We start from the raw sequence: 68,865 nt of genomic DNA, 5'->3' as shown, positions 1-68,865 counted from the left end.
TGATTTCTCTTCCCCTTTAATGTATTTCGTATTTCAAAGGGTTTTTATAGGTTATTTAGAAACTAGTGTTCTAATACATGTGATCTAATTTGTTGCCTAATGATTGGTTGAGTTTTGTATGAGGACATATGTCCCAATAAAGTGTGTTATTATCATTTTAAGGCTCTAGCCCAAGATTATAGCATAACAAGATTTTTTTGGGTTATGATTTATATGGATTGCTTAGATGTTGCCACTTATCAAACTTGTCATGTATGATTAATGTCTACTATTATTGGCTAAGAGGCACATTAGACGTTTCCATTTTTTTTTTTAAAAAAAAAAACACACACACACATTAGATGTTAGGGCCTGTTCACATTTACTGAACTGAACTGAACTGATTGGAGATGAACTGAACTGAATTAAGCTGAGATAAATATTTTATGAGAAAAGGAAATTAGGAGCTGAACTGAACTGATTGGAGCTGAACTGAACTGAACTGATTAGAGCTGAATTGAACTGAAATTAAATAAATGTGAACAGGCCCTTAGTCTAGTCGGTGGAAATGTTTTTTTTTCCTACACCAATTTCCATATTAAAAGTACATGAACAATTCACTATAAAACTTGGAATTGATATATTGATTACAATATGTTTATATTACTTACGAAGTATATAATATGTCAAATGAGGGCACATCCCCTAAGATAAAGGGTGAATTTGTTACTCCCTTCGTGTTTTTTTAAGTGTTACACTTACCAAATTCGGCCGTGTTTTAATAAGTGTCACACTTCCTATTTTGGCAAAAAAAAATACATTAAACTATTACATCTCTCTCCTCTCACATTCATTACTTTTCAATAAATTATTAACCCCACTATCTTTTCTTTACAATTTTTTAATACTTCAACTACCCCACTTATCTCTTATTTTATTTAAGTCAAATAAATTGCTTAAAACTATGTGTCGGTCAAACTGTAACACTTAAAAAAAACACGGAGGAAGTACCAGTGTGAATTGGGATCAACAAGAAATGGATTTAAAATCTTACCAACATATATTAGTAATTAATTTTTAATTAACTTTTGGTTTTATGGTGTGATAGTTAGTATATAGTGAGAAATTTTTATCATAAGTAGTGGATAACAAAATTTTGAAAAAAAAAAAAAATAGTTAGTAGATATTAAGTGGGTCAACCGTAAGATGAAATAGACAATTTTAAAAAATGAATCTTGATAATTATGGAAAAAATGTATCAAAAAACTAGATACGGAGTATGATTTTACAAGTAAAGAATGTGTCATCACTGTATCAATTAATTAAGAGCTACTTCAATGGCAAGTTAATTTGACAATTAGCTTTTCTTGCCACATAAACTTTTAAGCTAATAATCATTTTAGCTACTTTTTGCTCCAATGGCTAGCTATTAGCTTAGGTAGTAGTTGTTGGATTTGTTGGATAGAAAATAGATATAAAGAGCTTAGTTGGTACAATGAGCATTTTCATTTTGGCAAGTTTAATTCCCAAGCAAATTAGCTTGGCAAAGCTAATTAAGTTTTCTAGCTCCAATGGTCAAGCTAATAGCTAGGGAATTATTGTAATTGCAAGCAAGTCCCTAGCTACAATAATTGGAGTTGCTCTAATTAAAAGAAACATAAGAAAACTCCAAAAGGGCTACAACACAAGCCTTGCTTAAATTAGCAAAGGCTATCATGATAATTAGATTAATTACAAATATAATAGGAAAATGCCGAATTTACATATTCAAAGTGCGTAAACACTATAGTATAATATAACATCCAAAGTAGCAAATTAGTGCATCATTTGAATCTAACACAAAGAGTTGTTATCTCCATGCCTTTAGATTATATTATTATTATTATTTTTATCCAGTCATAAAGCTAAAACAATACAATAACAACTTAACAAGCATTGATATGAAGTTATGATTTATGAACATACCAATGTAAAATTGATATTTTCTTATAGAGAAGGTATTTCCGGACTGACAAAATGCGGGTTTTTTTATATCCTCAATTGGCGGCGCGATGATATCATCTATTGGTTGGATGGTATCCTCTATTGGTTGCATGGTATTCTCTACTAACTGGATGATATTTTTTATTGGCTATATGATATCCTTTATTGGCTGGATGATATTTCTAATAACTAGATGATATCCTCTAATGGGCTGGATGATATCCTTTATTGGCTGATAATATCCTCTACTAACTGGACGATAACCTTTTTGGTTATATGATATGCTTTATTAGCTGAATGATATTTCTACTAGCTAGATGATATTCTTTATTGGCTGTATGATATTCTTTATTGGCTATATGGTATCCAATAGAGGATATAATGGATATCATAAATGATATCATATAACTAATAGAGGATATCATCCAACCATGATATCATATAACTAATAGAGGATCATATAGCCAATGGAGGATATGTATAAATTGTTTGAAGATATGTATAATTTGTTATATAATGTGTATAACAATGGTGGAACGAAGTGCTCGTACAAAGGTCATGGGTATAACATAACTTGCTCATTTTTCAACCAAAATACATGCATATGGTATCAAAATACTATAATTCAACATACAATCATATGGGACAATTAATTTCAACAATTATACATCACATAAGAAAGGCCCAATTCGATTTTTGAGGATTTTTCAAAAAATCCTAGAATTTCAAGCTTTCTCTCTCTTCCGCCATGGATGACCTTGCTGCTCTCCTTCGTCGTAACCACCACCAACTTGTCATCAAGTAGTGACTTGTTCTTTATCGTAAGAATTGAAGATGATGAGAATATGATACTTTCTTGAGTTTTGACTGATGAAACATTGGGTGCGGCTTTGTGTTTCTTACTACCTCCGTTTCTTTTTAGTTGACACATTTTGACTTTAGCACTATTCATTCACCTCCCTTTGACTGTATTTTGTGCTCTATACGTAATGAAAAATATAGTCATGTGGGATCTTGTTAGATTCGTCACGTTATATACTTTCAAAATATCAACTTTTTATAATTTTTGCTTATCGATAATTAAAGATATTAATGATTGAATAAGTGCATTGGCAAACGTGACTAATGAAGCGTGTCAATTAAAAAGAAACGGAGGAAGTATATCATTAATGCATTCATATCATTTAGTGGCCCCTTCAAAAAAATAAAAAAAATAAAATAATGCATTCATATTGGCCCCAAAAAAAAAAAAAAAAAAAAAAAAAAAAAAAAAAAAAAAAAAAAAAAGACATTTCACAATGCTATATAACGCCCCTATAATCAAGAATCTAGAACCTAAGTAAAAAGGGGTTGAAAATTCAAACTTAGTTCTATTGTGGGGTTGAATAAGACATGTTGTGGTTAAGGATAATTATTGGACACAAATATTAGTGGACCCTACCTAGAAGTGGACATACATCTGCCTCTTTAATGGGCGAAGCCCGCTAATGTGGCCCTAATTTCTTTAATTCCATGGGGTATCCTCAAACGAAACAGAATTTTGACATTCCACCTAATTAACTGAATTAGCATCAATCTTATTTCTTAATCTTGTTTTTTCTAAACCCTTTTAATCTCATCATTAACTGAATTTAGTGGGAAAATTAATTCTTAAACATCCTTTTCTTTTTCTTTTTGTTATTCATTTCGGTATAAAGTACCCCGTATCACTAAAGGGTTAAAATTAAATCGAGATTTGATCTCACGTGTTGGGTACCACGAGACGTTGTGGTTAGTGGTTACTGTCCACAATTATTTTTTGTTTGCACTGTTAATTTATAAGTTGATTTTCTAAGTGATATTGTGAGAGTGACGGACATGAAAGATCCTTGAGACATGCTTCCCCAATGAGATTTTCTCAGAAATCTGCCTCCACTTTCCTTCACTACCTTTTACTTTCTTTATTTTAAAGAACAAAATCTTCGCTTTTTTCTCTCTTACGCTCTGTATTTCACTCCATCTTCTCCTCTGCTTCACTAAAACTCCGGTATGTACAAAACCCATCTCTAATTTTTCATTAATTTCATTGGGTTTTCTCCATTTATTAAATTTAATCACTCTAATTTATCAATTGGGTTGTTAAAAAAATATGATTTTTTGGGGTTTGAATGGTCAATTTTGAGTTGAATTTATGAAATAATTGAGTGTTTTTGGTGGGTATTTGTTTAATTTATTATTTTGCTGATAATTTCTTATTTTTATGTGGTATTCTTGTTTTGATGATGGTGAATTATAGAATTATATGATATATGCAGGTCAATTGTGATGGATTCTTGGAAACATATGGGATGTGAAATTAAACCCATGTTTAATGTTGAAAGTTACCCATTAATTTCTAATACTCAAGCACTAGAAAGAATGGATTTTATGGATTTGGGGTTTACTGATGATATTAGGAAATCATATTCAATTTCTAGTGAACCAAGTGGGGAGGTTTTTAGTGATGAAATTGGCACAGATTATCCCCAATTTGGTGAAGAATCTAATCATCAACAAGATTTTTCACTTGTTGATTTGAAATTGGGTAGGTTGGAAGATGGTGGAATTGATAAAGATAGTGAATTGTCAAAGGTTAATGTAGCTGAATCATCTGCTACGCTGTCATCTCCGGCAAAGAAAGCTCGGTCTTCGATGTCGAGTAATCGATCTTCCAATTGTCAAGTTCTTGGTTGCAACAAGGATCTTAGCTCTTTCAAGAGCTACTATAAGCGGCATAAGGTCTGTGATGTTCATACTAAGACTCCTAAAGTTATTGTTGATGAGATTGAGCAAAGATTTTGTCAACAATGTAGCAGGTTTGCCTTCTTTCTACTGTTTGATTTCTCATGAATCAGTTTACTGTTATAATGGTATTTGACTAAAATATGAGTGCACATAGTTTGTATTTAGTTTTGCTATTGAATTTCCAGAATTTCTTGTCTGAATTTAGAATATATTGATAGTTGTGTAGAATAAAGATCTAGAATCTCCTGATAGGTGCGCGATTTGTTAAGAATCCTAGGCTTGCCGAGCAATCTTTTGTTACTTTTCAGCCTCAATGCCACTCTGAGTGCAATGAGGAAGATGATTCATTGATACTCTAATGAAAGATTGTGTTGGTGCTGTACATTAACAAGTTTTATTTTCCCCAAATTAGTTTATTGATTAGGGGACAAAACCTCATTTCCAAGATAAACCAATTTACCATGTTGTCTGTAAGTAATATTCTATTTCTTGTGGAGTGAATCTCAGTGGATTTTGGCAATGGGTGTCAGCTAGAGTTTTGTTGATGTTTAATTTCAAACTGAATCAGATTTTGCTGCAACATTTAAGTATGAGTGCTTAATAGTTTGTAGGTTGTTTTCGATGTTAAACGAGTTGCATCTGTTCATTAACAGATTATGCTGTCTTTCACGTAAAACAATTTCGGGGTTTCTTATTCTATGCTATAAGGGTATGTCTTATTGGTCCCCCCCTCCCTTCCCCCTCTTTTTTAATCTTTTTTCTGAAGATCAGTATAGGATATTCTCATATTCAGTACATATATTTTACAATATACGGAGTATCAGCTTCTGCCATTACATGAAAATAATACGGGTCTGTTAGTGAATGGTATTAGCTTTAGATTAAGACGCCAAAATGCTAAAATTTGAGCTATCAAGGTTAGCTACATGCCTTATTTGAATATCCAAGTGTTGCCACACTATCTGTATTGTTCATCATTTAGGCAACCCTTTAACAGCTCTTGTCCTTTTAGATCCTAAACTGATTGGTTTCTTTTTTTCTTTCATTTTCCATTGTGATTATCTTTCATTCATGAAAACTGCATTTTCTTTACTTACCGGTGATTGGATTGTCCAGGTTTCATCTATTGGCTGAATTTGATGACATCAAACGTAGTTGTCGTAGGCGTCTTTCTGCTCATAATAAGCGTCGAAGGAAGCCTCAGCTTGCTTCTGAACCAGGTCAGCCAAATTTTCTTTATGAGTTATATATAGTAACTATAACATTTTTCCATTTAGACTTGAGACTTTTACAAATATTTATTCAGTATCTATCAGCCGAACATGTGTTTGTTGGAAATAAGTACTGATATAGGTTTATATAGTGTTACTGCAAATTTAAAGATGTGGGGACTTGGGGATTGAGTACGTGACATAAAACTGTGCAGAAACAATTGACTGTATGATAGTTTTGTGTGAAGAGTTAAACATTAATGTCCACAATGCCTCATCCACCTTATTGACTCAATGCAATAATTGCTAGTAACTTGCCTAAAAACTCATGAATGTTATGTCACATGTCTTTTTAGTTTAAAGACTCACATTATTTCAGTAGATTGCCATTGAAATTTTTCCATACAAATCATATAATTACTGCTTAATCTCAGAACAGTTGTTTATTAATTGTAGTTGTTGAATGTAATAACTAGCAACTTTTTAAAATCATGTGTTAGTTGCTTATGAATTTTTTTTTAAAATTATGTATATTGAAAGCTATACTGATGACACTGAAGTGATTAATGACTTGGATGATAGGTCTTTCACTGCTTAAGAATCTTTTCTTTTTCTTCGTATTCGTTTGCTTCTTTCTTTTAGGTAATTATCTTTTCTGCATTGTAGTTGCGAGGTTGACTTACTTAGGCTCCAACTAGATTGAGGAATCTAGTCAGCCCAGTTCGGCAGCATCTTTTGAAATTTAGTGCAAACCTAATTCAGATAATGATTATAAATTAAGTGGATTGCCTCAGCCATTTTATGAAGCTCTAGATATTCTATACTTTAGGCATACTAAGAGAATATATAATCTAGATGACATAATTTATATAGAGTGTCACAAGTCCCCTGATAATTTACTTCTTGGGTGGTCTAGGTATTGTACTTTTACATCTGATGTGAGCTGACCAACTCTTCAATGCTACAGTCATAAAGATCAACATGAAAATTACCCCAATGTCTCGTGTCCCACTTAAAAATTCTGATAGCTACCCACTAAAGAGCCTTTTTGTTACTTGTCAAATGGATTTGTTTTGAATTTTTATGAGACAAGATTCTGCCAAATTTCATGTAAGAATTTCAAGAAATTGTTCCTATTTCTTTTATAATTTGTATCATTGTATGGGTGTAGCATCATTAAATTCATTATTCCATGTAATTTGTCTTTCCAACCAGTTTAAAACTGGCTCCTATTATTCATCAATCATCAAGGTTCTCTAAAAATAATGATTTTAAAATGACCGTGGCAAGGGGCTGTTATGCTACATTATATAATCTAAACCATTTTAACTGTATTATGAAGGGAAGAATATTTTGATAAAGCTTAACATACAATTGATCTACTCTCAAGTTACGAATTTTCAAGCTTATATCTCCTGGTATTACATATGCTTCTCATTAGCAACCTTTGAGCATAAAGTTGTGTCAGAAGACTCAAAACTCTATGAAGCTATTTGTCTTTTTTTTTTTTTTTTTTTCTTCCTTTTTTTTTTTTTTTATTCCACCCCTTTTTGAATGAACAAATGTTAGTGGGGCTTCTCTTTTGTATCAGAATTTTCACCATATAATATACTACAATTTGCAGGTAGTGGGATAATTGACTTTTCATCATCACTTGCTTTTCCAGAAGTGATGCCTAGTGTTTATCTTGGTCCAAGTAAGTATGAAGAGGGGATTGATAATTCCATCAAGAGCTCAAATTTCCTTCTCCAAATGGGATGTGTAGGAGAGAAAATAAATAAGTTTCCTGCAACTGTTAAGGACGATATTGCTGGCTTTGCAAAACCGACTAATGAAACTTTATCTAGCATTCAGCAAACTAGTCGTGCTCTCTCTCTTCTGTCAGCTCAATCACATAGTATATCAAGCCAGTTGCTGGGAACTGCAAGCGCGACACTGACCAACAGAGGCAACCATGCAGATTCGAATCTCGAGCATTCTCTTAACCATTCAGCTGGCATTTTTAATAAAATTTCAGCAAGTGGCCCTCATGAACCTGGAATCTATTCTATGGAAGCTGACGAGGATGGACCCACCATGATCAATCCTAACAATAGCAACAATGTTGGTCTTCATCTCCCAAATGATAGCATTTCAAGGCCGGGTTTAAGGAACACTGATTGTCACCATCCCAAGGAACGTGGCATCATCCTTAACTTGCTTCAATTGTCTTCGAATCTTCAAAGAGTCGAGCAGCAAAAACACTCAACTGAAAATGAAGCAGGATAAACAAAGTTATTCTGAAAACAGTGGATATAGTCCTTTTCTTGCTCTGAAGGGCAGTGCATGCATTAAGGTATGTGACGTTCCTACTTAATAAAATACATAATTATTGCCGTCTTTATTGATTCCTTGCTGCTGAATTGGCATGCACAATTAACAAATTCCAATGGCTATTATTAAAATAGGCTGCTGTGTCACAAGCCTGACTTGATGCTAGAATCATAAAATACGAGGTTTATGGGGAAAAAAGTATCATACTAAGAGTGGCACGTGTGTAGACGTGTTTTTTTTAAAAAAACTGACAGCTATTTAAGATACTACCTTCTCCGTCTTATTGATGGAAAAGCACATTGTTTTTTTCCGTAAAACTGAGGCTCGTTCACTTTGTATGAGTTTCAATACTTGGCCTTCATGAATAATGAATATAGTATTAACAGAATTGACGTCAGAAGAGGTCTGAGGGACACATCTAGATCCGTAGATGTCTTTCACTAACTTTCATTCTGAGAAGTGGTCACCCGGGCCTATTTAGATTCCCTTTGTGCAAGTATGGAATCATAATTTCTAGTTGGTAACCAACTTGGTATTTTTATTGCGAAATGGTGCTTTTTCTCCGATCTCTGACTCATCCTCATTATAATATTAATACACATTGTCTGTGGAAACTGGAAAACTTCTCTGTATTCTTTTTGCCTCTCACTTAACTAATGCAACTACAAACGCCAACGAAGCAACGACGTAGGTAGGGAACCTGTAAGTGGCTGTTTAATAGAATAGAACAAAAATCAGGGCTTATAATTCCTTTTTTTAATGTGTATCACTTTTGTAGGCCGTCTATTCAGGTGGTTTATGGAAACCTAGGTATCATTATCATATTTAATATTATATGCTGGCGTATCATAGCTGATTTATGTTTATAAGACATCGTGCTTGTAGAGTCATGTTAGTATTCTTTTACTCAATCACTAATCATTCTTTAATTGTTAATTATTGTATTCCCCATCATTCCTGTCATCACTGGTCAAACATGTACGGCATTGTTTAATTCACTAGGTTTCATGTTGTCTTTATGCTATTGTGAACAACTGAACATCATCATCTAGATCCTTCAATAAGAATATGTTTTATTTGAGCCTACGAAAGGAAGGTAACTTGGGTAGCATCCTAGCTTTTATCTTAACTAAAAATGAGATTTATGGTTCGTACTTCTGATAATTCACTGGGACAACAGACAACGCTCAAGGTATTTTAATGAGGAAAATTTTTTTCTCAGGAATAATTCTCCTTTCTGAATGTAACTATAAAGATCAGTACCCTGACAGTGTTCATTTTCTTCATGTGTTTTTCCTCTCCATGGAAAGGAGGAAAAAAAACTTAAAAAAAATACAAGAAAAAAAAGATTGGAAATTTTAAAAAGGTATCCTATGAAGAATTCAAGCTCAACTAGTGCTTACTTGTAATTTGGTTAGCATTTTGTGATACCATTGTGTCTGATGTCTTTGTGATAATTGATGGCATCTTGCTTGATTAATCAACGTAACATTATGCATTCTATTGCCTCTGTGCTGCCATGCTGGTGCTTATGAGCATACTTGTGTGCAATGAATCCTTTGTTTTTTTTTTTTTTTTTTGAAACCAAGTTAGTACCTTTATTAGACTTCTTTGTTTCTAGAATCAGCTTATTTTAAATTTTTTTGGCATGCAGGCTTCAAGGTACATAGAAATCTGTATGTTATTGGTTAAAATCCATGGTGTTCATCGATTAGATCATCCAGGTTTAATAATAGGATTTATTAAGGAAAATAAACCTTTAATGAAGAAAAGTTAGTATTTTTCGATCATAGGTGAACTAGACATGTCTAGCAACTGTCAGTTTATGAGACATTAGTGTTGTAGTGGGCAAGCTACTAATTGTTTTACAGCTCTTAAATCTTAGCTTTCCAGGGAAGAAAATAAAAGGAAAGAAGAAAGGTCACATGAACCGGAATGAATTTCCTAGAAGGGGGTTGGTTTGTTACCACAAGCTACCCGATATAGCTTCAAAAACTTTGTTGCTACATTTTTAATGTAAAACTTTTTGGTTTGAGTTTCTGATGTTTTTTATTTGGAGTTGTTTGTGCTAGTTATGTAGTCCATGTGCTCAGTAGAAAAGCTGATGAGTTGATCAGCCAAATTTTTTCGTCGTGATTGAATAATTTTGCATGTTACAAAGTATTTCTTAGCAATACTTTTGATATTGTTGGAACTTGGAACACAAACTTGACTGATTCTATGATGATACCTTTTGCAGTCTTACCGTTGAATTAAATTTTTTGCAATGCCCGAACATGGTACTTCCCGCCAGCAGTAATCAAGCGATGTATGATATCCAAAGCAATAGAATTGGGCCGTGAATAGTGAGTGATACTCTGTACAAAGTTGAAAACTCGAAACTTGTTTTCCAGTTTACCTTACAGTACAGAAGCTACCTGCTGCAGTGAACCAAGGCAGTGTTGTTGCTTCCATTTTGAATATGCTGCTGCTTTTTAAATGGCAGATGTTTTTGATAATGAATTGTAAGTATCTGATTTCATGTCACTCCCTATGTAGGGCCTTATGTAATTAAAATTCAAAAATTTTGAACTGTTCTACATGTACTGCACAATGCCTCCTGATTGATTCTGCTCTTTACTTCGAAATTCTAAGGTGAAAGAAAGTTACGGATCAATGGATGAGTTAATCAAATTGTGTGGGGAAGGGGGGTGTTTAATCAAATTAGGCCCCGTTCTCTTCACCTTATTTTTGCTGAACTGAAATTATTTTTACAGTAACGAAATTATATTTGCTGAACTTATATTATTTTTACGGAACTTGAATTAATTTTCCTGAATTGAAATTATTTTTACTGATTTTCTATTATAATTTTTCTTTATGAAAACTGAATCTTACTGAACTGAAATTATTTTTACTGAACTGAAATTATTTTTACTGAACTGAACTTATTATTACTTAATACTCCCTTTGTTTTTTTTTATATGCACCAGTTTGACCAGCACATTTGCCGAGACATTACTTTGACCATTAATATCTTTAGCATTAGTAAAAATTGTAACAAAATTATATTATGAAACTAGATATTATGACAAATCTTATGATATATTATATAATAACATTTATTTATTTTTTAAAGGTGAAAAAATTAAGTCAACAATGGTATGTGAATAGTGCAATTGTCAAAGTGATGCATATAAAAAAAATGGAGGGAGTATTATTTTTTTTTAAGGTGAAGAGAATAGGGTCTTAGACCAACCTGTGAAACAAACAGGTTAGGGGGATTGATAATGTCAGTAGTCCACCAGACAAATATACGTGACATATCTATCAATCACTTCAGGTAACAAATGTATAAGAAGGGAAAGGAAAAGTATTGTGGATACTACAAAATCATTTGTGGTCTAATACATCTAAACAAATACAAAGTCTTATATGTGGCTGGCCACACCGTGTGGCAAGGGTTACTTCGTTAGTGTAATAGGGGTTACTTGGTCAGTGTTAAAGGGATTACTTCGTCAATGTTATAGGGTTACCTGGTTAGTGTTATAAGGGTTACTCAGTTAGTATTACAGGGGTTATTTGGTCAGTTTTATATGGGTTACTTTGTTCTGATGTGGCTGGTCACACACAAGACGTACTGCTAAACCAAAGACCATAATTTACAAAAGTAAAAATAAAAAAATAATAATTTTGGTTGACAAAAATACAGCCACTTAAATCAGCAGAACCATTTGATTGTGAGGTCAAAAGTTATTAGTAGTCTACCTTTTGTAACTGTATGACTGTATAAAAAGCCTTTTTTTTTTTTTTTGGTTCAGCAATCATACCATGCTATTTATGCTTCCCATGTGAAAAGTAAGCTATTATTAGATTTATTGAAGTGTTATGCGATGAAGTTATGGAAAAGACAGCTCAAATAACATAACTGCATTATAAACTTACATTGCATTTAAAGTACTTAGCTAGCTTAGCTTAAACCGTTATTAGTTACAACAAACAACTGCATTAGCGATCTCATCATGCAGTTACAGGTGAAATTGAAACATAATTAAGGATGACAAACTTCATATTGGTTAACATATAACTAGAAAACGATCTGAATACAAAGGTGTACTAACTAATCCTCTACTTCTTTCTTGCCCTACTACAACCATATGTTATAGCCGTCTGACTTCGAAAGAGAGGCGTCCTCTTCCCTGCATCAACCTGAAAAATAAAATGCAAAGTTAGTAAAAAATACTCGACCTAGAGTTAATTAATTTACTTGTCACGTTGACAGTGTAGTTTATTATAGTAACGCGAAAATCATTTTAACAATAAGGCAATATATTCAAAATTGGAAGATCTATGAAAGGCGTTTAATAGAAATGGGAGTTGTACGTGTTTACATACGAAGTACTCTGTACATAGTTTAATTGGTGTTGCTGCTCTCCGCAAGTGATCCAGCTGGGGAGTGCGGAAGAAACCTTGCCCACTGAACATTACCACATACAAAAAATTAATTAATACTTGAACAATTTTTCTTTATAATTTATGTTATGTTCAAGAAACAAGAAAATAACAGTTTCTTCCCTGAATAATTTTATCGTCTTAGTATATGAATTCTATAAACTTATAAATCTTTCTCGTTCCTTCCCCCTTTGATCCATCCCGAAATAATATTCACATTTCAAATTAGTACTTAGTACGCAGTTTTTTGTAGGAGTGGATAAAATAGATAGTAAAAACATGAAAAAGAAGTGTGATTTCTATTTTAAAACTTCTCAAAGATAATATTTTTCATATATTAAGAGACGTTAAAAGTACAGAATAACACCCTTTGTTATTACTTGCTAGCTACTTAGCTAGTTTTAAAATATATATACTTTTTTTTTTTTTTTTTTAATGCTAATTTGTTATGTGCTATAGCACGCAAATAGAAATTCTTATCTAGTATCGTACGAGTACTTCTTAAAGAAATTCATAATCATCTACTTTTAGCAAAGAAATGGAGAAAATCAGTTGTTAAAAGTCATATTTAATCCCTTAGATATTCCTTTATGTATCTAGTTTATATTAGCAACAAAATTATAGCTCTCGTAGCCACTCTAGCTACATTCTTTTTTTTTTTTTTTTTTTTTTGAAAGACTCTAGCTACATTCTTAATGCCTCATGCATTAGTACAAGTACACTTATATTGCAAAATAAATATGGATCGGATTTATCAAGTTTAGTAACATGATTATATATTCGTCAAAATAAAACATTTACCTACGTATTTTGTAATAGTTTTTGGACATTTTGAATGTGTAGGTGGATTTAAGTAGTTGATAAGATTATTCAAACACATCCTCAAAAATGTTAAAAAGATCGAAAAGTAGCTAACTTACGTTCTTTGCGGCTGTGCTAAAAGCCTCTCTATGAGGTATCTCAGGATTTGCTGCTTTGATGCGCTGAATCTCCTCCCTGACATATCAGAAGTACGCAGTTTGTTATATATATTCCTTATTACTAATACAATTTCATTCATCCGGAGATGCTTGTCACATTACTAGCTCAAATCTCGACCTCAATATTAGACATAATTATGATGCTTACTTCATGAATCTATTATAAGCGGATGGAAGCCTATGCTTTTTCTCAGGAGCTGCAATAAAAAATCCATTTCCATAAATCAATAATAACGCAGTAACTAAAATAAAACTCATTAGACAAACACAATAATTAGAATTAGTATTAAAGACGTAGATCTAAACAAACTCTTCTAGCTACTTATCAAAAGAACTTATAAAACCTTAAAGATAATCTCCTAGTAAAAACTAAAAGAATCAATTTCTAAGTATCATTCACTTAAAACACATAATTAGGCTATAATGCTATATGTATAAAAAGTCGAATTGATAAAATGTTGAGCATCCTAAATAGAATTGAAAAAAAAAAAAAAAAGCATACGTTTACAAACAAATGGCCTTGGAGAAACAGGCTCGGTTAAGGTGGATGACGCCGAAGGAGATGGTTCGCTTTTTTTGTTGTTGTGATGATCAATGGTGCTGCAAAAACCCCCTGGTTTCTCCAAGAAATTGAACCCCTAGCACATACAACACGTACAATGATTTTATTTCCATCAATTTAACAATATCCATACATGCATGATGCATACATCTTAGGCTAATTGTGCAATAATTAATTTCAACATATAGTTAGTATTATTTTACAAATCAAGTGTGTATGTCAATTTTCATAAATCATGAACATAAATGATATAAATTGTAACAAAAATACGAAGTAAAGATCTAGATAGATTAAGATAATGATTAAGGGTGGGAAAAAAAAAATCCTTACTTGAAGGGTAATTTGGTGGTCAAGACATTGGCCTTGGAGAGGAGGCCTGGTGCTCAGAAAAGATACATTACTACAATGCCCACATTTGACTGTTATCGTGTCCAACAACCTCTTGCACGGAATTACAACCTACATTCAAAAATAATAACACTTTTGTTAAGTGTATATATGCAATGAAACTTCCTCCGTCCAACTTTAGTTGTCACATTAGTCAGTATTTCAAATAAAACTATACGATCAACGTGATACAATTCATTTTGGACCTAGTGATGAGCATCAATTATGTATGGTACTATTGTCTAATATGAGAAAGTCATTGACTCGTTGAAAACATACATATTCTTTTCACATTATTAGATATATAATAATCAAGTAGCTAGGTAGTTAAATTAATTACTAAGCTAAACGAAACGTAGTAGAAAATATGAGTAATGAGGGTTAGTTATATACCGCGAGGACAGTGTTGCAAAAGTTGCACCGAACATAGCAAAGATGTTCCGGAGGTGGTGGAGCCAACTCCGAGCCCACTTTGTCTTCCATCATGTTGGTGTTCATCATAGAAGAAGAAGCTAATTAAACAAGAGATGATAAGATAGATTGTGATAGTTGCTTGTTGAATGTTAGTGATTGAGAAAGGGAAGAAACAGTTAAAAAGATAGGGTAGAGATAAAAGGAAATGTGTTTAGGTTTTAAGGTATACATATAGTAGAGGGGGACAGCTATATATAGTTGCCTAAATGTTTATGGTGTTGGATATCGTGGAAAGTGATTTTTAGGGTTTCTAATTTGGTTATTATTGTTTTTGTGCTTATTTTTGCAAATCGATCAATTTTTAGATGATTTGTTTGACATTTTACACGATTTATCACATAAGTTACTCTAATGGTTATTGAACTTATTGTGATTTAATTTGTATGTAAGGTAAAATATTGTCATCTTAGATCTTGTTAAATTTTTCTTAATGTGTACTTTCTTGATATATATAAGTATATGTTTCAATTCTTACATACAAATGCAAAACTAGTGATAAATGATTAAAGATATGTATTGGCATGTATTGTTAAATGAATAAATGATACAAGTCGTCTATGTATAAGAACATATATGTATGAAGTAGTACGTGTTTATAAATTAGAATACAAATCAACTTATTAAAAGATAGCATGAATTGAAATTTGAACCACAAATGAGTATGACACGATTATATCATACATTTATACAACCAATTGTATCATGCAAGTTATATAGCCTTGCGCCCATGCCTATATCTTTCTTATTTGGAAGAGCTACCTATTTGCAAAAGATGAATAATGGTGTGCCTTAAACTCGTGCATGGTGCAACCGATTATAGGACATTCGATAAATTCTCATTGACTAAGTGACTAAATCCGTTAATTAGATGACAATCACCTATTATTGTTAGAGGCGTGTAATAATACATGGTACGAAAGTAGATCATGACCGAATATTAGTTTTAAGAAGAAGGGCACATTATCATTAGTAATCATCAAAGGTTAGTTATTATGATTTGAACGTACATACTTTTACTTGGAGTAGGGTGGTTCAACATCATTGTTTGTACCAAGAAAGTGATAAATTCTCAAAATTTTCAAGTACAAAGGACTCCCTTTTGAGAATGGTTGTTGATAAGTAAAATTCATAATGAATGTCAAAAATAAATAAAGAAGGTTGCTACATACTTTCTCTGTTCCAATATTTATAAACCCTAATAACAATGATTCTCTAGGGTTTGTATGAGTTAGAATTTAATATTGCCCTCATATATTTGACTTGAGTAGGGTGATTAAATATATTTACCTAATGCTATTTAAAATACTTGCCCAAGGGCTTACAAAGCAAGTAATCATAATTCTCATAAACAGTTACAATTATTTTGTAGTTGTAGCTCAAAAATGTTCTATTAATTAAGGTAATATTACAAATATGTAAAACTACTCTACCTAAATCATCATAGTAGGCACCATGAATAACGATACTATGATATTTACATATTGAATTTAATGGATTGTTAATTTATTTTGTGTGGAGAGAGAGTACTAATGACAGTGATGTAGACGGGATATATATGATCTCATCAAGTTTTAAATAACACTTTAATTTTTTAACTAAACTTAATTGATTTTTGTGATAAGATTGTCATTACCGACTAGCTTTAATTCTTTACTGCTTCAAAATCGTTGTCAAAATAAAATTGACCAAAACACGAGGATATATATATATATATATATATATATATATATATATATATATATATAGAGGAAGATACGGAGTAGTAATATCAATTCACACGTGAAGGTGGCATCAAAAGACTAGTCCAAACTAAGTGCAACTAACTCATTTGCAACATCGTAGCACCGGCCATCAAAATATGATCGATCAATTTCCTAAATTATGTATCTATAAAATTTGAATTTCTTAGATTAGAAATTTACTTCACTTTTTAGTGCTTAATTAGAATAGGGCAAAGTAAGAAAGCGGGGGAGAAAAAGACAGAAAATCTAATTGATGTGTTAGTGAGTATAGTAGTACCATGTTAAGAAAAAACAAAAGCATTGATTTGGACAAGTGCTGAAATCACTAGTCACCATCACTAATGAATTTGGGGAGAGCTGTGTGAAATGAGACGATTCAACTCCTAGATTACCAAATTGGAGATTTAGCCTACTTTTGCACTTTGATTTCCCAAACTTTCCTTGTTTGTATAAATACTTACCATTAATATGAGAGGTTGTTAGGTAATTATATACTTGTATGTAGTTGAGACTTGAGAGATAACACATTGGAACTATATTGGAGATTTGGAGTAGATGAGAAAAAATAAATAAACACTTGACGTGCATGTTTGACAAAATTAGCGATAAGCTGATAAGTGATTTTAGGTGTACTTTCATTATTAAAAAAATAAAAAAAAATAATAATAAAAATTGCTACAAATTATTGTCAATTAGATGTTTATGTACAATTGAATTATAAGAATTAAAGTAATTTGTGTAATTAACATTGTGAAGAAATGTAACATAACCTACTTTATTGACATACAAAAAATAAAAAGTTGCTCAAATTTCAACATAAGAACTTTATCCGTAATTGGTACTTTATTAATAAACACCGTCTTTATTTAAATCCCCAATGTACTTTTTATTTGATTGAAATGATACTTTACATACCTACTTATATGATGATGATTTTAATACTCTTCTTATTACTTATCATACTTACTTGATTTTTAAAAGCACAATAATTTATGTCAATATATATATGAACATTAATAATATGACGATTTTATATATTTCCTCCGTTTCTTTTTAGTTGACACGTTTCTTTACTCACGTTTGCCTCTGCACTTATTCCATCATTAATATCTTTAATTATTGATAAGCAAAATTATGAAAATTTGAATAACGTGACAAATCTAACAAGATCCCACATGGCTTATGGTCAAAGGGAGGTGGATGAATAATGCTAAAGTCAAAACGTGTCAACTTAGGACTTGTTCTCTTACGTTGAAATTCAGTTCAGCTCAGTTCAGTTTAATTCAGTTCAGCTCAGCTCAGTTCAGTTCAGTTCAACTCCTAATTTCCTTCTCTTATAAAATATTCAGTTTAGTTCAGTTTAGTTCAGCTCAGTTCAGTTCAGCTGAGTTCAGTCAATGAGAACAGGCCCTAAAAAGAAACGGAGGTAGTATAACACGTTATTTTTCTTTTCTCTTCTAGTTTTTTATACTAGAACATCGATTTCATTCATCACATCTATTTGATTCAACAAAACAAATCAAACATATTGTTGTATAGTAATTTAGTTAGATAACGAATGAATTGATGAATACTCCAATAATTTTTCTATTTAGTTTGAATTATCACTCGTATCTAGATCCAAAAACATACTTGGTAGCATGTTGTACTTTGTACCATGTGTTAGTGGACCATCTCAACCAAAAGCTTAAACTAATGGTTGAGGCCCAGGAATATGTTTTATACTCTATCACGCCCCCTCACACGAGAGCCCGTTAGGCTAGAAGTGTGGATGCAGCATGGGCCCTCCTCATACCCTGCGCTTAATATTCCACTTGAAAGTGGGGAGTGGATGAGATTCGAACCCGTGACCTTTGAGTCATGCTGGCTCTTGATACCATGTTAGTGGACCATCTCAACCAAAAGCTTAAACTAATGGTTGAGGCCCAGAAATATGTTTTATACTCTATGGTTGAGGCCCAGGAATATGTTTTATACTCTATCACCATGCATTAAATGCATAGAAGTTATACATGTTATTAGAAAATTCTTCGCTAAGTTTGTGGTCGAAATTGATCTTATCTATAAAATCAAAGACAGTACGTGGATGCAGATCATTATTATCAACCACTAAATTTTTTATTATCATATGAAAAAAAACGGCTAAATGATCATCTGTAAGACCGTAACATGAAATTGGATAGCTAATCAGGATCAATAATCAATTAAATGAATTGGAATAGATATGCTTGTTATAATTGGTTCATATGATTTTAAGTATCATCTTACAAATTCTTAATGTTATCTTTTTTTTCCCCTACAGGAAACAGCATCTTTGCAATAGATGAATTGAACACTTTTATGCAGTTGCTTTATAGACGAGGTACGATATTAACGAAATTGGTGATCTACTATTGAACTTGACTTTGCACAGTTACATTCTTTTTTTAGAAACTTCTGAATTATTGATAAGACCATTCTTGATCTTTCTCACTTTCTTCATCTTTATCTGAGTAAAAGCAAATATAGCACATAAAATAGTAGCAGCACATTGAGGATAGAGGACAGTAGTAGCAATGAACATAACCAATTCAACTTTTATATTTCAATCTTGATGCAAATTCAAATCTCTTTTAATATCGTCTTTAAAGTAAACATACATATCCTGACATACATAAATGTTAACTATCTTAGATAATTTTTAAAAATTGGAGGTGTAACTCAATATTTGATGTCGAGTTTTGTCTTTTTTTTCTTTTTTTTTTGTTGAGGGATTGTCTTTAATAAACGGCTCTATATAACAAAAACAAATCTAGTAAGGGACCATATAGATTTGCTTACCTTGTTAAAGTTAGTCACAATTGCATGTAAGGTTACTTATTTTTTTTTTATTATTTTTTTTCTTTTTTGACAAACACAATTGTAAGGTTACTACTATACCAGTTTCAAAATAATTAAATAACTCACTAAGGCGAGTACAAAGTTTTAGACAAGTTGTTTAAATTGATATTGATAAAGAAAAATAGGAAAAAATCAATTTTAACGGTCTCAACTATGACCGATCTTATTTAAAAGATTTCAACTATTGTTCCAAACTTTCAAGGGTCCTTCTCAAAACAGTCCCTAACATATTTTTAACCGATTTGACTGGTAAATAGTGTCACGTGTCTTTGTACGTTTAATGTTTTTTTTAAAATAATTATCCTCCACCACTCGAAACACTCATCCCCCTCCCTTTAGGCCCTAATTTCCCGACCTTAAAACAATAAGATTTATTGAAACAAATCACCAAAAATTCAATACGCGGCAATCTTACTGATTTATCCGGTTATAATAAGTTAGGGACTCATTTATAAATAACCTCGGCGCCAAAAGTTGGAATTGGGACTTGTAGTATCAATTTTTTTTTTTTTTGGGGGGGGGGTATTTTTATTAATCAAAAAAATTATAAAGAAAAAGTAAGGGAGAGAAATATTACTCCCTCCGTTTTTTTAAGTGTCCTATTGGGAACTTTAATTTGGCATTATTCATTAGACCTACTTTGACCAATGTTTGTTAATTAAACATAAGAAAAAAATATAGTCTTTGTAGATATTTGTTGGAATTGTCTTATTGATTGAGTAGATTATTAATACCCATTTGTTATAAATATATTATTGATAATTAAAGATATTATTGGTTAAAATTTTGCATTGACATACATGCACAAGGGAAAACGTTTCACCTATTTAAACACGGAGGGAGTACAAGTGTTCCTAAGTACGTCTATGTGTCACGTAGAGTCGTAGACCCTTTATTGCGCCAAGTCACCCACTCAACTTATCATTATGCCACGTGGCTCTCTCTTTCATTCGCTTCTCATGTAGCGAGTGTTTTACCACAAGTTTTATATATATGATATATTATGTTATAATTTAAATACGAAACTTTAATATTAATATAAATTTTAATATAATTTAAATACAAAATGAATAACAAATTTAACTAAAAGAAAATTACGTCATTAATTGAAACATGTACTAATGATCAATCCCATATAATGATCCGGGCATCGACCGAGCCCAAATACTAGAGCAATAATTAAATTGAAGCAACTTACGGAGTTACCGAGGGTCCGAGGAAGTAAACACCACACACAAACATTTGGAGGGAAGAACATTTTACATTCCCGCCATTAGAAAACCCCCAATTCTCAAGGTTTACTCATCTCTCTGCTCAACTCAACCCTCCCCCCAAAATCTCCATTTTTCTCTCTCCTCCTTTTTCTTCAAGCTTTTGAGTTTTTAGCTGAATGCAACGTCAATGGTGAAATCCGACTTCGATTCAAAGTCAGATGGCCTCGAAATCCTCTCCATTGGAGCTCTATACACCGGACCTTGGGATAAGAAATACTGGAGTTCCTCTAGGGTTTGTTCTTCTCTCTTTCTCTTTCTTCTTCGTCAATAATTTAGCGATGTTTTTAAATTTTGAAGAAAATTAGATAGTTTACTTCAATTGATTGCAATTTTGAGTTTATCAAGTTGAAATTTTCTACTGGCGGAGTAAATCTGGAAAATTTCAGCTTATTTTATTCAAATTTGGATATTGGCGAGCAAAATTATCTGCATTTCGATTAGTTTGTTTGGTTTGATTGAATTGTTGTATCATTTTTGCGTCTATAGCAAAATATTAGGTATTGCGATTGAGTTGTTCCATAAGCTTTGATTACATTGTGAATCATGTGAAAAAATTGGGCCTGATTTGGTAGATTAAATTGTGCAATTTCGGCAGTTTGCCGACGAGTCTGTTCTTGCTGGAACTTAGGTGCAAACTTGCAAAGTCTTAACAGTAGCGGAGGTGATTGACATATTTGGTATATTAATTTGTTGAAATTGATAGAATTAATTTTTCTAACTTTAAAAAGGTACCGCTGGTAATTACCGTGAGATGGATCAGTAGTTTTAGATTATAGCATGAGATAACATTCTATTTGAAGCATTTGTGTAAATGATGTAGTTAGCAAATTACGCTCCGTTTGGATTGGCACCACAAAAAGACTGTTGAATGTTTTCTCATTGGTTGTGGCCTGCCTTTTTAGTTGATCATAGGATTTGTTAAGTGCTTTGGATGGTGTTGAACTTTATAGATGTGGCGTAAGGTGTTAGGGACTTAGGGCTTATTTGAATGTCATTACACTTTACTATACATGTAACTTGTAACCCTATAAAGGTGGAAGCCTCATGGATTGGATAGGTGTAATTGAATAGTTATGTCATTTTGTGCAACTTTATTTTTCTGTATTGGCGAACTGGATTTTGTACTTTTTGTGTGGTTGTCAATACTAGTTAGTGGTAGGCTGTAAGGATGTAATAAATGTACCTTAAAAGTTCATCCATTGGCGTTGTTTGTTGAGTGATCAATGCATTTAGAGAATGGCTCTCCATTGGTGTTTGGGTATTTAAATAATATTTTTTGCGGTCAATTACATTACATTTGTGAATGAATTCATACTCTTTGTCAGCTCTTATTCACAAAATAGATTCTCCATTTGTAGGGAAAAGACCGATATCCTTATCCAATTGGCTACCAAGCCCTTCGAACCCACAATGGGCTCACTTATAAGATGGAAATCCATGAGGGTTCAAAAGGGCCCATATTTCAAGTAAGTTACTGCACTTTCTGATTCATATCTCAATGTAGTAAAAATGAGGATTAGAGTTCCTTTACAAGTTTACCTTTCATTGGTAGATTACCTCCAACGACAAACAATTTGGTTCTGGAGAAACACCGGACAGAGCATGGGAGAACTTTCAGAAGAAGTGCTTGACTCGTATCAAGCTTTGGCATGGGAAGAGATCTTCTGGCAAAATTGACGGCGTGGAGGTAAATCTTTTTTTGCTCTTCAAATGTCAAATGTAGGTATTGTTCTGTCCCTAGCGGCTTATGCACATATTAAAGGATTCGTATCTCAAACCTGCATTGTGTCCTAAGCTTGAAATTGGTCAAAATAGATCATACATCTGAGACTACATTTATTTCTTGTAAATTATTGAGGTTGGATGAAGACACTTGCATCCCAATGGGACTTGCCTTTTCTTGTTGCATGTTAGATGGAGCCAAGAATAGCCAACTAAGACGATCATCCATCTTATAACTTAAATCATAGGTTGCAGGTATTCATGTACCTTAGTTGGAATATTGTGACCCATACGGACTGAGATAAGCTTTATCTAAAATGCACTTGCATTTATTACTAGGTATCACTTTTTGAAGCAAGAAACCAAGATTGAATCATAAAGTCTATGTTTATCATGTTGTGTGCTTACATTCTCTGGGATTTGTGTAAGCATTATGTGAAATATTAGAATGACATTAAGGTTGAATTACAATATGCTCTATGTGGGCCTTGGGGTCGCATTGTAAGTGGCTTTAAAGTGGCTCATTACAAGGATGGAAAGAGCAATGTGCCTAGGATAAGACACGATAGTACAATGTTGGAACCTTTTCTGTGAGATCCCCTAGATAGATAAATTTTATGCTTTGGTGAATGGGCTTGGTTAAAACCATAATAGATTTAGCCTCATTGGGCATTAGTTGGGCTCTCAACCTATCTCATCTTGAAGGACTGGATTGTGAATGTGGTGATATCGTAACTAAGAATTTGTAGAACTTGGATGATTTGATTCAAAAAGAGAATAGGCTGTAATATGATAGATTAAAATGAAATGGGTTAAGGTGGCATAGGATAAGTAGGCAAAAGTTCTGCTAAATTGTTCTTTGGAGTGTTTTCTTTTGTAAGTTTGAGATTGGACATTTGCAGATTATTGGAGTCAGGTCATCTTGTGCATTTGAAATTTATCTGTAGAACCAGCCAACCAGGTGGGTTAGGTTTTATCCTTAGGAGTGTGAGATCAAGAACATCTCCTTGTTGTGATTTTGTTGATTTTTGCCACATTTATGTCTGTCAAGAGCTTAGAGGAACGGTTGGGAACTTGGGATGCTTCAGCTGGGCAGTTACAAAATTTTTTTTGGTCAAGCATAAAGTCTATACAAGGAGAAAAATAAGCAACTTAGAGAGGAGTCTTGGAGAAGGGACTCAGTTTACTTTTCCTAAGTTTATTAATATGTGCCTCCAACATACTTCCGTAAGTATCAGAATTTTTTCTAAAAGATGGGCCAACTGTTTCTTGGAATTTTGCAATTTTCCCTTAAGAATTTTTTTACTAGGTAGATAGAGTTTTCATATTCTTTAAGAATTACTCTAAATCAGACAGGCCATATCAAAGATGTGATTAGGAGATTCTTCTGCGTCATTTCTAGCAGCTTTTTCCATACAGCATACAAGTCCAAAACACTTTTTTTTTTTTTTTTTTTTTTTGGGGGGGGGGGGGGGGTGGAGTTTGACAGGTAAGATGTTCTAGGTGCCTAGGGAGTCATCTGCAAAAATTATCTTGAACTTTTCCATCTGAAGTTTGGTCGTTATACATCTTGCTTATTAAAGCAGCCTTGGAAAGATGCATATCATAGTTCAGTGAATATCATTATCGATTTAGCGAGCTTAGAATCTGAAATTTTTGCAACATGAATTATATTGAATGAACACATTAGAAGCAGAAAGGAAAGACAATATAAAGAAAACAATCAATATTGTTTCATATTCAAAAAATTTATAATTGTTGAATCCCACTGTAGCCCACTTATGAGTGTCCCACATTGGAGAAAGAGGATAGGTGGTTCCACTTTATAAGGTAGAGGAGTAACTCCTACTATTGCCAATTGGTTTTAGTATGGAAGCTAGCCCACTTATGAGTGTTCCACATTGGAGAAAGAGGATAGGTGGTTCCACTTTATAAGGTAGAGGAGTAACTCCTACTATTGCCAATTGGTTTTAGTATGGAAGCTCCAAAGCCTTGTTTGTGGACCTAACTCTCCTCCTCCTTATTCGGGTTACCCAGGCCCATTTCATATTGTTTCAAAAATTTAACATGGTATCAGAGCCCAGGTTTGTTGAGCCGTATATAACTGGGTATTTGTCAAGCCACTGGTTAAGGGGCCTCTATTGGATGTTCATTCCCAAAGAGGATTTATATTGTACCTTCTGGTGTGCTCTAGTTCTAAGGATACTCATAAGTGAGGGGGAGTGTTGAATCCCATTGTAGCCCACTTATGAGTGTCCCACATTGGAGAAAGAGGATAGGTGATTCCACTTTATAAGGTAGAGGAGTAACTCCTACTATTGCCAATTGGTTTTAGTATGGAAGCTCCAAAGCCTTGTTTGTGGACCTAACTCTCCTCCTCCTTGTTCGGGTTGCCCAGGCCCATTTCATATTGTTTCAAAAATTTAACAATAATAGTTTTTTTTTTTTTTATAATTCTTAGCCTTATAATATTATGTCAGGAACTATAACCATGAAAAATCCTGTGTATATTTCCCTTTTGCAATGATTTAGTGAATTGTTTAGCATGCCACTTCTGCATGCTCTGACAGTTTTGTTTCACTGTCAATGTACATTATACAGTTTTTTGGATTTAAAAATGCATTGGTCCAGAGATTACTCCGGGAGCTCGTAGCCACTGTAAATGATGCCTCTGATCAGAGTTCAGTTTTAACCAACTGTAATGAAGCTTCTCCAAAAGTTCATGACACTGAGTGCCTCGTGACACACAAATACCCTGATTTGAGGTCATGTCTTGAGAAGACCATTGTAACTGGTAAGAGAAGCAGAACCTCTAGAGGAATAGATACAAAGTTAGCTTGTAAAAGTGGTCATGAAAGATGGCAGCCTCCACATCTAGGTAATGATACCAAGGCTCTATATTCTGCATCTGGGAAGATGGACATTGACGAACCCCTGATTTCCTGTGCTCTGAGTGATCACCATGATAAAGGGGCTTTGCAAGTAACATCAAACATGGAGCTTGGAGATAATGTTTTGTTATTAGCTCATGGGCTACCTGTAAAGTCTCATGAAGTTCCTGGTGATCCAAAAACTGAATCTTGTTTAATCCAAGTGCAGAGTGAGCCTCCTATCATGGAAACATCCGTTGCAGCATCCTCACTTGGTGTAGACATGCCACAAGAAGAGAAACCTGTAAGCAGACTGTAGTCTCTTTTAATCCCTATACTGAAGTTTTGTAATTATTTTTTATAAATTAATCTCTATTATTTGCTTTTGTTTTCTTATCTCTTCCCATAGACTTAAATGTAACCTAACTTTATACAATGATAGCACTAGGGTCCATATACTTGGAATTCTTCAGCAAACTTTCATGACATATATGTAGCTCTTATTGCTTGCTTAACAAGGAGAAGATTCTTAATGTTTCACAGCTTGACAGACAATGTATTGAAGTCCAAGGAGTTGGTTTACCTGTGGCAACTGAAGAAAGAAGTCAGATGGTTCAAGTAATACCTGACTTGTTAAAGCCAAGGTCTCCACTTCTGAGGGATTCCCAGGTCAGTCATGCTGGTGATCTGTTTGCGCCTGATTCCTCTGATACTCAGCAAGGTACTGATAGTTTGTCAAGCTTGATCACTGACTTAGTCTGAGATAAACATCTTTTTCTCATTAAACAAGCTTAATCCACCTGGGTGGGACAGTTAATGTGTGTTACAATACCAATGTGCTCATTCTAAAGATTAGGTATTGACTATGATCACAAAGACCCTACTCCAATTGGTTCGCACAAGGACCTTGGGGAGAAAAGAGTGTCGAAACATCAAACTAAACTCCGCTTTTTTTTTTTTACTCTTTCTTTTTTCTTTTCTTTACCTTTATTTATTTATTTAGTTTTTAATTTTAAAAATTTTAGATATTTCACTTGGTGACACAGTTGGCTTCTATGCAGAAATTGCCTGTGCTCCGAATTCTGGCAGTTATAGTGGAGAGCAGGCCATAGCAAGAAATGAACCAGTTGGTGAGATGGCGTTTTCTGAGGAGGCCATAATGGGATCACATTCAGAGGAAGGAAGCTACTTGAATGGAAATTCTGAAAAAAGTGATTTTGATTCTGTTGATGATGATATAGCTAAGTCAATGATGGCACTTTTAGTTCCGTTAGCAGTTCCACTTCTTACATATTCATCACGAAAAAGGAGAAAAACTAAGCGCCATAAAAATTTACCATCTGCTGATTTCAAATCTTCTGGTATAATTCAGTGTGTACATTGCTTGTTGTTATATCTGATTTTGGACATCTGTTGGATGAATTTAAATTGTTGGCTGGACCTGTATTTTTAGTTTTTTTTTTTTTTTTTTTTTTTTTTTTTTTTTTTTTTTTTTTTTTTTTTTTTTAAAAAAAATTCGGGCAAGTGATGATGACCTGGTTGATTTTGCAGCTGGAACAGTTGCTGGTTCTGGTTCAAATGGACAAACAAAAGCGCATCTTTCGAGTGCAATTGATTCGGGTCTATCAATGATGCAAGACCTCAGATATGTTGTTCCAGACAGTGTAGAAACTGACCAATATGAAGATCATGTAGCTAATGAGCTACCACCTTCTGATAATGCTGAAACAGTAGCTGCCCATTTGCAGAAGGAGAAGCAAGAGCCTGATAAAAGAGGTTCATCTCCTGTACTTGATGCAACCAATTTTTCCTCTCATCATAATGGGATCACTGGAATCAAAGAAAACCTCAGATATGTTGTTCCGGACAGTGTAGAAAATGACCTGTATGAAGAACATGAAGACAATGAGCTACCACCTTCCAATAATGCTGAAGTAAGTGCTGCCTATTTGCCGAAGGAGAAGCAAGAACCTGATAAAAGAGGGTCATCTCTTGTACTTGATGCAAACAAGTTGTCCTCCCATCAAAATGAAAACTCTAAATTCAAAGATGAAGCTGAAATCCATCCCAGTTGTCTGAACAAATGGGAGCTCAATGATGGGATAGAAGGCCGTTCAAAGCTTATTGGTTGTTACTCTCACCCAATCCGTATTTCATCGGTAATGTTGACAAGAATACCCCAGGAAATCTACATTTGTGTTTCATGTGGTCTTCTGGAAGAAAAGAGAAGGGACTTGTTTCTGTACAAGCTATCTACTGCGGAACCTAGTTCAGGGAGCCCTTTTATGGTTGGTCATACGTCTATGAGCTTACCTTCCCTAAAAGATGAATTTGGTAGAGAAGTAAGTAAACAAACATGCATCAGCCCTTTTATTTTTCTACTTGTATTAGCTAGCTGGCTGAGTTGCCGTTTTCTTCTATTATCTTTATTAGGTTGCAGTTGATAAATTTGGATTACAGTTCACGCCAGATGCCAGTGGCCTAGTTTTAGCAGACTCCATCAGAGTGCCTTACTGCAGGTTTTGACCCATACATATATACAAGTATATTTTTTTGGTACTGCAAAACTGTGATGAAATACTAACATAATCCAAATTGCATTTGTCCAGGGAGAAAAATCTTTACTGCTTGTGTCCGGAATGTGAAACTTTCTGCTTCGAGGAGAATGCTGTAAAGATTGTACAAATCAAATTTGGCTACGTCTCCCTTGTGGTGAAGCTGAAAACAATTTTCTCTGTTCATTGCTTAATTGTTTGTGAACCTGATCGTCTGATCGCTGTGGATGAGAGTGGAAGAATCTACATATGGATTATGAATTCAACTTGGAGGTGATTTCTTGTCATGTCCCTTATCCTGCTTAAATATCATTAAATCTAGGATTCATACTTTCTGATTCTTTTAGAGAAAGAACTACTTCATTCAAGTCGAACTCAATGAGATGAAGGAATTTATATGCATTTGTTGTTAAGCTTGAACCTGATCTTAGTTTGAGATTGATCCTAGGTTGATTACTCATTTATCTGTTATTTCTGCAATCAAACTCTTTATCCCTACTCAAAATGATAGTAATTAGTAAGTATACTTTCTAGATTAAAATGTACTTTTAGATCTAGCCTAATTTACTACTCCCTCTGTCCAAATGCTGTGTTTTGACACAGAGATTAAGAGGTAAAAGAGAGGGGGGGGGGGTGTCTAATTTAATCATAAAAATTGAAGATGAATAGAGAGACGCTAAGTAATAAAAGAAAGTGTTGGAATATGAGAGAAAAAGGGTTGATGTGATGCAGAGAGAAAAGGTTGTAAGCAAAAGTGGGGTCCACATGCACATCAGATGGTATCTTTTTGAACCATTTCCAGTAGTAGGATGATCATTTTGGAACAGACCAAAATAGATGTCAAATAGTTCATTTGCTATCAAACAGCAAATTGCCTCTTGGCTTGAACTCTGGAGTATGAATGCAACTTGATTTTGCAATTAGTAGCAAAATTAAGCTTGTTACCTAAAAGCAAGCTTGAATTATCAGCTCTGCATGACAAGCTCGAAAAAGGAAATTCTAAAGAGTAACGTATTCGTGACAAGAATAGGGTAGAATTAAGTCAATCATCTCTGCATAACAAGCTGTCAAGCTGAAACAGGAAATTCTAAAGAATAATGTATTCACAACAGGAATAGGATAGAATTAAGTCTGGATCTATTATACTTTTGTTGGAGAAATTTATTGCTTTTTTTGATATGATGAAATGATAGTGCGCAACGATCCAGTTGAGAAGATTCGTACCAAACCTGATACCTAGGAAAGTAGGAATTTATTGGCTTGGCATCGAATTTTGGGAGCTCTATAGAGAGATTCTAGAAAGAGAAACTCCTTGTAATTTATAAACCACGAAAAGAATAGCACAAAGTCTTATATGTGGCTGGCCACACGATGTGGCCATTCAAAACGAGGGTTACTTCATTAGTGTATTAGGGATTACTCATTCAGTTTTTCAGGGGTTACTTCGTTAGTGATATATGGGTTACTTAGGGGTTACTTGGTGAGTATTATAAGGATTACCGGGTCAGTGTTATTGGGGTTACTTTGTTATTTTACAAGTGGTCACATGGTGTGACCAGCCGCACACAAGACGCACTGAAATAATAGTGTTTACGTTGTTAGTGCTTTGTCTCTTGCTTGTGAGTGTTTGTTCTTTGTTGCTTGAGTGTTAGGCTGGTCTAGATTCGGTCTAGGCGCCATCACGGGAACCTTGTAAGTTCCTAATTTGAAAAAAAAAAAAAGAAGAACTAGTCCACAAAATATCCCATGACAATTTGGTCCGACCTGCCGGAAGGGCAAGTACTACTCTAAGCTACGCATCAAGATGAGACCTCCCTCTCGTTCCGGAAAGCCAACATGGTCTGTAACAAACCCTACGGCTAGGAAGTTGACCTTCACTAGGGACATTCCCTAGGGTGTGTCTGTTAAACCCATAGCTGCCAATAGGGGTGTTCAAATCCAGGTACCCGGATTGACTACCTCATCCTCAGAGTCATTTCACTTGGTTTTGAAGCCAACTTTCTTCAATATGTGTGGACCACATTAGGACCAAAGGTGCAGCTTCCGTAATACCCATGTCTCCTAGTATATGAGCAGGTGCTGGTGGCAGCTGAGATGCTAGCACTGTCAATTTGGTGGCTTCACATAGTCTGTTAGGGATGTGTTGTCCCACATTGAGGAAGTCACATTGGTTGAATAGGGTTGCAGCCCCTAGGATTGTAAAGAACACTTTTTAGTTCTTATACTGAAGCTCATTTACCTTGTCGGATTAAGTAAATAACGAAGAGCCAGTTAGGAGTCTCAATTTAGGTGTCAGCAGGTTCAATTAAAAAAAAAAAAAAAAAAAAAGAAAGAAAGAAACGGGCTTTGAACATAATTTTTTTTTTTTTTAGTTTTTGATGGAATACAAATATTAGCTGTATGGCTGCTTATAATTCAATTTTAGCACTCAGTTTTACTATGCCAAGGATGTTTGCAATTTGAACAGTCGAGTCTACACACTGTATTTTTATTCAATTATTGCTGCCTCTTTTAATTTGACATATTTTGTTTTTGATGGAAATTCCAATCATTTTTAATCACTTGCAGTGAACAGACAGACGTATATGTTATACCAAGCTATGACTTTCTCCCATCTCGCATTGTAGAGTTGAAGAGAATTCCTAAATCAGCTTCTATGGTGGTTGGGCATAATGGTTACGGAGAATTTAGTCTGTGGTATGCAGTTTTTCCTACCGAACAAGAAATTTTATTGCTTGATGTGTCAAGAGCGTTTTTGTTTAGCCACAAGCTAAAAACTTTATTAAGCTCAGAAAAATAATTGCTCATTATGTTTTTGTTTCGAATTTTGCAAGGGACATAATCAAACGCACTCTTGTATCACAGTTTTCTGTTTCAGCAAGTTCAGTTATCGATTTTCTACCAGTAAGTTTGTTTAAATACCCAAGCAAGGGCCTGTCTAATGACAAAGTTGTCATGGAGGATTGTGTAAGGAAACTTAAGGAAGCAACTATGTTGTGGTTCTCAAGGCATGATGTAGCGAATATCTCATGCTCAATGGAAGGTGAAGATACTGCTATCTGGCTTCTTATATGCACTTCATCAGACACTCATGCTAAAACTTCTTGTTCCGCAAGTAATCACCGTTTGAACTTGGATGGATGTTGGAGGCTTGGTTTGTTGATGAAAAATATGGTGACTTTGGGAGCTGCTCTTAATTCAAGGTGCTCTTTTGGATTTAATAGTCTTGGTAGTTTTATTATGCTTCATCTTACTTGTTGCTTAGATGTTGCATGTTACCAAATATCAACTGAACTTCAATTCTCAGACTGAGTCTTGGACCATTTGCATTCACCATTAAAAGTTTCATTATTTTCATGCTATTATGTTTTCATAAAGGACTAGGCAAGTCGGATGCATATCTGATAAAAGGCCTATATGAAATAGCCTCTTTGCAGTCTTGGGCGAGTAAGGCTGCATATGCATCTGCTCCCTCTCCCCTTTCTTTACCAGTCTAATTATTGTTACTCAATTAGTTAAGCTGAATTATGTTGCTAGAACTTAATTTAAATGGCCCTCCAATATTGGTTTCTGATTCAAGAGGCATTATCCTTTCCAGTCCCAATATATCTTTTCATTTATCTTGCTAGATATTCACTTATCTGTTAGATTGCTCTAAAATATGTATTACAAGTATATACAAAGTTAATTATGGTTTTATGAATCTGCTAGCTGGTGTAAAAACAAAACTACATGTATTTAATGCAAAAATACTTGTAAAAAGAAAATAGAAATACATTTTTATTGAACGCTAACCTAAAGAGTCCTTTTTATCTCACTTACTATGACAATTTAGTTCCATTTCGAAACTTAGTTCTTTATTGTGTTCCAGCATTACTGCAATTGGTACATCATCAGGCACTGGAATCATTGGTACCCAAGAAGGACAAGTGTATACATGGGAGTTGGCCACAGGAAGAAAACTTGAAGCTTTACATGATCTTGAAGGTATGCTCCTTTAAATAAGTTGCATCTTTCATTAGTAATAGTTGATACATCTGAATTGTGGTGCAATGTTGATGTGTTTTTAGCATCTAGTTTGGTTCAAATTTAAGCTTATATCCAAGTTGCTGTCGTATAGTGTCAGACATTTTACCCTGTTCTGACTCTGATGAATCATCTAGCAATGTTTTTTTCCAAGTCCATTCCATTCTGTCCTTCACTAGCGGATCAGGGAAGCCCCTTGGAATCCTGGAAGAGTGAATAGTAGAACATTAAACATTCGTTGCCTTATAGGCTTCCATGTATAAGGGACCTTTTAGTGCACCATAACTATTTCAAGTATAATCTAAAAACTATGTAAGAACTGTTGAATAACAATGAAGTGAAAATTTTCCAGTTTGCCAACTCACACTCCAAGGTCCATTAAGCACAAATTATCTGCCACCTATGAGATGCCGCTTGACACTGGGATTGTCATCATGATACTGACACGGCAACTCTGCTTGGATTTTCTGTCTTGATTTTAGCATCTATGTATACAAGAGTTATGAATTGATTGTTGAAGTTAGACATTAGACATAATCTCTCGAGTAATTCATTGTTTTAAAGGGAATATTGTTACTGTTTTGTTAACCTTACATTTTTTTCCTGGATGATTTATCATATTAATTACTCATCCGTTTTCATTCTCAGGCAAGGAAGTCTTGCATATTGCTACTGATGAGTCAACCTCATCTGTTGTGGCTGTAGCTGGAGATGGTGGTCAGTTGTGCGTTTATCTCCGCTCTTGAAATCTTGTGAATAGTCGTATATACATATATTTTGTCTGCTACAGCAGTTTCCTACACACTACAAATGTATTGGATATGTAATGTGACAATGATACACCTGGTTCTGCTGGTGCATAATACCCTCATGATGGCTAGCCGTGGTTGCTCGTGCTGTTCAGTTTCCAAACCAGAAACTGCACTGAGTTCAATCACTGTTGAGTTCTGCGCAGCTTAAGGAAGAAAGGGACAGAGGCTGCATAGAAGTAGCCAGCTAAAACTGGTTGTTTTCTGAAGCAAAAGACAGGAACTAACCTACTAAACTATTTTTTGATCCTAGGAACAGGATACCAATTAAGTTTCCTGTGCGTTATATGTAGATCAATGTATAATAATGTAAATTCTATTCTTTTGGAAATTACTTCCTTGTAAATGTAACAAACACTGAAAACACATAACTAAAATGATCCCCTTTAGGTATATGAATGAAGATTGAAAGAAGATTGAATATGTATCAAAGATCTGCGGGATTTTGGTCTTTGATTTAAAAAGTTAGATTAGTTCAAGCATAAATTTAGTTTTGTCTGTGTGATGGAAGAGGTTATTACTTTGCAAGTACTAGTATTACTAGTGAATTTCTTAACAAAGTACAGGATTAGGTTAACATTTAAACTACCCAAACTGTTCCAAAAAGGGACTAGATTTTTATAAAACTAAATTAAGCTGTTGACATGAAGCTTATTCGACTTGTGCTCCCACCATACCTTGCTGTGGATATAACTGCAAGGCCTTGATCACCTTGATGGTTTTCGCTGCAACATGAAAAGGAGATTGTTAGAAATTCTAAAAAGCAATTCCACCGGACTAGTCCAGTTGTCCCTCTCTGTCTGAAATTAGTAGTCACATTATTATGACACGTAATCTCATAATGAAGTGTATGATATGATTATACGAAGACACCCTTAGTAATAGTTGTGTTACAACATTATTTATTTATTCATATCCGTATATATGACCATTGATTTTAGACAGAGTACTATATAGCTTAAACTGAAGCTAAGTTAACGATTGATCCAAACATTAAAGGTGCTTTTAAATCCATTGGTTCAGCAAATAACTTTAGCGTGAGTTTGTGAGCCTTAAAATGGTATCAGCTATTAGTTCCGTAATGAAAGGTCATATTACCACACATGCATGAATGTTAGTGGAACCACATAGCAGCTCTCCATTCAGGGTGTCGACTGCTTCGAATGCTCCTCCTCCTGCACTCCTCTGTTAACATATATCTATTAGTCACACAATAGAATGACATAATCTATAATAACATTCTTGTACTATTTTGTATCATATCGAGCTTAGTTTATGTTACCTTGTAGTAATCAACAGCAACAAAGTTAGCCCAACGGTTACCAGCAGCAGCATAGCAAGTTTTTAGCATATCAATAAGTTCTCTGGAGTTATGTTCACATGCTGTTAGCTTCACAGGAATTGTTTTAAAATGATTAACTAATACCAATGATTTGGTGTGATCATTCAATGGAGCTGACTCGTTTCGTTTGGGACATCTTCCTGGTTTCATCCCTTTACTTCCAACTGCAAAGGATTCAAGTGAGAAAATTAAATAAAATAAATTAGCTCGATCAATTAATGTTTCTTGATCAAGCAAAAACAAAAGGTTTATGTCATATCTTACACTGATTTTCAACCATGTAGTTCCACTGGTAAGCAATTCCCTCGCTTCTTTCCTTATCCATATCGGAGGTGAACACGACAAGCCTTTGATTCTTAGCTACCATTTGGCTAACCAAGGGCCAATTCTTGCCATTCTTAGGCATGTTTGATACCGGGAACCAATATTTCATTAAGCCTGACTCCTTAAAAATTTTTGTCAAACCTTTTGGAGTCTTCACATAATCTTCCAAGATTAGTGTTATAATTTCTGATGGATTGGATGCCATGAATACTTCGATTTCCTTCAATGTATCAATAGCACGTTCCTTTAATCACGAAAAGAAAATCAACATTATTTCAATCACATTGGTTTACATACAGTGTCATTGATTCAAAAACTTGAGGCAACAAATGTTCTTATGTTTTAAGTAAAAAATGAGTCTAGTTCTTACAAATGCGGTATATGAGTGACATTGGCCTTTAAACGAATGGCACAACCATACATCTCCTTTGTAGTCATAGGTATCCAGCATCAAGGCTCGAACACCATTCTGTACCCAAGTTATCAACGACCATCACAAACGAGTTTTATGTACGAAAACAGACTTTTTGCTCATGTGATGCTTACTCTATATTACATTTGTGTTACAAAACTGTAGGGAAAAGATCGAAGGCTCACGTGTAGTTGTTGTGTGACGCTATCTTCTTGATTTCTGAAGGTTACTCTAGGAGCTTTCGTGTTGTGGCGTTCCCCTTCGATGGCAAAGGAATTATGAGTTGTCAAGAATGCATATTTGTTGAAAGGCAGAGAATCATTCTGAAAGCAGCAGAAATAAGAAACAGATCATATAACAAGGCTAAATTAATATCTTTGCCACTTCAAATAAATAATAGCATATGACTCAAAAGTTTCTTTCTTCAAAACCATTAGAGTTGATGCATGTTATTGTGTAGAAGCTAGGTATGTCTTGACTATGCAGAGTGGCAGATGATCAAGCCCTAGAGGCAGAAACGGGTACATTCGAGTTCATTTGAATTTCATTAGCTCGGTTGGATAGCTAGCTTAACACAAATAGCTGGTACAACTACGGTTTGAAGCTAAGTAAATCGAGACCACATTGGAGGAATTCTTGATCACTTTTCGGATTTTATCAAATGATCCAATTTTCGAGTCTTTGTTGTTGTTGTTGATCCAATTTATGAAAAATTTCATCAATCCAAAAATTCCCCTACAATAAAGTTACAAAAATCCCAGAGGTTGCTAAATAAAATATCAAAATAATGTCACTCGAGTTTAAACCTTTTTTTATTTTTGACACTCTTGAGATAGATATATCATTGCTTGACTACCCGTTAATTTAACCTGGTGTACATTATTAACATGTAACTATGGATTCCTCAATGTAGCAAAATTTAGAAGTTTTTAATAGTGATCTTTATAAAACAGTATAATTCTCTATGCTAGTAATTCCAATCAGAAGATTCAAAATCATCATGCAATTTGTGATACATAGCAAGGTACACGAGTAAAAGGTTACATACCACAAGTTTGAACTGATTAGTGACAGTTGATCGAACACATTTTGACCCACTAAAACTTGGTCTTGGATACCGACAATTAGAACAGTACAAACCAGCACCACAATCTGAATTTCTTGCACAATTTTCCATCAACTGCAAAAAAAAAAAAAAAAAAAAAAAAAAAAAAAAAACCATAAAATTATTACCATTGCAAACTAAAATTTACACAATTTTACTTTGAAAAGAAAGCAAATTAAATTTATGCAACAAACTGTTCCCTTCATTCATCTCTAAATGTATGTCACTCTTACATACTGACTTTTTTTTTTTTGTAAGACAATCGCCGTTAAAATAGGAACAACAGTTAGAGACGAGGGGGTATATATACTCATGTACAATGTACCTTGCATTGTCCGTTGGAGCAAGAAGCAGAGATAACAATAGCATTGTGTAAGATGATTAAGAAAAATAGTGTAACTAAAAGCAGATTAATTGGAATAATCATCTTGTTTGTTAAGAGTTTGTTAGGAGGTTGTAAGAGAGTTTAAAGAAATGTAAGGTTTAAATGAAAATTGGGAAGAAGGTGAACAGATATTTTAGGCCAGAAAGTGAAAGAGTTCCACTAGTTGGTTGGTTCAGATGATTGAAGCTGACGGTTACTACTTACTAGATGCTTTTGTGTTTTGTGGCAAAAACCGTTCTTTTTTTTTTCTTTTTCTAAGGTGTGTGAGCCATGGGCCATGGCTGCTTGGGCCCGTGGGGACCTCGTGTTGGGTCGGGTATTGAAAATTGAATCTCGCATATTTGTTTGATTTATGTTTTTCAAAATCATACTACCTCCGTCCCCAAATGATAGTCCCTTATGGCCTATTTTTAGTCCCAAATTGATAGTCCCATTTGCTTTTTTCAAGTACCATTAATATTAATTTTTTATCAAAATTTCCTCCAATTACAACAATATTTGTGCAAATTTAACTTTTCCATGTAAATTTTGTTTTTCAATGCACTTTTATTACTTTGTCTCTCTACTATTTTACATACCCAATGTAAATTTATATTTTCAATGTAATTTTACTACTTTTATTTAAGTTTCTTAATTCCCGTGATTTTTGCCCATAAGGGACTATCATTTGGGGACGGAGGGAGTATAATATAGGTCATATAATAAATAAAAAATTAGTTAAATTTATTAAACTCGGGTTAATTTTGAAAACTGACAACAAAAAAGTGGAAACATCTTTTTCTTGTTTCTTGTTTTTGGTTTTTTGTTTTAAAAAAAAAAAACAGAAAACTAAAAACGAAAAACAATGCCAGGTTTTTCTTTTATGTATCTCTGATTTCTTGATTTTCACTCATTTAAACTTATTAAATCTTATTAATTTATTTTAGTTGTAAATTTTATTTTATTTTTTTTATTAACCCTTAACACTGATAACATATACAAAATAATCTAAAGTTATGTTACCAAACCTATAAACCCTGAAATAAGATGAACATAAGGAAATCACTAAGGATGTGTGTCTATTCACCTGCTTTTTACTAATTCGAATCTTAATCGAACTTATCAAAACTAACATAAAGTTATGTTAACTTATTAGACCTTATTAAAACTTATTATAATTGTAATCTGAACTTGAGTAACCCTTATCAGAACTTATTTTTCCTAAACTGAACTTAGAGCTTGTTCAGATTTACTGGACTGAGCTGAGCTAACCTAAACTGAACTGATTGAAGCTGAACTGAACTGAACTTTTTATGAGAGAAAGAAATTAGGAACTGAACTAAACTAAACTGAACTGAACTGAACTAAAAGTAAGCTGAACTGAACTAAAATTAAGCTGAACTGAACAAACCCTTAACTACACTAATTAGACCTGAAATAGGTGAAAATAAGGTGAATAGAACATGCCCTTAAGTAATGCCTCAAGTAATAAATTGTCTTATTCCATGCCCTAAATTAAGCAAGTAATTTAATGGAAAACTAAAGGGATACGTTTTGATGTTTATATACACAAATTGCACACATGAATGTGATTGGTGCATGATTAGTTTTTACGGATATGAAATTAAATTCAAGAGAAATATAAGGACTCGTAAACAAATCTTGTGTACCTTGTTGGACAAATGAATAAGAACAAAAACAAATGGTTATTCTAACGAAGGTTCTCATTTCATAAATCCATCATATATATGGTATGTTTTCTCTATCAGGTTGAATTGAATGGATTAGATTAGTCATTTGAGAATGAGATTACGAAAAGTGTTAAAAGAGTTATTTCATAGATACTTCTACATCCATAGACAACCTCTAATTTGATTTATATGACATGTTTGATTGATTTTTAATTTCAACCGTACATAAATTTCGTTACATTAAATAACCCTAAAGAAAGTATACAAGAAATTTCTAAGTTGATTGAATTAGCACATAAATGGCTAAGTAAGGGGAAAATAAAAAGAAACTTTAGATAATGAATAGCGATAGATTATTACAACATTTTTTTCTTACTATTTTTCTTACTTTTTTTTTATACTAGGGGGATTTAACGCACGCGATGCGCGCCAAACAGCCAGCCCCAATTAGGTCAAGATTCAATTGCTGGCAACGCATACTAGTTGATGCATTCGAGCTGCAGTAGCTCTAAAGTAACTCACCAAAGAAGAAAAGAAAGAAGGAAGAAGAAAATTCAAGTCACCGTGGTTCATCAAAGAAAGGAAGGGATGAGAAAAGGCCACATTAGCGCGCTCTCACACATGCCATTCGCACATACTGCTATTGTTTATAATGACTGAGATCAAATATTAAATGGAATCAACACAAATCAAGCATTAAAACTGCTCAATCACAAGAAATCCTTCATGATTGCCATATAGTTGAAAATAAAGAGTATAATAAGGGATTCTTACCTTCAAGTAATCTCACTTAATAAGATTCAAACTCAAGATAATAAAGTCTATTCAATTAGTTATTGTGCTTGCTCAATACTTTTACGAGTTTAACACTAATTTCTTTTTACGAAGTATGTTATGTACCTAACACATCGTATAGTATACTCATGTATGACTAGTGCACTACTCTAAAACTCTAAAAGGCCAAAGGAGAGAGTAGTTGAACTTGAATCAAAACAAAGCAAGAAGTTTCGGATTAAAACTTGGAGGATAGGAAACAACGACTTGGGAGGTCGGCCTAAGCAAAATCCAAACTTCAAACCTCCCAAGGTTTTAGGAGAGAGAAAATCAGGGAGTAAATCCAAAAACCCTCCTCAATTCTCCAACAAAGAAAATGCCAACTTTGACGAAACTCTTTAGTATGGAAGAAGCCGCCGAGCACAACACCAAGGATGATTGCTGGGTAGTTATTGATGGAAAGGTCACTTTTTTTTCCTTGATTTTTTCATTCATTTTCCAGATCTTCTTATTAATAAGTTCTAATAATTTGCTTGATTTTATGGGTTTATTTGGGTGTTCATTATTGTGGAATTTGTTCAACAAGTCGTTTATTTTAGTGGGTTTTGATTTGATTTTGTAATGTTTGTACTTAATTGGAAGAAATGTCATCTGGGGTTTTGCTTGGTTTCAATCTTGCTTTGAATTTGTAACTATTGTACACTCCACTGCGTTTTGTTTTGAATTTAAGTAAATTTGATTAGATTTTGCTTCCCATATCCTTGATTAGTGAGGAAAATATTGATTCATTGATGGTTAAAATCTTCATTGCTGTTGGGTTATTGCACATTAATCCAATTCCCCAATTTGGTCTTGTTCGTGTTCGGTATAGCTTTGTATACACTCCAATGCCCATTTTGGACTTTTGGTGTAGAAATATGTTAGATAGGTTAGAGTGTATAGCTTGGAGTGTATAAAGATGTTATTTTGGTGTGCACAATTGGGGCATTGGAGTGTATAGCATTGGAGTGTATAAAGATGTTCGGGAATCATGCTTTGATAGGTGTAGAAATATGTTAGAGGATTAGACATCTCTGTGCATTCCGGTGCCTTGTTTGGTCTTGTTTGTGCTCAACATATCTGTGGTAGCCAGTGCCTTATTTGGTCTCATTTGTGCTCGACATTGCTGTGGACTTTGACATTCAAATTTGGTTTTTATTTGGTCTTGTTTGTGCTTGACATATCTTAGGACGTATCTTAGACATTGATGAGGATTCCAAGTTAAAGCCCCAATTTGGTATTGTTTGTGCTCGAACTCCTTGTGTTTTGAACTTAGTGTTTCTGATTTTTCTTATATCATTTGTTCAGTTGGTATTCTTGGCGCCGTGTGAACAAATGAGGTGTTATTATGGTACCTAGCTAGTTTTTGGGCTTTTAGGATCATATACTCTACTCTTGAATCGCTCTGTGATTGGATGTATATATTTCTGTTTATTTTGATTAGTTTTTTCCGCGCTTCCTTAATCTTCATTGAGTTGGTTTTGGTGTTGGTCTTTTAGAGCCAGATCTTTGAACTTCGTTACTGCTGAGATCTATGATGCCTTAAGATATTCTCAATGTTCCTAAGATTAAAATAGGTTGTGCTTTCTCACTTCCCCGCTATATACTCTGTATTCAGGCTTCTAAGTACAAACCATGTATGCCAGTATTCTGTGTTTGTGGCATACATGTAACATTGCAACACTTAGAGTACTCGTGAATAAATAAGAGTTATGTATCCTTTTTGATCTTTGTCAATGAGAGATGAAGATGATATTAGCTAACATGTGTGATTTTTTGGGTTATTTATTTGAGGTGCTAACATGTGTGATTTTTTGAGAAGCTCTACTGCTATCTCAAATCAATTAGCATTACTTTATTAGGTTTATTTCTGATTCTCTTATGAATTCAGTAGATGTCAAATATATCATTTATTTTTGTGGCATATATGCGCTTTAAAGTGTGCACTTATGTTTGCAACAAATGGTGAAGTCGTAATGCTTTTTCAGGTCGCTGGATGCTTATGATCTTGTATAGATGTCTTTCTTCTCAAGAGATTTGGGGTGAGAGAGAAGTTAGGGAGGGGGGGTGGGGTGTTAAATCAGTTTCGCTTCCCAAATTGTTGCTGCTTGTGTTTCTTAAGTTGTCAGATTGCTATTGGCCTATTGTTTTATCAACTTTACTGTGCTGTGCTTTAATTATCTTCATCTTTCGTGTCCAATAAGTATATTTGTCAATCTTAAATCTTAATCCTCCTGCATTTAGCTTTGGAGTTTTGCTCTTGCCAACTATATGTGTCTTTTGTAGTTTGGTCTTGCCAAATATATGTGTCTTTTGTAATTTGGTTTCAAAGGGTGGTGTTCAAAATCAAAATTATCTATATCAGTGGTTAAATTTCTTTTTAGGTTGAAATATCCCCACTTAAAGCTCTAAATTCATGTGAAGTTAGGTATAAACCGATAGAAGGATTACTATTAGTATTGCTGATATCTGTCTTTTGACTTTTGAGTCTTACCGGTTTTGTCATCTCTCAATCTGGTTGTTCTTCTGCGTATTTAACATGGTTTAATGTTCATACTTTGTGTGACAATTTTTTTTTATTATTAGTGGCAAACTTTGGTGAATGCGCACTTTAAGTAAACCAGGGAACCATTGTTCCATGTTGACATATAGTGTGATCTTATATAATTGCTTCAGTATTCATTTTTATGTGTATTAAGTCATTTACTTCCTGTATAGAAGATCATTTGGTTATATTATTCATCTTGCTTGGATTTTGGAACTCAATAAATGATTTCCTTTTCAGGTGTATGACGTTACATCTTACCTCGACGACCATCCCGGTGGAGATGATGTGCTTCTCTCCGCAACTGGTATGTCCATTTATCTCAGTAGATCCAGTGTTTGCTGTTTGTATCAATATTTGCCTAATATAAGATATCTAATGTTGATGCTGTACAACTTGTGAGATAGAATCTCATATCGTAATGGTGGGAAGATTATAAATATTTTCTTTGCAAATTTCTAAAATCTCTTCATATATCATTAATAATGAAGGAAAGGACGCAAAAGAGGAATTTGAAGATGCTGGACATAGCCAAGATGCGAGGGATGAGATGGAGAAGTATTTTGTTGGAGAGCTGGACCCATCTGCTGCAACTATTCCAGAACGTAAACAAGAAAAGAAGGATATGGATACCATCCAGAAGATTAAGGACTTGCCTCTGCAGTACTGGGCAGCTCCTATAGCCGTCGTTGGCATCTCAATTGTAGTTGGCTTCCTTTACTTACGAAAGAAGTAGGTAACTCGTAGAAGCAAGCAGGGAGCAAATAGAACAAGCATCATACATCATTTAAACTCAAAATAACTGTTGATTGAATGAGAAGGATAGCTTAGCAATTTTGATAGAAAATTTATTCACCTGGATTGTAGTTTTTTCATTGATAAAAAATTAAAAACTAGTATATCCTGATATTCTTGTGGAAGCATGAATTTTGGTCAGAGCTTGAGATTACTCACAATATGAGTAGTATGTTGAGAATTGATCTTTCAGATTTGTTGTTTATGTGTTTTCGAAGGTCTCTTCGCTAAAATTTCAAAAATGGAATATTTATAACTTAATCAATTATTCAAATTATCTAACTTCATTCTGATACTGATCATCATGCAAAATCAAAAGGGAATATACACTAGAAAAAAAGTGTGAAAGATTTAGTGGTTGTTTGGTTGGATGAAGAAAGTAGTAATTCTTGTGAGCTTTCAACACATATGGAGTTCTATTTTCTAGGAATTTACTTTTCAATCCTATGACAAGTTCTACATACCTAGGGGCTTTTGATTGTGGTTAATAATCAAAGGGGAATGACTTTTACATCCTATGACAAGTTCTATAAACTTCATTCTCTTTGTTGCTCTTTGTTTGTCATTTTTTTTTTTTTTTTGTCATTTTTAATTTTGAGTTCACCCAAAATTAGTCTACATTGATTCCCCACCCCTTAATCTTTTCCATTCCATTCCATTCCATTCCCTTAGCCACCACTACACAACCATACCCACCATCCTTCTACCGTACCCCATCGCCAGCAACCTCGCTAGAACTCGCAGCCCCTCTCCCACTTCTCGTCGGATCTCGTCGCACCTCCCCTAGACCCCACTGCTCTCCTCGAAAATATCAAATGCATATTGAAAATAGATTTGTTTTTTTTTGAGGGGAAATAACATTGATATGTAAAGGTGTCTTACTTAACGTACATGTATTTGCTTCAAAAAAAAAAAACTTAACGTACATGTAAAGTATTAGCTGGTATTAGCTAGCATCCTGACATGTTACCTTAAAAACGTGATTTGTTGACCTTTTAATAAAAACTATCTTTTCGGAATTGACATTTTAATAACCAGCCACACCTCATACATTATATGTTCTAAATTATTAGCTGACACGCTTAAATCTGCCGCTAATATCAATATGTAAAAGTTATATATATACTCTCTCTATTTTTTATTTCTTGAAGCAATTTTTATTTGACGCTTAGCCCCAATTATCAATTTGCGGCTATTATCAATATTTTAAGTTCTATTAAGACAAATCTTATACTACATATACTTCCTATGTTTCGTAATAATCTCAACACATTGTTTATATGTTTGGATTAGTCTATATGTATATTGTCATTAGATCAAGCTTTTATACTTCTTAGTATTATACTCCGTATAATTACAAATATTAATACTCAAAATTGTACATAGGCATGTTTACCGGTTAAAGTGTTGCGATTATTATGAAACAGAGGTTTTATTATCTTAAATATTATCATAAAAACCAGTAAAAATGGAATATATAAAATTATAAATAATGCACAAGTCCAACTTTTTCTTGGGAGAAATATAGTTGAAGTATATAAGTTTTTAAGTTTTTTTTCATTAAAATGGCTAATTAGGCTTAGGGTATGAAATATTGAAATGTATACCAAGTCCAACAGTGTTTCATACTGATGGACCTAAATCGGATCCGACCCAATAAAAAGGTGTTGAATGAAAAATGGGGGATTAGGGTTTTAGGTGCTTCAAAAATTAAAACATCAGAATAACCTGCTTTCTCCATTATCGCCTCCGACGAACCAATCTGCATTCTACAACTTTAAGGTTTTTCACTCTCTCTCACTCTCTTCGATTTCATACTTGTATTCGTCATGTTTTTGTAATTTATTTATTCATACATTTTTGTTTTCACTATGTCAAATTTGTATCAGATTAATTTCATCATTTTTCTACAATATACTATAGCTGTGATCATACCTGTATTGAAATCGACAATTTATAATTATGGTTATTAACTGTATGCTTGCTGTGATTAATTTCACAAAATTGGCTTAGATTTTTTTTAATTTTTTTTTATTTATTTTTTCATTTAAAGATTAATAATATTATCAATATGATTTCATGTTTATGTTGTAACTTTGCATTCAATGTGATTTGAAGTGATTTTAGTTTGCAATAACATATGTAGTTTACTCTGCTCATAAATTCGATCATCGCTATAATTTGTGTTTGTTATGTTATGTCTGACTCGGGTTGCTCGCATTATTTGCAGGATAAGAGAAGGTTTGCATCAATTTACCTACAATGTCTGGGTATGTTCTTAGCTATCAATTTAATCACAGTGACCGGAATCGTGCCATTTGAGTCACGAGCAAGTGCGCAACCACACCCAAACCCACCACATTACCATTCAACACAACTGCATAAACATTAATTTTAATCACACCCAAATCCTCCTTTTGGTCCTCACCTTATAACTTTCCTAAAATTTGTACAACACCTAAGTTGTGATTATTACGAAATGAAGAGAGTGTTTAGAAAGTTTATAGAATATAGACCTTAAGTCTTTAATCATACTAAATTAGAATAAAATTGTAAGAGAATAGTTGAACTACAAATTGTTGTTAATCTTTGTAAGTATGGACATATGATAAAATCGTGCATTATACGAGACTTAGGGCCTGTTTTCTTAGCTACAGTGTCTGGGTATGTTCTTAGCTATCCATTGTATATGTTTTATTATGCATCAATTTACACGATCACTTTTGGTTCACGTTGCCGACCCCACTTATGCGATTAAGGTTTTGATTGATTGATTGAAATTTGCTTCTTAGAGAAGTTATAAGTACTTGAATGTGTTGTGTTTGGTTGCCGAAGTTTTTATATGGTTATGTTGGCTTCGTTTCAGCGAGGAGGTTGCTGTTGCTGTTCCTGCTACTGAGACCCCTTCTCCATTGGGGGAGACCATGGACCTGATGACTGCTCTGCAGCTCGTCCTCAAGAAGGCTCTTGCACATGGTGGCCTTTCCCGGGGACTTCACGAGGGTGCCAAAGTCATTGAAAAGCATGCTGCTCAGCTGTGCCTTTTGGCCGAGGACTGTGACCAACCCGACTATGTCAAATTGGTCAAAGCTCTCTGTGCTGAGCACAACGTTAACTTGCTTACTGTTCCAAGCGCCAAGACCTTAGGCGAGTGGGCTGGTGTAAGTTTCTTTTCTCTTGATTTTCTTCATGTTAATTTTCATTTCTTGACAGTAATGGGATTTATTGATTGCAAATCACATATGCTTTACAAATGTTTAACTTACGTACTTCAGTTGGTTTTTGTTATTTGATTTAATTTGGATATCTTCCGAGCATAAATTTCTTCTTTTATATGCACAATGAGTGTCCAAGAATGAGCTTCTCAACTTTGCACAAGTTGCTGAAGAAGTCACTCATGTGATCGCTGTGTTGATACTTAAGACTATAACAATCTAGGGATAGCTTGTTTATATTTGTTACCAAGCTGATAGTCCACAAACAAGTCTTGAAGTTTCGGAGCACAAATAGCCAGATTATAAAGTCGTTTAACTAAACTTAAATTGAGGATCATAAGCCGAGGGCATTTGGAATTAAGAAATATGCACAATGTTGACCTTTCAATGAAGCTCAGTTATGCTAATTTTATTTCCGATGCTTCTGCAGCTTTGCAAGATTGATTCAGAGGGGAAAGCAAGGAAAGTTGTTGGCTGTTCATGCGTAGTAGTTAAGGTAGATCCCTTGTATTATCTTTGCTAATTGCTTTAAGAGCTACATCTTTTTGGTGGGTTGGTGGGCTAAACCTTTTTTTTTTTTGCTTGCTGTTCAGGACTTTGGTGAGGAGTCAGAAGGGCTCAATGTCGTCCAGCAGCACATCAAGTCTCACTAAATTGCTCACATATGGGAATCATCAGTTAGAGAACTTGTTTAAGAATTTAGGAGTTGTGATTTTCTTCCAGAGAAAAATTTTGATTGTTTTTCTGGTTGCTTAATACAATGGAAACTTGGAACAAGTGACATAGTTTTTGCATTGTTTTATCTCAGAAGCAGTTGCAATGGTTTTTATATTTGGTTGATTCTGTTTATCTTATCTGTTCAATTCTTAGAGTTTCTGTTTTTTTTACCAGGTTTGTGAAATATGCCTCATGTTTGGTGTTTTCTTCTTATCTTGTGTCTTCTGCTGTGGATCTATACTCTCTTTCTATTTATTGGAAAAACAAGATATTGCAGAGTAAAACGGTTAAGATTATTACAATAGAACTCCCCTAACCATCGTGATTTTCGCTGAAGTTCCGTCGGTTTTTTTTTCTTGTATATAAGAATTGTAGAGGGTCAATAATTCAAAAATTGGTTTTTTTTTTTTTTTTTTTTTTTGTATATGGAATTATAGAGGGCTCTATTGGGCCGGAACCCCTCATGAGTCAACTCGGCTTGGCTGCCTCGCTGGTCCTTAATCCGTAAATATGAACAAAATACCCCCAATCTGTCGCCGTGTACACCAAAGCTATACTTCTCCGATCATTGCCAATCAAGGGCGGAGCTAGCTAGGGTCCTGACCAGTGCCCTACCAGCCAAAATAGATAAAAAAAAATAACAAAGTTCAAATCAATGTTTTTAATTAACTACAGAGTAAAATATAAAGTTCAAAACTTCATCTTAGCTTATCAACATCCTAGATTCCTAGTGGTTGGAGCATCTCCAATGGCAAGCTACAATGCTTTGTAGCTTGTTTTTTCACATCAATTTCTAAGCTACAACACTTTTAAGCAACAAATTGTTCCAATGGTAAGCCACAACATAATTTTTTTTTTTTTAAAAAAAAGATAGATAATTATACACATATTACAATATGAGTGGAGTTTATTTTTCTCTTCTTCGATCAAGCATGTAGCTTGGTTGGGCTACAGTTGCTTGCATGTTGCTTAATTTTTTGTTCTCCAATAGTAAGTATGTAGTTAAAAACTTTATTTACATTGCAAGAAAATCCTTATAATTAAACCATTGGAGATACTCTTAGAACACTAACCTTTCTATTAAAGGTCACCAATCACGGACTCACGGTTTCAATTCTCTTCCGATTATTTTTTTTTCATAATTGATCTCTTACATGGGTCATTTCTTACAGCTTTAAATGGGTCGAGGAACATTTGATGGATTTTGGAACATTCTATAATTGAGGTTGACAAATAAATACGATGGTTGTGAATTGTATCTATATTTTTTTTATTGAAAATTTAAGGAGACAGATTTTAGGGACTTGATAAGAGGATTTCTCAATAGACGGTGCCCTAACATTGTTAAAATCCTGGCTCCGCTACTGTACACGATGTTTGACAACAGTGACCGGAATCGTGCCATTTGAGTCACGAGCAAGTGCGCAACCACACCCAAACCCACCACATTACCATTCAACACAACTGCATAAACATTAATTTTAATCACACCCAAATCCTCCTTTTGGTCCTCACCTTATAACTTTCCTAAAATTTGTACAACACCTAAGTTGTGATTATTACGAAATGAAGAGAGTGTTTAGAAAGTTTATAGAATATAGACCTTAAGTCTTTAATCATACTAAATTAGAATAAAATTGTAAGAGAATAGTTGAACTACAAATTGTTGTTAATCTTTGTAAGTATGGACATATGATAAAATCGTGCATTATACGAGACTTAGGGCCTGTTTTCTTTAGATTATTTTCAGTTCAGTTCCAATAAGTTCAGTCAGTTCAATTCAGTTCTTAATTTCCTTCTCTCATAAAATATTCAGTTCAGTTCCGCTCCAATAAATTCAGTTCAGTTCAATCAATCAAAACATGCCCTTAAACTAGTTAACAAGATACGAAGTATAAGGCCCTGTTCTTTTCACCTTAAAAAAATAATATTAAGTAAAAATAATTTCAGTTCGGTAAAAATAAGTTCAGTTCAGTAAAATTAATTTCAGTTCAGTAAAAATAATTTCAGTTCAGTTCAGTTCAGTAAAATTCATTTTTCTTAAAGAAGAATTATAATAGAAAATCAGTAAAAATAATTTCAGTTCAGTAAAAATAATTTAATTTCAGTAAAAATAATTTCAATTCAGTAAAAATAAGTTCAGTTCAGTAAAAATAATTTCGGTTCAGCAAAATTAAGGTGAATCAAACAGGGCCTAATTCAAAAACAAAACTCGACTCAAACCGAACCCAACCGAACCGAACCCAACACCCATTTTGGCCATTTAACAAAACCAATTCCATTTTGCAATTATATAGCCCCGGTCCCCGAAGAACAGGAAAGTAGCAAAGAAAAGGAAGAGACAATGATGAATCAACCAGGAATGCAGAAGAACACACTTTACGTAGGAGGATTAGCAGAAGAAGTTAACGAATCCATTCTTCATGCCGCATTCATCCCTTTTGGAGAAATCAAAGATGTCAAAACCCCACTTGATCAAGCTACCCAGAAACACAGATCCTTTGGTTTCGTCACTTTCTTGGAGAGAGAAGATGCTTCTGCTGCCATGGATAACATGGATGGTGCTGAGCTTTATGGTCGTGTTCTTACTGTTAATTACGCTCTTCCTGAGAAGATTAAGGGTGGTGAACAAGGATGGGCTGCTCAACCTAGTATGTTCCCTCTTTTCTTCCTCTTATTATTTTGTTCTGAAACCCTAATTTTAATCTTGATTTTTCTTTGTTTTTTTGTGGGTTTTGTTGTTAATTGTTGAATTTATGTTGCTGTGATTTGTGGGTGTGTTTTTGTTTTTACAATTTTGGGGGTTTGGTTGTTGTGATTAATGTTGGTTTGTTGGGGAAGAGGGGTGATTGTAATTTGGATGAATATTGTTGTTAGAGGACCAACTCAACCAAAAGCTTAAGCTGATGGTTGAGGCCCAGGAATATGTTTTATACTCTATCACGCCCCCTCACACGAGAGCCCGTTTGGGCTAGAAGTGTGGATGCAGCATGGGCCTCCCTCATACCTAGCGCTTAATATTCCACTTGAAAGTGGGGGGTGGATGAGATTCGAACCCGTGACCTTTGTGTCACGCTGGCTCTGATACCATGTTAAAGGACCAACTCAACCAAAAGCTTAAGCTTATGGTTGAGGCCCAGGAATATGTTTTATACTCTATCAATTGTTTCTGAGTTAGGCATTGATTTTGGTGGTTTTTTATTGCTTAGTCTTGCGATTTTTTGAGTTGGGGTTGAGTTCAAATTTGTGCCAAAATTATTATGAAATAGAGAAAAGTTTGTCCTGAAATTTGTAGAGAGAAGGTGGAGAAGGTGGAGAAGGTGAGGGCTATAAATGCTGTCAACACTGCAAATTCATCTGCCATGATCAATCTGCAATCTTGTTCTAGGATGTGTTTTTTCTGGTTGTCAGACAAAGTTTTATATTTTGAGCATATGAGGTTTATGCAAATAAATGATTGTGTTTGTTTTTTTAGGTTGAAACTTGCAAACAGTTAATTCTTTGGTATCTTTGTAATTGACTGGCTCTATATGGTTTGCCCAACATGTAGAACCTGTGTTGCACTGGAATGAAAACAGGAAAGCTTGGGAACACTTTTTTTCAGACAGTGAGGAATTGTAGAATTACATAAGAGTGAACAAAATCAATTATTTTGCTTATGCCTAGAAGAGCGGAATTCTTTGGTCTGTTATTGGCGGCAATATATAGCTAAGGAAGTTATTGTAGATAGTATAGGTCTATTTGAAGGCATTAGCTGATTTGAGACTTCAAAAAACTCAGTGTTTACTTAAGTTGTTTTACAACAGCTCATTCTGTGAATGTTTAATGTCAAAATTTCATCTATTATAAAATTGAGAACTAGAGCCTTCAAGTTATTTGTCAACAATTGAATACCAGATATCTAGATGAGACTGGAGAAATAAGGATTACTAGCCTGTAGGAACTGGAACTTTGATGAATTGTAGTATCTGATTTTGCTTTCCCATAGTTAGGAATTTGGTAAGGCATATGTATTGACTTGATTGTGTCCAGTATGCTATCATGAAGGCATCTTACTGAAGCCATTTGATGCATGCGGGTATTGTGTAAGCCTCTGATGTTCTGAGTGCAGGGATTAGGGAGACGGGGTGGGGGAGGATTGGAGGGGGTGTTTTTGATGCTTTCCAATGCTATAGTCTCTTCCTCTTGTAGTGTGATTACTTCTTTTATGCAGACATACTGGTCACGTACCTAGACTTTTGTATCAGCTGAAAAACTTTTGAAGTGCTTGTTATTTGCATTATCTTATTGCTCTACTCCCTGATGTTATGAGAATCACATAGGCAATCAGCAGCATGACTTCTTATTCTGTCGTCTTATAATTAACTTGTGTAAATTTTGTCTGCAGTTTGGGCGGACGCTGATACATGGTTTGAGAGACAGCAGATGGAAGAAGAAATGCAACGTCTCCAGGCTGAGCACAAAGCTTCAATAGAAGCAGCTGAGGAGATGCACAGAAAGAAATTGGCTGAGGATCGAGAAGGGGAAAAAGAGGATGACCCCATGGCTAAGGCTGAAGCAGAGGTCTTACAACAAAATCAGAGTTGATAGTTCACGACCTTTTTTTACTTGGAAAGAAAAATAGAGGGAGAGGTGTTTTGACATCATGAGACACACTATTGTGATTTTGCTTCTAGAGTTCACCTAGATAGATGTATAAACAACGGCTTTAGTGATGAATGAAACTGTTTTGCAAAGTGATTTTTCTTCTAGAGATTGCCTGGATAGATGTATAAACAACGGCTTTAGTGATGAATCAAACTGTTTTGCAGCTATAACTATCTAATGTGTACTGCACCTGTTATCTTTCTCTAGTCCACTGCATCATACTAGGGAGGGAAGCATTTGAATTTTCTCAGAGAGATTGTGCCTAGCGTCTTTAGGGGTTGGGAGTGTTTCACTACTCCAGTTAGCTAGAATGAAAAATCTCTTGTGCATTAGGTCAATGTTGATGAATTGATTAATGTTAAGAAGAATCTAATGTGACAGTTGGAGCTAAACATGTAATAAAAAGACTGCTATAAATGAAAAAAAGGCTTTTGCTGAGGCCATATTTTTAGTTTATGATGGAGATAAATTGATAAGGTCTCATTTCATGAATAATACCCGAGCTTTCTACAGTAAGTACTATGTAAAATAAAGCAGTACAAACCACACCAATCGAACGGCATGAGGCGTCAAGCTGTCAAACCTGCAGTATATAACTAACCATTGTAACCACCAGCACTAACTAAGGTGATCTTGTGTCATGGGCTCATGGCTCAGATTTGCGGTGCCAAAGATCATGGTTTGTCAAGTATAGCATCACAAACTATATAACATCTATCGTAAAGTAGATAAATTGACAGCATCAAGGATTCAAGGCTGTATGCCTGTATCACTGAAGCATTATGAACTCTAGCAGCATTGCAGTGATAGAAGCAATAGTGATGGATCTTTATATAGCTGCAGGGTGATTGGAGATTTGATCTAAATACTCTTCTTGAAGGTCCTATATATAACCACGATCCAACTCTTCTTTCCCATCTCTCATCTTGTTTTCTCGAGCCTAGGCTAAAATTTCTGAATTCTGTATATTTTGGGTAAATCTATTGTAAGAAAATAGTATTACCCTCTAGAAGGCTTGCTTAATAATTAATTATGCATCTGTAACCCTAGAGCTCAACTTTGAAGCAACAAATTGCTTACAATTATCGCCATACTTTAAGCTGTTGGCATTTTGCATAGGATCTCCTATTTCATACATGCAAAGATATATAAGATCTCAAGGATACAACAATCTTCAAATCTGCAAATCATAATGAGCAATAGTTGTATAATGTATGATTTACTAAGGCCAAACAAAAGTCAATTTATCTAGATTTGTTGCTGCTGCCAATGGGTATACAATTTGTTACAGCCTACTTTTTTATAGGCACAGAGATTTAAGAGAAACATGAAAACAAACCCTTTTTAAGTACCTACAAAATGTCAACTATCCCCCTTTTTAAGCATGGCATCACATAACTTGACAGCATCAAGGTTATCCCTAACATTATGTACTCTAACAATGTTTGCACCGCCCAAAACTCCAGCAGAGACAGAAGCGACAGTAGCTGGATCTCTATCAGTTGCTACAGGGCGATTGCAAATCTCACCCAAAAACTTCTTTCTTGAAGGACCAATTAGTAAAGGGCTATGAGACAAGGCCAGACTCTTCTTTGCCAACACTTGTCGTAATCTTTTCAAACCTGTGAGAAGTTCCAGATTTTGATTTGTATTTTTGGAAAATCCAATGCCTGGGTCAATTATTATCCTCCAAGCAGGAATCCCTGTTGCTTCAGCATCTATAATCCTAGAACTTAACTCTAAAGCCACCTGCTCGCAAACATCAATGTATGTCAAGTTCTCAGTATTTTGCATCGAAGTAGGATCTCCTCGCATATGCATTGCAATATAAGGCACTTTAAGGTCTGCAACCACGCTGAACATCTCAGGATCCAGTCTTCCACTAGAGACATCATTCACAATGTGTGCCCCCTTCTTGACAGCTTCCAAGGCAACTTTTGAATTAAAAGTGTCCACAGATAAAATTCTTCCTTCTTCCTCAATTATCTCCTTAACAGCTTCTAAGACAGGGACTACTCTTTCTAGCTCTTCCTCAGCAGAAATCCTAGTTGCCATTGGCCTTGTGGATTGAGCCCCAATGTCAATTATATCAGCACCTTCCGAGATCATCTGATTAACTTGAGAAACTGCATTTTTCACAGATAGAAACTTCCCTCCATCGCTAAAGCTATCAGGAGTCAAATTCAAGATTCCCATTACAGAGGTCTTCTGAGACCAATCCCACATGCGATTTCCAACTGGCAAAACTCTTTTCATTCCATCCTTCCCAATGAGGGGTTCTCCGCCAAGTTTTTCCCATGCTTCAAATAGACCACCAGAAAAATTTGATAATGAATGCCAAGAAGCAATTGTGTCATTTTCAACATCTGACCCAATTAAATCCATTAATGGAGCCATCACAAATGGTCTCTCCCATATCCTTTCATGGGGAACTATGAGATTCTCAGTGCTTACCCTAAACTTCCCGTAAAATAGCACATCCAAATCAATCGGCCTAGGACCATATCTTATTCCATTAGTTCGACCCATATCCTTCTCAATTTTCTTCAGCATCCCTAATAGTTCTTGAGGCCCGAGTTTTGTAAAGCCTCTCACAGCAGAGTTAAGAAACTTGGGTTGATCAGTCACATAGGCAGGATCTGTCTCATATAAACAACCATGTCTTGTGATGTTTATGCCTAATTTCTTCATTAGGTGCAGAGCTTGGTTGAAATTTTCTATTCTGTCTCCTATATTGCTCCCGAGTGCAATTACGACTTCATGTTCCTTAGAACAAACTTCAATAGAGGCTTCTGCTGATGAGTGAAGGAAAGCAAGAGATGAAGCTGCAAAAGCACATAGCTGCACAAATATTAAGGGGAAAACAAAAAAAAGGAAAATATATGATCTTTTTATCAGTGATCCTATCTAAGAGCCCTAGTGATATCCAGATCGCCAATCCAGATATTAGCTTTCTTGTTTGGTGAAAATGTAAACAAGCATTTAATTGCATCTGCAAAAATGTAGAATTATGTTACTCAGACTCTTCATTAAACCTTAAGGATCTGTGTCGGATCTGAACCTTGACACTCGGACATGGGTATGACACTTGGACACTTCATTTTTAGTTCAAAACACTTGGACACAAACCCATGTAGGACATGGGTACCCGAGTCCTAGTAACATAGATGTAGATACATTATATCTAAGACTTCTCCAACTAATGAGCAAGGAATAATTTGGAGTCTTACTGTTTATCTGCAGTTTTAAGGATAGAAGAATTCATACAAGGACAATTTCGCTTTACCTCTATCATACTTGGAGATACCCTTCCAGATTAATTGGGTTGATTTCAGCTGCTTAAGCACATTCAACATAACTAAAATGCCTCTGTTAAATATGCCAAGTAGAAAATCTTAATCTTTAACCATCCAGTTCTTCAGTCCACTGCAATTCAAAGTTAAAATCATCAAAAGGGCTTGTCACAATTAGAGCAAAATGTCATTTAATGTACAGAAATTGAGCATCATATTAGATAATAAAGAGCATATACACAAAAAACAACCATTTAATTGATAGATTGAAAGAGAATTGTCAAATTAAGATGCATCCAACTTGGCAGAACATATAATCTCTTCTCCATCATCATTAAATTACTTACAAAAATACTTTTAATTACATTCTGTTGATGCCAAGCTCCTCAATAACAACATGCATTGCCTTCACAATTACCATTATACTAATTACATAAGTAATGATGAAACATTAAATGAAGTAATGAACCTTCATTTTGTTGTACATCATAAGTAATCATGTAAACAATGTAAGTAGCATGAAAACTGCAATTTCAATCAACAATTATAATCAAATTTACACCCCAACAAAAAGTTTTTTTTTTTTTTAAAAAAAAAAAAAACCTTCAAAGCATTCAATTAGAATTCGATTAAAAATTATCCTCTACAAACACCCACATCTCAAAATAACTATAATAACATTCAACAAATAAATTTTCTACTAAAAAAAATTGATTTTGCAAATTTGGCTAACCAAAGAAAATGAAAGAGAAAACCTTTTAATCGGGCAAGAGAGCGGTGAGGTGCGTGGCTAGTCGGGTTGATGGGTGGTTTGGATTGGTAGAAATGGAGGTTTGGGTAATGGAGTTGAGTTGGTCAGTGAAGTATGAGAAAAAATGGGGAACGCCAATATAAGAGGGAAATCTGGAATGTGGAATGCTCAAACGGCTCTATGCCATAAGCTATTGGACTTGACAACTCTAATCCAATGAGTAAGGCCCGTTAGGAACGTGTTCTCGTAAGACCGTGTCCTAATCTGTTTAGAAGAAGTAAAAAAAAATTTGCTATCTATATCTTGGTGTGTCGGAGTTGAACACCTTAGATATGCAACATAATCTGCTGCTTGATTTCCTTCACGAGTCCAACTAGGCGCATAGCTGCTATTTATGTGGAATGCATATAGGAGGGCTAACTGGTAAATTCGCATATTGTTTTTTTTATTTTTTATCGCTTCCGTGGTACTTTCAATGTACCATTATACTTATAGTGGTATTTTTAATATAGTATTATATATGTAATTTATACTATTGGAATATTGGTTTTTTAGTTGTATTATTTATAGCCATCATAGGTATAGTGGTACTAGAAAGAAAAAAATGCATCACTCTTTTGTCTTATAGCTGCTATTTATATTCAATGTTAATAGCAGCTATGCGTCAATACTTAACCGTTGGAGTTTCCATGGCCACTATAGCTGTCAGATTATATTTATATGGCCAATTAATTGGCCTTACTATATAATCGAGTATACTCTTGCTAAATACTTTACTTCCTTTGTTTTGTTTTACTACGTACTTGTAACATGTGCGACACTTGTCTCTATTCATGAACTATTGTTTATCCGTATTTAGTGATTGATAGGTAAAGTAAAGTATAATCAAGTGGAGCTTTTTAGATTCGTCTCAATGTATTAATTTTAGCTATACATTGACAAGTGAAAAAGTCTTAACTCTTGCAAGTAGAGTAAAACACACAAATTTGAAATACTCCATGTGCCCCATTCCCTATATCATAATTGTTTATAGGCCCACAATTTGGCTCACGAAATTACTTTATGCCCCACTGTTTTTCTCTCTCATTAATTTCACTCAACTAAAACTTAATAAAGTATAATATGGTGGTTATGAAGCAAACAATTACAGTAGCCACAAAAGGAGTACGTGAGTATTTCACAATAATGTGAAAAATATATACTAACTTTGTTTCAAATTATTTGCAACGATTTGGATTAAAGCGTGAGAAATGTTGTATGAGTTTAGACTCACGGTGAGACATACATAAGTTATTGAACTACCTCTTCCGTTTCAAAATGATCTTCTTACTTGGAATATACATGTCTGTCAAAGCATTAATTTGACCGTATATATGTTTAATTGCATATTAGTAAAATGTATAACAATTAAACATTGATAAACCACTCATTGAGACTGATCAAATAAAACCTAACATGACTAGTTTTTTTGGTGCTTAGAGGGCCACAACTCACAAGGGCGGGGTGAGAATCGATCCCTGGATTTCCTGGAATCGAAAGAGAAGCTCTAACCACTTGAGCTATCCCTCACTCTAACCTAACATGACTACGTGATTATATTATGTTTTAGTGTATATAGTAAGAGTAATTTGAAGAAGATTATCTCATCTGATGAATAGTGCTAAGATTCTAATTGGAAAGATCATTATAAAAAAGAGGGAGTATCAAATCAGATTTAGCTTAGTTAATCTCAATTTAAGAGGTGTTGTACCTCATCCTCTCCCGCTAATTGTTGATTAACCAGTCTCTCATTCGCTCTGTTTTTGTAGCTATCATCTTCTTCATTTTCTTGCTAAACCCTTCAACCACTAAACCCATTTCTCTCTTTCTCTCTCCTCTAAACTCCAGATATGCTGTCCACCATTTGAGCTCCTTTTGAGGTTGCTACTTCAGACTTTTACTCTAATGGCGTCTCTCTCTTTTACCCAATTCCTTTCCTTGCCCAGGTTTCTTCATTTCCCTTCTTTTTATAAACAATATTATATGTTCTATTCAATTGTTTTTACTATCTAATTTTTGACTCAATTGAATTGTTTTCTTGTATGTATATGTAATTTATTTGATTATTTGCTATTTGGGATTTGCTGAAATACTTGAGGGTTTTGTGGGGTTGTCTGATTTCAGAGGAGAATTTTGCTGTTTATATGTGTTGCTTGACTAGTGATTATTGCCTAATATGCTAGTTTTTCGGGACTCGAATGTAAGAAATCGTTCTCAATTTTGGATAATTGTAGTTGAACAAGGAATGCCATGTTATTACCCAAATGTAGCCTATGAAGTTCTAGCCTAGGGTTATATGTTGAAGGGGGTGGTGTTATATGTTTCCGTGCTCCCAAATGAATAATCTTACCCATAATAAATCCAAGCTCAACCATGTTTGTTTGTGGAATTAGAGCATATTCATATGGAGTACCATTCACATGGTGCTCCCATAAAAATATGATTGTGGATTGGTGGAGGCGTATGCACAATACTCACTGTCATCCGTAGAGCATCAAGCCTAAGACCAAAGAACATGAAGATTAACTCTACTGAACGTTGACCCCAATGAACATAAGAGCTACTTCCTCCGTTTTCTTTTACTTGCAACACAGCCTTATGGCACGTGTTTTGAGGTCGGGTTTATGTAATGTAAACGGACAAATTTTTCATAATAATTTTTACAAATGATACTTAACCCTTTTCTTATTTTCGTGTAAAAATTATATTGATAAAATCGCTCGTTTACCCTCACTAATCATCTCCTAAAACTGCGTGCTTAAAAGGTGTGTTGCAAGTAAAAGAAAACGGAGGAAGTATTATTAAGATGATGCTATTTTACATTTCTTCATATCAATTAAGTAGAGGGAATCAAGACACTTGGTGAGCATGAATGAGTAGGGAAACGTTAGCAGTTCCTGCTACATTTCTAAAATAATTACCGTGAATATCCAAGCAGCATGTTTGCTATTGAAACCCCCAAACAAGCTGCTGTATTTCTTTGCTTCACATACATGCTAGATTTACTAGCAGGTTATAATATACCTAATCAGCATTACGCCATTACATAATTAATAATTAACATTGTGCAAGTCCATATGGTTCAACATACAGTTATTCATGGTAAGTCTGATCAGTAGTCCATGCTCTTATTCCAAACTGTCAATGCTGCATTTCCTCTCAATTTTGGCCAATATCAATGTGATGAATGCCTTATTTAGTTGGTGAAATAATTTCAGGTGGAACTATAAAGCACCATTCTTAGCTACTGTAGAATTCATGCTAGTTACAGACCATAGATTACAGAATAGATGGGTTTTGTCAGCAACATCTAAAAAAGCAATATCAGCATCTTTAGCTCAAGACGAGGCATCTAAAGAACCAGAGGGAACAAAAAAGACTAAGAGCACACGAGGTAGAAAGAAGAAAAATATTGAACTGCAGGATGATGATTCTAAGCTGTCAGTCAGTGGTTCTATTTCAGAACTGGAGGTCTCTGATCTTAAAGCATCGGTTAGCAATTCTGAGAAACCCAAGAGAAAAACTACAAAGAAAGGTATACGACTGTGTTATCTAGCTTATAACATGATATGTTTCAACTTTATATGATATGAATGCGAAGTTATGGTACTTGAGGCTGAAATGAAATTTTTTCAGCTGTGTCTGCAACTTCCAGTAAGGAGAAAGTGAAGACAGAAAAAAAGACGAGGGGGAGGAAGAGCAAGGAAGAGATCAGTAAGGTAGATGACCAAGAAAGTGAGACGGAATTCAGTGATTTAGAGGGGGTCATCTACGTTGCAGATCAAGAAAAGGAGCATGATGACATAGATTTGGAATTGGAAAAGGGCGATGGTGAGGATGTAAGCTTCACTTATGGTTGGCCTCCTCTTGTTTGTTGCTTTGGAGCCGCACAGCATGCATTTGTGCCATCAGGAAGGCCTGCCAATCGGCATATAGATTATGAAATTCATGATGCACTTAAAGATGCATTGTGGGCGCCTGAAAAGTTTGTTAGGGCTCCTGGTAGCTCAGCAGGTGGTGTTGCAATTGCTCTAGCATCCTTGGGTGGTCGAGTTGCTTTCATGGGTAAACTTGGGAATGATGACTATGGGCAGACCATGCTGTATTTCTTAAATGTCAAAAAGGTTCAAACACGGTCAGTTTGTGTTGATGATAAAAGACCGACAGCTGTGTCACAAATGAAGATTGCTAAGAGGGGTGCTTTACGAACGACCACTGTCAAACCTTGTGCAGAGGATTCTTTGGCAATATCAGAGATCAATATTGATGTGTTGAAGGAGGTAATGCCAGTTTTTTTGGTTATTATTTACTTTAATTTGTACTATTTTCTCTAAGTTCATACATTGAAATCCTTGTTTTAAAGATCTTTTTGAAATATACGTAGAATTTGTGTTCCACTTCAATTTTCCTTACAGAGCTGCAAAGTATAAGGATTTAGGTTGAGAAAGATTGTGGCTGGAATATCATACCTCTACTTTTTTTTTTTTTTTTTTTTTCCTTCTGGAAGCAGCTTATATATTGTTTTTCATACTGAAGGTATGAGCTGTGTCTTATAAGGAAATGTTATAATGAAAAATCAGAAAGGGGGAAAGTATTAAGCAGAAGAAATATCTCAACCATATACTATGAACTTGTGAAATTAACAAGAGCTTAAAACATTGTAGATCAACTTATCAAATTCAGAATTCTTTTTAATTTAAAATTAAGGTGTCATCTGCTGATTAGTTGGTGTAAGAGATACTTGATGGAGCATATTATTGGGATTCAAGGATAGAGATCATAAAGTTTCTTTCTACTTCACCTCTCTCCCACCATACCCATTGGGGTACCTATTCTTTCCTCCTACTGATAGAACTGCAAGTCTGCAACAAGGCCCAATAAGTGATAAAGGAATATAAGGAATCATAACCTGAGCAAGCTATTACTCAAAATCAAACTTGGGCCTAAAAGACTGCGGATTTGCTCCATTCCAGGTTGCTTGCTTAATTACTGGGCGTCTTGTGCCATCCTCTTTATCCTCAAAACCGAAGGGAGACCCTGATAATGTTCAAACTTTCTTAAGCTTTGTTTTTTACCACTATGCATTCGTTAACTAAGCTATCTAAAATATTTACTTATTTAGTAGAAGGTCAAAATCATGGTAGACTGGTAGTAGTAGGTGTATCACTAGTGTATCTTGTAGCTAATTATCTCGACACAGTAATATTAATGTTAATGATCTATGGTAGTGGTGCATATATGACTCATTATCTTCCATACTTCTGCACCAAGCACCTGGCCATTTTCACACCTAGTTTATGCAGCCTGGGGTTGTATGGTCTAGGTTATTTGTCTTTATTATTATTGTTGTTTATTTTTTTTTTTTCAAATGTAATGTGCAGGTGTGTACATGAACCTATGCAGTGTGTTCTTGCTTCTTGTTAGAGTATGCTATGCTGAGTGCTATAAAGGCCGTACTGTTGGGATTAAATTCTTTTAAAATTTTTGATGCAGGCAAAGATGTTTTACTTCACTACTACTTCCTTGCTTGATGCTAATATGAGGAAAGCGACTGTACGAGCACTTAAGCTATCAAAGAAATTAGGTGGTGTCATCTTTTATGATCTAAACCTCCCTTTGCCACTTTGGCACTCCAAGGAAGAAACCAAATCTTTCATTCAGCAAGTATGGAGCCTTGCAGATGTCATTGAAGTCACAAAGCAAGAACTTGAGTTTCTTTGTGGAATCAAGCCTTCTGAAGAGTTTGACACCAAAAATAATAAGAAAATTAAATTTGAGCATTATGAACCTGATGTTATAGCCCCTCTATGGCATGAGAATCTCAAAGTTCTGTTTGTCACAAATGGGACTTCTAAGATTCACTATTACACCAAAGAGCATAATGGTGCTGTTCTTGGAGTGGAAGATGCTCCAATGTCTCCTTTCACTCAGGATATGTCAGCATCTGGAGATGGCATAGTGGCAGGTATATCCACTGAAACTTGAATCTTCAGCAGATGAATGCATCTTTTCTCCTTTAACACGTTAAATGCATTATGTATATAAATAAAGCTGCATTTCGGCCATATTTTTAGCAGTAGTTCTATTTAACTTTTGTTGCTGGCTTGCATTAGTCATGTAGCTTGTGGGTGAGACTTTAATTCATTTTTGCAGCCCATAAACATCAGGCACAGCAGTGTGCCTCTGCAGCCCTAAAGGTCATGTCAATCTAGACCAATTTTTCAAGCAATTATAAAAAGCCATCCATGTATTTATCCTCAAGTAATTCTTTTATGTGATCTTGTGAGTTTCCCATTTTTAAGACATGCCTTTGTGCAATAATTCATTCCCCGGGATGTTGTGGGATGAAATATGTGTTTGCATATATGAGTATTGACTAGGCAAAATCTTAGTCGAACATAGTCCCCATTTCTACATATTTTATACAAGACATGGGTAGGAAACTTGATGCTAACTTACTAAGTACCCTGGCAGAATGGGAGAAAGATGCATCTCTCAGGTTCATACCACTGGGGTTTGATGCTAATCATGCCAAATCCGTAGCAATTTGTTTGAAAGTTTTTAGATGTGTTACTGCACCCTTGTACAACACTAGTTTCATTGGCCTTCCTGGGCCTTCTGGCTATCTTTTTGCAGTACTGTCCTTGGGTCTCGCTCCAAATAAAATATGGATAATCCTTCTTATCTTTAGGTTTTGGCATTAGTAGGCATTAATTGTTGTATTTTCTGATTTTCTGGACAAATGCTTTATATTTTACCTGCTGTCCTTGTTTCTGCTGTCTCATATGATATTAGTTATCCCTTATTGATAGTGTTTTTACAATGTCTTTTCAGCTCTCTTGAGGATGTTGACAGTGCAACCACATCTTATAACAGACAAAGATTACTTGGAGCGTGCAATCAAATATGCTGTTAATTGTGGAGTAGTTGAACAGTGGATTATAACTCGGCAACAAGGCTTTCCTGCTAAGGAAGGCATGGAAGAAGATGAAGAGGATTCCATTCCCGATCTTAATGGCATCAGGTCTATAACCGAGAGAGAGTTCCGTACAGTAATGCCTATTCCCAGTTGATCAAATTCAGCCTCTACCATGGGAATTTATTTTGTTAGCTTAAACATGATCGAATCTACATTCTTCACATTCTCTTTAAGGTGAGATTATATCCCCCACCCCAGTTATCCCCCCAAGTTATTGCCTATTTAGCCATCACTTCTAAGTTCTAACGCGAAACTTCATTTAAATGTAGGTTTTTTCGTAGAAAATTTCGTCCCATAACTCGCGGTTACAAGGTTAAGCACCATGCAAAGTTGGGATGAACAGAGATGCTCCTCAGAAATCATGATGCCCTTGCATTTTCATACTAGCATAGGTAGATGGATAATATATTTGAGTCACCTTATCTTGTATTGGGATTTTCTGAATATTAATTTCCCATAAAAAAGGAGTAACAAAGCAAAGAAATGGTCCCCCAACAAATTGTCCAATCATCATTCTTATCCTATGTCACCTGAATTATCGGATCATCAAATCATACATAGTATAACCCTAATGTTCAGAGTTATCTTGTCCTAACAACTTACTTTTGAGTCATATAATTTTAATCTTATGTTAAAATTTATAATGTCATTAAAAATTAAAAAAAAAAAAAAAAAAAAAAGTGTCAGCTTTTACTGGAGGACCAGGTGGGTTTCTCTTTAATGTGGATTGTGGACCTCTGAAAATGAAGATCAGTGATGGCGTAATATGCTGTTTAACAAAATTATTAATCTCTAATTACTTATTATTGCTTTGGTTAGTGGGTTTACTGCTTTGGAGACAATGCATTATTGGATCTGCTGCAATAATTAATGAGGATTAATCTTATCTTTCATATTTATTTCTAGGTAATGCGACCCAACTCAATCATTTTTCTTGGTAGACATCACATGAGGGAACAATACTATATTTGATTAAGGTGCTACTCCGTAATTATTATGTAAGGTTCTTGGGGAGTCAAAAAGGATAATGATATAAAAAAGGGTTAGAAATCGAGTTTTCTTGTCATGCGAGTATATGTGATCATAATATCATATACATACTCAAATGTAGAAACAAGGAATGCGTTATGAATTTGTGTAAATGTAATCCCTTGTTTGTGTTGATTGTTCTCGAAAACCTGTGCTAGAGAGATGAGTATAAGAATTTTACTCAACTTTCCAAGTTCTGAATTTGAAAAAAGTGCAAAATATATATATATATTCATGGTCATGTTACATCAATTCTGTCAAAGTAAAATAAAGATTCCGAGTAATATAGGTCTCAACTACACCTAATACGTATTACTTGATAGATTTAACTTTCACATCTAGAATTAATGATAGTTGCAAAATTAATGTGATACACATCCTCTTTAACTTTTACACGTTAAAGGAATCTGAGATGCCTTTGGTCAAGTGTTCTTAATCATAATGCATAAACTTCAATGGTAGGTTGGAATCTTCATCTTTAAAACAATCATTACTGGCTAAATACAATCAACAAGGATATATTTGATTCCTTTTATCTTTTTTTTTTCTTTTTTTTTTAATCATTTTCTTAGGACTAACAAAGTCACAAAGATTTTAGCATAATTTTCGCATTGGTGTGACAGCAGAAGAAATCTGTAGGCTAAGGTTACCAGTTCATGTATGATAACACTATAACAGCTGACAGTAAGAAACTGAATTTCTTGACAAAACTAAATTTGCTCCACTTTGCTGCAAAATATACACCAATGTTGAGGAAAGAGATGATGATGGCTGCGATAAGTCGATAATAAAGCAATTCTACACTGTAAACCATCCAAAAGCGGCCTATTCACAAAACAACCAATCCTACCACTTGAGAAGCACAAAAAGAATTAAGAAACCAATCTGCAAGCCTCCAGTTATTATGCTCTTCTCAGCCAAAAAACAACTATCCAAAATGAGGGGTCAAAAGCATAGGTTAATCACACGAATGAGTTGATCACTACTTGGAAACTGCAACTCCGTCAAGTTTCAAGGCAGCTTGTTGGTCCAAAAACCATACCAACTTCCCTGTTGTTGGCTCCACCATCCTTGCTGGCAATACGGAGTTGGGTCCCACATCAGCCGCATTGATTGCCTGGCGTACAGCCTCTGCTTTCTGACCACCAGTCACCACCACAGCGACATTGGATGCTGAGTTGATGACAGGCAATGTAAAAGTGATCCTCTCAGGTGGAGGCTTGGGAGAGTCAGTGATGAAGGTAACCCATTCATCTTTCACACCCAACACAGAGTGATCAGGGAAGAGAGAAGCCACATGTCCATCAGGTCCCATTCCAAGAAGAATAAGATCAAACTTGGGGCAATCATTGATATCAGAAACGCTAATCAACCGAGTTTTTACTAGCTGCCGGATACCGAATTCATACTCACTAGCAGCATCCTCTGCAGATAGGGAATCATTGATGGAGTGTACATGGCTAGGAATAACAGGCACCTGAATTTTACAAGGAAGAACAAATCATTATTAAAAGAAGAAAATTTCACTTATTTCCGTATCTACTATAAGTCTATAACCAACTTAGATCATTTTTAGGTCATGATTTTCAACAAAATATATGTCCCATCATGTTAAAATCTTTATAATCTTCATTTTCACAACCAAATGTATTGAGAGTATGAGAGTATGATACTACTTAAAGCAATATCATCAACTACGATTAGATTTAGATGTCACAAACACATATGTAACAAGCATTCAACTAGGATGATTCACTGTCAACAATTGCTCAGAAATATTAGCAAAGCCCTTGAAGGATTGGTGTGGCAGCATATGGGAAACTGAATGCGATGGACAAACATAAAAAGTACGAAGTACATACATTCAGAAGGTCTCTCAGCTCCAAATTCTAGAGTAGCTCATAAGAATGAGGATAAGATCTGAAAACATGGAAGGGTCTACAACTTTTAACACTAACCTAAAGCTTAAACTTCAGTCCCTTCATGTCAATCTCCCATCAAGAGAGAGTAGTATGGACTGTGGTGTTTTGACAACAGTTCGAAGACTTGACATATGATTAACAACAATCATATATCTAACAATTTTTCAATTAATGTCACCATCTTCACTAAACCTAACCACTGTTCAAATTTCTCACCTAACATGTAGACCCATGATAGGAATCAAGTATACAAGTGGCTTACATGTTGATGATGCAAGCATAGTACATTGTATAAATGATCAAGGTGAATTCGAATTCCTCTAAATAGGAAGGATTCAATAATCCTAAAGTCATCATAGGAGCATCTAGCCAACCACCAGACAGTGAATAAATTATCCAAATGAAAACAATAAACAAACCACTAAGGAATCTCATTTTTAGTGATCTAATTACTAGTAATATAATAGGCCATCATTTCTTCTAAAGATGGATCAGGAGGCTTACAAGCAAAGTAATAAAGAGTAAAAGACCCTTGAAAAGGCACATTCAGAAAAAAAAAAAATACAAGTAATTTAAAGGAGAGCGGGAAGGAAAAGTCACCTGTATATGAAATGTCCATTGAATTAGCAGAAAATATAACAGAATATACCTCATGATAACCAAATTCAGCCACATACAAGAGTAATGCAATAGTATATACTTTTGTCAAAAAATTGTAGCAAATAAATTCATACTTGGCCTTTCCCTTAACCTTTCAGCCATGAAAGTGAACTGTACCCGGAGGGGTGTCATTGGGTCAAGCAATTAGTATTGTCTCGTCTCAGAAATTGAAAGTCATAAAACAGCATCTACACATTAACTTGATAGGGGATACAAAACAAAATCTGTATTGGCTAACAAGTAAAAATGTTGTTGATAACCTAAATGACAAGCTAACAAAGTACATAAGAATACAAGATAGTAAAGGAACCACAGATTAAGATAGGAAGTAAAGATGAGCATGCAGCAAGAACTTCTACTCAAAAACATTAACCAACAATAAACGAACATTACATGCTCACGAAAGAAAACATGTCTGACGGGATCTTCCACTCAGTTGAAGTATAAAAACAGAAAATGGAAAATAAGTTTGACCTAAGAAGATTCACATGCTCAATACATAATGCATACAAAAGAAAAACCCCCGATCAACTGTATTTTTTAAAAAAGCCATTCATTCAAGAGTCACAAGCTCGTCTCTTTTCCTCATTCAGTAACTAATTACGCTTTTTTGTAAATTCCTGGAAGTATTGTTTGCAAGCTATTTGGATGTGTTGAGCTACATTAGGACAACGGAAAAACTAATCCATATTTGGCTAAAGCTAAATCAACATAAGCACTGCCCACAATCGCACAAACATAAAATAGGAAGAAATCACATAGAACAAAATGCTCGTATAAAACAAACTTGTCACTAATTTGACAGATAAAACCTACAGATCAGGGAACTTACAGTAACATTTTCCTAACTATATGTTAAAAAATGCTTTTAAATGAATAAAGGTGCCGAATCTGACATTTTTGTCAAGAATCATATAACCTTTCAGCATCAAGGAACTATAGATGTGAATAATGAACTGCAAATGACATCATAAGAAACCAATCTCTTCCTTTCTTGCCCCACCTTTCTTTTCTGATTTTAATCACATGCTAGCTGCTCCCTTCTTACCGCAAATATACTTAATCAAGCTATATTAGGAGCATTCAATAACTTGCACAATTACTACACAGTACACACAAACATAGAAATCATACAGGCAGGCTTCGAAATTCAAAATGAAGCTCCAAGGTCATAAAACAAGTACAATAACAATAAAAGAAGACACCAAGGAAATACAGGAATCTGCTTCAAAGCAGGGCAAACACGTTCAGTTCAGAAAGTATAGAAGCTATAGGCGAATATAAAGAGGCCGGAAAACGGACCTTGGTCAAGAGACCGTCCTTTGCAAGCTTGTAATTGCTGTCAGCATGGCTCTTTGCTACCACACGCTCATCAGTCCAAAAAATATACCACTTAACCCAATCAATAGTTTTGTTATAAGGCGCTTCAGCAAGTTTTCTGTTTTGACACAATGATACAAGTCAAGACACAAATCATTAACCAAAAGGCATGAATAATGTAAAAGATGAGCAATGAATAGATTGAATACCCCAATAAGCCAATGAGAGAACCACCAGATAAAGCAATGGTAAAAACGCCCCGCTCTTTTACTGATGCATCTGATAATTCAGATATATATTCTACCAAGTCAGTGCTTAGATCATCTAAACTCTCATGAATCCTTAACTCTCCTCTACTCGTCTGAACTCGAGGAAACGCCATGCTTTCCTTTACACAACAAATTTGATGAATAAGTTCTGTTTCAACAAGAAGATAGACTCTTCAGTTGTAATCAGCACACATAAAAATTCAAGCAATAAACCCAATATACAACAATGTAACTATACCTGAAAAACAATAATCTCACAAACATAAGTCCTACATTCAAAACTATATCATCAAACCTCTTCCCTACAGAATACGCAACCGCGAGATGAAAGTCCAAGTTAATATACGATATTAATCAATCTCGCACACATGAATAGTAAAATCCGCAAGTGAAGCATGAGATAAAAGACAAAAATCACCATGATTCTCCCTTGTTATAACATTTACACAGTAGAAAAACAATAATAAGTCAACATTTCAGAATTCTACAAAACCAGAACACACCAAACATTCATAAGTAACAAAACTGCCCAACATTTCATACAACATACATGCAACAAAAAAACAATGAATTGAAGTCAAAGAATCATCATCTCAACCATCCAAAAAAATATAAAATTAAAATAATGAACAATAATACACTTTAATCAAAGATCAAAATAAGAGGACCCAATTGCAAATAAAGCAAAAATATACAGTTATCCAAGTAATTTCCAATGTACACATGGCAAAAACCCAGATCATTCAACAACCCATTAACCCATTAATCATCATAACCAACCACAAAAGTCCAAGAACCCCAAGACTTCTGGGTTCGACCCATGAGACCGTCTCGTACAAGAATTTTTCAAAAGCGAAACCGAGAACTAAAAAATAAAATACAATTACTAGGAAAAAACATTTTCTAGAGAGAGAAAGAAGAAGTTCTTACAATCAAAAAACCCAGAAGTTGAAGAGAGAGAAACAAGAAGGGTGGCAATGGAAGCCGAAATAGACAAAGGTAGAAGATGGGTATCATAAGAAAATGATCAATTTATAATGGGTGAGTTCCAAAATTTCAATTTTAAAAAAAAAAATTAAATTTTTTTACTGATTTAATTATTTTTTAATAATAATAAAAAATGGGTTCAAAATATTTTAACCATTGAGAGAGAAATTACCCTTTACACGTGCATTAATCGATCCACAAGAAAGTAGAAACGTCTTGTTTAAATTGAATTGTTAACTCTAAAATGTCGACATCTCCATTTTTATCTGTTTCTGAAATTCTTGGATAAACTCAAACAGATGAAAAAACTGTAAAAAAAAAAAAAAAAAAATAGGAAAAATGAAATGGAGGTTAGTCGTACTAAGTGGATAATTGCTAATTTATTGATATTAAAAATCATAGCACAAGTCAAGTACACTCTTTATCTTTATCCTGAATCTCCTGCTATTCCTTTTCTGATTCATCGGATTGTTTATTTTATTTTTATTATGGGATCGCAAATTCTTAAATGAGACGGGTGTACGATAAAATGTTTAATGTTGTAAGAAATAGGAGATATGGATCTTGTTTAAAGACCAAACCGTTTTGGATCTTGTCTGGCCTATTTCATATTATCTCAAAATTTAACATAATATTAAAGCCTAGTTGCGAGTCTCTTATAAATTAAGATTTTAATCGCTACTGG

General features: G+C 34.5%; 10 protein-coding genes across 13 annotated transcripts; 6 read left to right on the top strand and 4 right to left on the bottom strand.

The window, feature by feature from the left end:
- Nucleotides 1–3,826: 3,826 nt before the first annotated feature.
- Nucleotides 3,827–10,894, top strand: LOC145601522 (squamosa promoter-binding-like protein 6). The gene is made up of 5 exons (XM_081657555.1): nt 3,827–3,988; nt 4,257–4,796; nt 5,842–5,945; nt 7,561–8,271; nt 10,489–10,894. The coding sequence occupies exons 2-4, from the start codon at nt 4,267–4,269 to the stop codon at nt 8,202–8,204; spliced, it is 1,278 nt and encodes a 425-aa protein (XP_081513681.1). The 5' UTR covers nt 3,827–3,988; nt 4,257–4,266; the 3' UTR covers nt 8,205–8,271; nt 10,489–10,894.
- Nucleotides 10,895–12,642: 1,748 nt separating this feature from the next.
- LOC145600073 (protein DROOPING LEAF-like) lies at nt 12,643–15,092 on the bottom strand. The gene is made up of 6 exons (XM_081655923.1): nt 15,003–15,092; nt 14,553–14,681; nt 14,163–14,298; nt 13,809–13,857; nt 13,601–13,676; nt 12,643–12,705 (listed from the first exon to the last, which is right to left on the bottom strand). Exons 1-6 carry the CDS (start codon nt 15,090–15,092, stop codon nt 12,643–12,645), a joined length of 543 nt encoding a protein of 180 aa, XP_081512049.1.
- A 5,846-nt stretch (nt 15,093–20,938) lies between these two features.
- LOC145601482 (DNA binding protein) lies at nt 20,939–33,382 on the top strand. The gene is made up of 13 exons (XM_081657503.1): nt 20,939–21,211; nt 22,338–22,445; nt 22,532–22,666; nt 25,303–25,875; nt 26,115–26,292; nt 26,633–26,932; nt 27,123–27,913; nt 28,005–28,090; nt 28,181–28,399; nt 30,695–30,823; nt 30,961–31,329; nt 31,998–32,113; nt 32,801–33,382. Exons 1-13 carry the CDS (start codon nt 21,107–21,109, stop codon nt 32,896–32,898), a joined length of 3,207 nt encoding a protein of 1,068 aa, XP_081513629.1. The 5' UTR covers nt 20,939–21,106; the 3' UTR covers nt 32,899–33,382.
- A 94-nt stretch (nt 33,383–33,476) lies between these two features.
- Nucleotides 33,477–36,727, bottom strand: LOC145601483 (PI-PLC X domain-containing protein At5g67130-like). The gene is made up of 8 exons (XM_081657504.1): nt 36,470–36,727; nt 36,088–36,219; nt 35,225–35,362; nt 34,998–35,096; nt 34,568–34,871; nt 34,244–34,467; nt 34,060–34,146; nt 33,477–33,686 (listed from the first exon to the last, which is right to left on the bottom strand). Exons 1-8 carry the CDS (start codon nt 36,569–36,571, stop codon nt 33,669–33,671), a joined length of 1,104 nt encoding a protein of 367 aa, XP_081513630.1. The 5' UTR covers nt 36,572–36,727; the 3' UTR covers nt 33,477–33,668.
- Nucleotides 36,728–39,220: 2,493 nt separating this feature from the next.
- On the top strand, nt 39,221–42,544 carry LOC145601312 (cytochrome b5-like). The gene is made up of 3 exons (XM_081657311.1): nt 39,221–39,436; nt 41,798–41,864; nt 42,049–42,544. Exons 1-3 carry the CDS (start codon nt 39,350–39,352, stop codon nt 42,291–42,293), a joined length of 399 nt encoding a protein of 132 aa, XP_081513437.1. The 5' UTR covers nt 39,221–39,349; the 3' UTR covers nt 42,294–42,544.
- A 1,943-nt stretch (nt 42,545–44,487) lies between these two features.
- Nucleotides 44,488–46,416, top strand: LOC145601768 (small ribosomal subunit protein eS12-like). The gene is made up of 4 exons (XM_081657836.1): nt 44,488–44,622; nt 45,219–45,513; nt 45,998–46,063; nt 46,161–46,416. The coding sequence occupies exons 1-4, from the start codon at nt 44,615–44,617 to the stop codon at nt 46,218–46,220; spliced, it is 429 nt and encodes a 142-aa protein (XP_081513962.1). The 5' UTR covers nt 44,488–44,614; the 3' UTR covers nt 46,221–46,416.
- Nucleotides 46,417–48,594: 2,178 nt separating this feature from the next.
- Nucleotides 48,595–51,101, top strand: LOC145602424 (uncharacterized). Its single transcript, XM_081658615.1, has 2 exons — nt 48,595–48,935; nt 50,672–51,101. The coding sequence occupies exons 1-2, from the start codon at nt 48,629–48,631 to the stop codon at nt 50,869–50,871; spliced, it is 507 nt and encodes a 168-aa protein (XP_081514741.1). The 5' UTR covers nt 48,595–48,628; the 3' UTR covers nt 50,872–51,101.
- A 1,045-nt stretch (nt 51,102–52,146) lies between these two features.
- On the bottom strand, nt 52,147–55,144 carry LOC145601871 (folate synthesis bifunctional protein, mitochondrial-like). Of its 2 annotated transcripts, XM_081657955.1 has the most exons (3): nt 54,980–55,144; nt 54,218–54,357; nt 52,147–53,756 (listed from the first exon to the last, which is right to left on the bottom strand). In XM_081657955.1, exons 2-3 carry the CDS (start codon nt 54,285–54,287, stop codon nt 52,294–52,296), a joined length of 1,533 nt encoding a protein of 510 aa, XP_081514081.1. In that variant the 5' UTR covers nt 54,288–54,357; nt 54,980–55,144; the 3' UTR covers nt 52,147–52,293. The 2 variants fall into 2 exon arrangements, with proteins under 2 accessions (XP_081514081.1, XP_081514082.1); XM_081657956.1 differs by lacking the exon at nt 54,980–55,144 and having other exon boundaries at nt 52,147–53,772; nt 54,218–54,353.
- A 1,618-nt stretch (nt 55,145–56,762) lies between these two features.
- LOC145601516 (fructokinase-like 2, chloroplastic) lies at nt 56,763–62,492 on the top strand. Its single transcript, XM_081657548.1, has 6 exons — nt 56,763–56,960; nt 58,233–58,549; nt 58,651–59,294; nt 60,508–60,979; nt 61,849–62,167; nt 62,263–62,492. Exons 1-5 carry the CDS (start codon nt 56,920–56,922, stop codon nt 62,085–62,087), a joined length of 1,713 nt encoding a protein of 570 aa, XP_081513674.1. The 5' UTR covers nt 56,763–56,919; the 3' UTR covers nt 62,088–62,167; nt 62,263–62,492.
- A 1,051-nt stretch (nt 62,493–63,543) lies between these two features.
- On the bottom strand, nt 63,544–68,561 carry LOC145601404 (putative 6-phosphogluconolactonase 2). 3 transcript variants are annotated; one of them, XM_081657417.1, is made up of 5 exons: nt 68,124–68,193; nt 67,432–67,495; nt 67,134–67,341; nt 66,907–67,042; nt 63,544–64,499 (listed from the first exon to the last, which is right to left on the bottom strand). In XM_081657417.1, the coding sequence occupies exons 3-5, from the start codon at nt 67,304–67,306 to the stop codon at nt 64,005–64,007; spliced, it is 804 nt and encodes a 267-aa protein (XP_081513543.1). In that variant the 5' UTR covers nt 67,307–67,341; nt 67,432–67,495; nt 68,124–68,193; the 3' UTR covers nt 63,544–64,004. The 3 variants fall into 3 exon arrangements, with proteins under 3 accessions (XP_081513543.1, XP_081513544.1, XP_081513542.1); XM_081657418.1 differs by lacking the exons at nt 67,432–67,495; nt 68,124–68,193 and adding an exon at nt 68,353–68,561; XM_081657416.1 differs by lacking the exon at nt 67,432–67,495 and having other exon boundaries at nt 68,124–68,202.
- Nucleotides 68,562–68,865: the final 304 nt, after the last annotated feature.

Source organism: Chenopodium album, chromosome 21, assembly GCF_948465745.1.
Source record: "Chenopodium album chromosome 21, dcCheAlbu1.1, whole genome shotgun sequence".
NCBI lineage: Eukaryota > Viridiplantae > Streptophyta > Magnoliopsida > Caryophyllales > Amaranthaceae > Chenopodium > Chenopodium album.
The sequence above is the reverse complement of the archived record's forward strand: the minus strand, read 5'-3'. Positions and strand labels throughout refer to the sequence as shown.

Bases quoted from the DNA above. Each gene is read 5' to 3' on its own strand.
- LOC145601522 (XM_081657555.1), top strand. From the start codon at position 4,267: ATGGATTCTTGGAAACATATGGGATGTGAAATTAAACCCATGTTTAAT. The intron at 4,797-5,841 runs GTTTGCCTTCTT...TGGATTGTCCAG, and splicing joins TTTTGTCAACAATGTAGCAG to GTTTCATCTATTGGCTGAAT. The intron at 5,946-7,560 runs GTCAGCCAAATT...TACAATTTGCAG, and splicing joins TCAGCTTGCTTCTGAACCAG to GTAGTGGGATAATTGACTTT.
- LOC145600073 (XM_081655923.1), bottom strand. From the start codon at position 15,092: ATGGAAGACAAAGTGGGCTCGGAGTTGGCTCCACCACCTCCGGAACAT. The intron at 13,677-13,808 runs GTAAGCATCATA...CTGATATGTCAG, and splicing joins GCTTATAATAGATTCATGAA to GGAGGAGATTCAGCGCATCA. The intron at 12,706-13,600 runs GTAAGTTAGCTA...GGTAATGTTCAG, and splicing joins TTAGCACAGCCGCAAAGAAC to TGGGCAAGGTTTCTTCCGCA.
- LOC145601482 (XM_081657503.1), top strand. From the start codon at position 21,107: ATGGTGAAATCCGACTTCGATTCAAAGTCAGATGGCCTCGAAATCCTC. The intron at 25,876-26,114 runs GTAAGCAGACTG...AATGTTTCACAG, and splicing joins TGCCACAAGAAGAGAAACCT to CTTGACAGACAATGTATTGA. The intron at 26,293-26,632 runs GTACTGATAGTT...GCTTCTATGCAG, and splicing joins TTCCTCTGATACTCAGCAAG to AAATTGCCTGTGCTCCGAAT.
- LOC145601483 (XM_081657504.1), bottom strand. From the start codon at position 36,571: ATGATTATTCCAATTAATCTGCTTTTAGTTACACTATTTTTCTTAATC. The intron at 35,363-36,087 runs GTATGTAACCTT...TGCTGCTTTCAG, and splicing joins CTAATCAGTTCAAACTTGTG to AATGATTCTCTGCCTTTCAA. The intron at 34,147-34,243 runs GTAACATAAACT...ATATGTTAACAG, and splicing joins TTGCTGTTGATTACTACAAG to AGGAGTGCAGGAGGAGGAGC.
- LOC145601312 (XM_081657311.1), top strand. From the start codon at position 39,350: ATGCCAACTTTGACGAAACTCTTTAGTATGGAAGAAGCCGCCGAGCAC. The intron at 39,437-41,797 runs GTCACTTTTTTT...TTTCCTTTTCAG, and splicing joins GGGTAGTTATTGATGGAAAG to GTGTATGACGTTACATCTTA. The intron at 41,865-42,048 runs GTATGTCCATTT...TTAATAATGAAG, and splicing joins TGTGCTTCTCTCCGCAACTG to GAAAGGACGCAAAAGAGGAA.
- LOC145601768 (XM_081657836.1), top strand. The intron at 45,514-45,997 runs GTAAGTTTCTTT...ATGCTTCTGCAG, and splicing joins CCTTAGGCGAGTGGGCTGGT to CTTTGCAAGATTGATTCAGA. The intron at 46,064-46,160 runs GTAGATCCCTTG...CTTGCTGTTCAG, and splicing joins GTTCATGCGTAGTAGTTAAG to GACTTTGGTGAGGAGTCAGA.
- LOC145602424 (XM_081658615.1), top strand. From the start codon at position 48,629: ATGATGAATCAACCAGGAATGCAGAAGAACACACTTTACGTAGGAGGA. The intron at 48,936-50,671 runs GTATGTTCCCTC...TTTTGTCTGCAG, and splicing joins AGGATGGGCTGCTCAACCTA to TTTGGGCGGACGCTGATACA.
- LOC145601871 (XM_081657955.1), bottom strand. From the start codon at position 54,287: ATGTTGAATGTGCTTAAGCAGCTGAAATCAACCCAATTAATCTGGAAG. The intron at 53,757-54,217 runs GTAAAGCGAAAT...GTGCTTTTGCAG, and splicing joins TATCTCCAAGTATGATAGAG to CTTCATCTCTTGCTTTCCTT.
- LOC145601516 (XM_081657548.1), top strand. From the start codon at position 56,920: ATGGCGTCTCTCTCTTTTACCCAATTCCTTTCCTTGCCCAG. The intron at 56,961-58,232 runs GTTTCTTCATTT...AAATAATTTCAG, and splicing joins CAATTCCTTTCCTTGCCCAG to GTGGAACTATAAAGCACCAT. The intron at 59,295-60,507 runs GTAATGCCAGTT...TTTTTGATGCAG, and splicing joins ATATTGATGTGTTGAAGGAG to GCAAAGATGTTTTACTTCAC.
- LOC145601404 (XM_081657418.1), bottom strand. From the start codon at position 67,306: ATGGCGTTTCCTCGAGTTCAGACGAGTAGAGGAGAGTTAAGGATTCAT. The intron at 67,043-67,133 runs GTATTCAATCTA...GTGTCAAAACAG, and splicing joins TCTCTCATTGGCTTATTGGG to AAAACTTGCTGAAGCGCCTT. The intron at 64,500-66,906 runs GTCCGTTTTCCG...TGTAAAATTCAG, and splicing joins AGGACGGTCTCTTGACCAAG to GTGCCTGTTATTCCTAGCCA.